We start from the raw sequence: 72,089 nt of genomic DNA, 5'->3' as shown, positions 1-72,089 counted from the left end.
TTGAGGTGATTTCTTCTCAGTGGACCTCTGAATTTTAACTGAATACTTTGCCTCATTGGGTCTGTCAGCATGGAGTGGGATGCAGTATGTCCTGCAATCATAACTATGGACAATCCAATGAAATACTGCATGTAAGGACTTGTTTTTGGCCAGACAGTGTATATGATGAATGTAACAATGGCCAAAAGGTATTACATTTTAATATAAGCCAGTATTGTACAGCCCTTGGCAGAATATTATAACAATGTCCCCACTTTAAACATCCTACAGATGTAGGTCAAAGATCAAGATCTGATATAGAAAAACAAATGTAGAGAAACGGTAATTCAACAGTAACCGGTCTCACTGTCTCTCTGTTACCACTGTTTGTCACATACTTCAGAGAAATGTGAAGAACCACTGTATATTTCAGAAGGATCAACATCAAGTCACTTAACATAACCCTCAACAATGAAGACAGAACAATATTCAAGTACAACAATGGCACGTCGATCAAAACATGACAATAACATCCAAAACTATAAGAGCAAATTTCGTACACTTCTACACTGGCTCAAAATGGGTTTGACACCATCATGAACAGTTATTCACAGTTCACTTGTGCTAATAAACTCAACAGATGTTTTGATAAGTAAAATCTTGATTTAATTTCCAAGGGGAAAACTATATTTACTGAGCTCATCGCCTCACAAATCTGCCACTGCTAGGACAAATAAGGCACACATGCACACATGCTGAGATATGAAGATGAAGATGAAGATGAAGGGGACCAAAATAGAAATCAGTCATGAAAGATGAATATCAGTGTGGGTCATAGAGCCCTTTTAAACTGGTTTTCAATCCCAGGAAGATGTAGCCCAAGGAGACAACTCACTGAACTGTTTGATCAGTGTGTGTCTGTAAAGACCAAAACATTATTTTCACTTAGGTATTGAGCAGGAAAATGACAGATTCAGAATCGGTATTTTTCTCCGAATATGCCTCCTGCTGGCATAATTTCCTGATGTTGGAGAGTTCAGTGAGTGATGAATATATGCGCCCGTGGCTATGTTTGTATATCTGTTCTCACTCAGTATCACTGGACAGCAGACAACGACATAAAATCCCATCCTAATGGCACACAAACTGTCTCAATGCTGGGCCCCTGGGTTGTCCTAGATCACTCCTTAATAGACAATCTATGTTCCAGACCCTACACGCGCCCATTTAAGGCGTCTATGTCTGCTCCTTTTTAACAGTAATATGCTTCCTCCAAACAGTGTGCTGACCTGCCCAGTGGGTATTGTCTGTTACTGCATAGTGATTTGTTTGTGCATGTGTGTGTTGGTGTCAGATGCACAAAACCTGCTGACAGGTAATCAGCCGGGCTAAAGCATCACACTGGGGCATAATCACAAGGTCTCACACATATACACACATAACAGAGGTGAGGGCCAGTTAATATCTGAGCCGAACGCCTTCACAGGTCATTGTGATTGCATTGCCTCGGTGTGTTAGTATCAGTATAAAACATCAAGGCAGAGGGTCATGGACAGCAGTAGCCATCAACTTTATCAATTGGGATAAGATAGTATATATTACACAGATGTATATTTTTTATGGCATTAACTTTCCTGCAACACTTCAAACATGACAAACTATGACCCTGCCATGCCTCAAATGCCTGAACTGAAAAATACGATTTCATTAGCAAGGCTAAATTGAAATAAAAAAGCAATTAAGCCAAGCAGTCATAAAAGTGCCACATCATCTCTATGCCGGGCCAATAGACAGGATGCTGATTCCCAGCAAACAACTATAATAACAAATAAATATAAACATAAACTACAATTTAAAAAAAAAAAAAATGCATGAATGAATCACTGAATTCTCTCATATGATGTACAGGCCTTTATTTCACTCAGCTGCAGGAGTTATCAGGGCTTTATCTGTAGGCCGCTTGTACTAGAGTCAGGCCTTTATTTCTAATTTCCTCCATATAATGACTGCAAATGGTTTTATATATTGCAAAATCTATTTGTTCTTTTATACAATGTTAAAAGTACCACATTGTGCTATTCTACAAATTAAACATTTCCTTAACTTTCTCAAAATAAAAGCCCTCTATTCATTCCGTGACAGGGCTTTTATTGTGTTAAACCTTGTCTTCTGGTCACACTTTACGTATCTAGAAAGGACAGTTTCATTGAATAAGTAAGATACACACCTGGAGTGACTAAGACTGGACAATACCACAACAACACAAGTGATGAGGAACAAATAAGTCTTTAAACCAGCTGGATTATGTGAACTTTATTTGTGAATTGGCTTTTATTTGATTGCATGGTCCTTGCTTGAGATCCTGGTTTTTATTTTAGGAAATACAGTACACACATTTCATTTAAATGTCATTTTCCAGAACATCACCAGACACATAAACTAGACCTTTACATTACAGTCTTTTGTGAATATATGACTGTACAGGCTGACACTTCGACTGAAGTTGGATTTTCCAGTTTGATTAACTTCCTTCTTGCTTTACCATCTCATTCTTAGTGAGAGAGGCTGTTTTCAGGACTGAAGGATTAATGCAAAGCAAAGGATGAATATTTGACAGTTTAGACTTGTATATCTCCTTCCCTTTCACCCTGTAGTTGGTGTCCAGTGTTTGTCTGATCCACCTCTGTTTGGTCCACTCCAGTTGTGTAATGTAGTATAAGTACACACCACAATTCACTTATAATTGACTTATTTTGTGTGGTGCCAGACAGCTGAGCATTTATCAAATAGTGATCAGTCCCTCCAGAAAAATGCAATTATGCGATTGCATGTCAATACATAATCAAGCAAATAGAGCACATAATTTGGGGGTTCTGCGTTTTTTTTTTTTTTTAAAAAGGGCACATATTCACAGCATTAATAGCATGTTTCCGTGCAAAATATGCAAAATACGCAGGTGTCGCATGATTTTATAATCCCTGCATTTTTACGCATAAAATTTTAAAAAATATTGCATTGTAACTTGACACAGGTAGTAATGTAATATGCAATGTGCAATGTCATTGACTCACGCATCCACAAAAGGTAAACTAACAGCGAGCCTCAGAAAAAATCCTACATGATGATGAAAAATGCAGCTCATTTGCCGAAAAAAATATCTGCAAAAGACAGATTGGTCTCATTAAGTATATAAGTATCTACAATGTTCCTTTTAATGTGACTCAGACCAGTTACAGGAAGTTTCACAAGGCTATTGTTGCCAACTAGCAAAAAAAAAGGAAAAAAGATATAGAAAAACTAAGATGGAGATCAAATTTGTCAAAACAAGACAAGCACTCGGAGAGCGCAGACCTCCACCGAGACAGATGCCCCCCCCCCCCCCCCCCCCCCACATCACCACCAAAATTTAATCATTTGTTCCTTGTGCCAGTATCAACATTTCTTGAAAATTTCATGAAAATCCGTCCATAACTGTCTGAGTTATCTTGCTAACAAACAAACAAACAAACAAAGCAAAGTGATCACAAAACCTCCTGGTGGAGGTAATGACAACTTGTTGACAGTAGATGCTCACCCATTTATAAGTTATCAAATGCCAAGAGAAGAGCGATGTTGCACATTTGATGATGATAGTGATCATGTAGGTATATCATGCAAATTGTTTAGCCCCCTCCCAGTATTGCAGTGTGAATCCAAAAACAACAAGAAAAGCACTCGGAGAGCGCAGACCTCCGCCAAGGCAGATCAGTGGGCCCCCATGGCACCCCCCCACCCCCAATCATCACCAAAATTTAATAATTTCTTCCTTGTGCCAGTATCAACATTTCCTGAAAATTTCATGAAAAACATCCATAACTTTTTGAGTTATCTTGCTAACAAACAAACATGCACACATGCAAACACACAAAACAAAGCGATCACAATACCTCCTGGTGGAGGTAACTATTTGACCAACATTCAGGTTTAAAGAACAACAAAAAGAAAGAGGTAAAGGTGTAATGGTCAGGGTGAGTGAGCGAGAGAGAAAAGACAGAGATAGTGGTGGCAGCAGGGAATGGCGAAGGAGCTGGAGAGAAACCGTGACAGTTTGTGACTGAGTCAACAAAGCCACGCCATCCTCTTTTCAGAACAAACAAGTCAGGCTTGCAATCCAGATCAGTATGGCAGTGTGTGTTGAAGATCTGTATTACAAACACAGGTTGTGTTTATTTTTCTACCTATGAAGTTGAAGTGAGAGCACTTTCATCAACACACACCTACTTAAACCCTATTCAATGTGAGAGACAGGAGGAAGAAGAGAGAGAGACCATTTCCTCCTAGATTGCATCCTCTGACGAGCAAGAGTAGATATTTTTAGATGAGGATTAATTTTAATGGGTGAGATAAGAAGTGAGGAGTTTGTGGAGGAGGGACAAATAAATAAGTAAATAGGACATGCCGCCAAACAGGAGGCAACAGTGGCAGCGGTGGGGTGGTGTGGCTACGAGGCCCTGGGCAGATTCACTGATTCAGTGGAGATAGTGAGGCCTTTCATCCTCTAATGTTTCCTTCCAGAGCTGGAACATCAAAATCAAATGTTTGTCTAAAGCTGCAGATGGAGTGACCTTCTGCAAGCGAGAGAATGTTTGCTTAGATGTTGCCATCTTTTCCCCATTTGTCCTAGATAATATTTTCCCAATCAACATCTTTTGGTTTTGTTTCTGCAGAAAATAAGTATTTAAATTAAAAAAGGAAATATGCAGACCCTTTAAGATCACCAGCATTCATTTTTAAGTATTGCCTCTAATGCTGTAATATTGTATACTCATAAAATAAATAAATATCTGATGCTCTGTTCGTTTTAATACTCGATGACAAAGAGGCTGGATATATTGTATATGTCCTGGGATAATAGAACAAGATCTAACAGTCCATATTCTATTCCATCATTTATGTTATGTTGTAAATCACACTCATTTGAAGGACACTTTGCCTTGTGCCACTCAGCATGAGTGCAGCCACTGTTCTGTTCCACTATGTTTTATTTATCAGTGTTATCAACCTTATTTTGTTGCTGTTCTTTTTTTTCCACTGGATAAATTTGGCATTTTATGTCATTTTATGTGAGGCCTATATGAATCATTTACTACCTCAAACACATCAGAATATGATGCAAGTATTACACATTTGATTTTGATGCTCTGACTGCGATATATAAGACTATATTTATTTTGATTTCAACTATAGTTGAAAGGTCTGCCCTTTACATGCTACATTCTTACTTAAAAATATAAGGCAAAAAAAAAAAAAAAAGAGGCAAAAAAAAAAAGAGGCACGCTAGCACATTTTATTTGATGTGTATATATTTCAAAACTGTACACTGTCCTTATGTGCCAATAAAATATATTAACTATTATTATTATTACTTCGCCAAGGAACGGGGGAGGTTATGTTTTCATTGGGGTTTGTCTGTTTGTCTGTCGTTTGTCTGTTAGCAAGAGAAATCAAAAAATTATGGAAGGATTTTGATTAAATTTTCAGGAAATGTTTACACTGGCACAAGGAACAAATGATTAGAAAACATGTGTTCTATCATCATATGTATCAATACCAAGGCTTGAAATGACATGTATCCGGGCATCAGAAAATGAAAGAATCAATGAATCTCATATTCACTCATTTTCTGAACCCGCTTCATCCTCACTAGGATCGCAGGGGTCACTGGAGCCTATCCCAGCTACTTATGGGTGAAGGCGGGGTACACCCTGGACATGTCACCAGTTCATCACAGGGCTGACATATAGAGACAAACAATCTCTTTTACAGTCACACCAATGGGCAACTTAGGTTAACCAATTAACCTATCAGTGTATGTCTTTGGATGGTGGGAGGAAACCCACACAAACACGGTGTTGGAATCAAACCCAGGACCTTCTTGCTGTGAGGCATGAGTGCTATCCACTGCACCACCATGTCACATAATGTCTGAACAAAAGGATTAAAATAGATATGCATATGTGTAATCAGTAGACCTTGAGTAAACCAACAAACCAAATGTTGGTCCAGGACTTTTGCACACCACTGTACAGTTCATTTTCATTGACCTGATTTCATTTCATAATCTCCATAGCACATACGGATGGTTGCTCTGAGCACAAACATCAGATGAAGTGAGTTCTACTGTTTTTCTCCACATTTAAATTGAACTAGGGCTGTCAAAATTAATGTGTTAATGTGGATTAATCCAATGTTTCCCCTACAATTGTATAAGGGGGGCATTCCGCCCCCTCAACAGCAGCTCCCGCCGGTTCAGAGTGTTAAGACTCCCACAGAATTGGGCGTACTTGACTCCGCGGACTCAACATACTCAATGCGGGCCCAAAGTGGAGTACGTGCAAAGTATGCCTGATTCTGTGGAAGCCTTTACTGTCTAAATGTAGCCTCAGTCAAGTCACCACCGGATGACCAGTTTTGATCCAGTTTGGCTGACAGAGGCCGAATACTGGCCCTGGCAGTACAAGACTGATCTGGGTAAGTAGTAAGTTAATTAGAAAATAAATACAAAACTGAAACACAAATAGGCAAAGTCAGAGAGATAACAGATAGCTTGATGGATAAAATAGCTAGCCAGCTGCTAAATAATATATATATGCACAGATATTTGGCATTTTGACAAATCGGCACTGGCCTTTTTTTTTTTTTTAATCTGACAGTCGATAAGAGATCAATTTAAAACTGGGTTATTTTGACTCTGGTGTATCCGTGCCTCTCTTGGTCCGCGAAAGCGAGACTTGCAACGCTCAGTTACCTTTTCCCTACCTCCTGAATCTTTGCAAACTTACTGGCGTAGGACAAGTTTCAATTGTGATGAAAAGAAAATGCCAAGGTTTAAATGATGCAAAACCAGTGTTTCCTGTAGAATGGATCTCTTGGTGTGGTGGTGGTGGGGGGTCTGGTGTGGTCCATGCCGTCGCACTGCGTCAAAAATCACAGTTGTGGCACTGTACCACGGCTAAACCTTACCAGCGGAAATGTGGATTGCACGTTATGGGGATGGCTAGGGAATTGTGTTTTTGTGTGTAGGCCACATGAGAAGCTGCGGAAACTGATAGGAAAGCACTGTCTGACTGGGAAAAAAAAAACTGTAGGGTAATAATGGTTGTTTAAAGCAAGACACAGCAGGCAAAAACATTGATTTTTCATGCAGTGGTCAATTTTGAGCTAGTTCACTCCTTCAGCATGTTCTTTCAAGCTGCTATAAAGAAACTGCAATGCAATTTATGAGCACTAGAGAAGCCCTTGTCTCACTGGAGAGCAGGGTGAACAACTCTGCTTTTTGCGCCACAATCTGGCGCTGCTCAATTGGGCCTACTAATTGATTTGAGACTCACATTTATGTACAAATTTTATTTAACTTTGTTTTATTTACTAAATAAAACTTCAGGAAGCTAATTATTAAAATTTTCAGTTAACTTTATAGGAGATGCTGCTGAACCTGGGAACTCCCAGCACTTTTTGTTTGAACTTAAAACAAAGACAAGTGAGAGATAAAATACCATTTCAGTTATATTGGAATTGTGGAAAAATTTATTTACTGTAGAAAACTTTTGGGAGCTATTTATTTGTTAAATTTTTCATTTCACTTTATAAGGCAAGCTGCTGCGCCTGGGAGCTCCCTGCACTATTTGGTGGAATTTTTAAAACAAAGATATCTATTGTCTAAGATTAAAAAAAAACCTTTAACATGTTGCAAATCTGAAGAGCTGTTTAACATATGCTGAAAGGCTTTTAAGTTTAAACAAACTTAAGTGTTACAGTTTGTATTATTCAAAATTTTGACACCAATATTTTCACTTTTACTGCAAATGAATATCAGCTCCAAATATCAGCTATTGGCCTCCTTGACTACTGACAATCGGTACTGGCCCTGAAAAAAAAAAACAAAAAAAACATATCAGTCAATCTCTAATAAATACTACTATTGTTTGGCGGATAGAACACAAGCAAACTGAAAAAGGCAATATCATTAATCACATTTATTTCTGTGGCAATTAATAAAAAAGTCATTGGTTTGACACAACCAGTTCAACAGCAGAGAGAGAGGGAAAGAAGGAAATGAAAAATGTGATTTCTACTAATGACTTCATTCTGCTTCAAATCAAATAGCCTTGTACAGCAGGTAGGTGTTACAAATACACAAGGCTTGGACCCAAATGCACAAGACAGAGACAAACTGAACTTAGTTTGAGTATTTATTAACTCAAAATAAAAAAGTAACAAAAAGATCTTCACATCCGTGGAATCAAAAAATTAACACAAAAATCTTCTTAATCGAGGTATCAAAAAGTCTAACAAAAAGATCTTCACATACATGGTATCAAAAAACTAACAAAAAGGTCTTCACAAAACGTGTTATCAAAAATTAAGACAAAAGTCTTCTCAGTTGAGGTATCAAAAATATAACACAAAGATCTTCACAAATGTGGAATCAATAAACTTATAAAGCAGCACAGAAGAACAGGAGAAGGTTGAAGGAGCTCTTGACTTGACCTGGCATGAAAGACGCACTGACAATAGACATGAGGAGAGGAGGGAATATAAAGGTAAACACATAATGAGCCCCAGGTGCAGATAATCAGAGAATCAGGGAGGACACAGACAAGACAGACACAGTACACACAAGCAAACAAAAACACCTCACCAAAATAAAACAGGAAATGACAAAACCAACTAACATAAATTGTTAACACCGCTGAAGGCAGTGCTTCACAGTAGGGTGATAAACAAAAGCACACAAAATGATGGCAGGAATGTTATTTCTCTCATATTTCTCAAAAAACAACACAATTGAGATTTAAGTAAATATATAATATTTCATTTAAACAGGAAGTTTCTTGCTGAAGTCCTGTGCACATAAGGGAAAGAAACAACTTGATATCTGATGTTTCACAGCCAGGGACAGCAGTAATTTCTGTTTATGTTGTCCCATTGCAGATGTTCTGAAAATTATTTTCTGGGGGGTAGTCCACAGAGAATTCATACTGAAGTTTCTTCCAAGAAAATCAACATGCTGCATCGTTGGAGTGGAGCATCTGCTAGTATCAAAAATACTTCTCAATGCACTTTGCATTGTTTTAAACTGATTAATGCGTTCATGAAATATTTTTCACTTTTAATCTCACATTTCAAATGACTGAACCACCTGACTACACACTTGTGTTGCCAGTCTTAAATAAAGTAGTTTCATTAGTATTTACATATACAACGCTGCTGACCACAGATCACTATACAAGCAAGTCACCTATGAACACAGGTGAGGAGAGAAAACAGACAGCAGCACGGCCAACTAAAAATATGACAATGAATGTACAAGTAACATCCTGCCTATTTGAATTCCTGAATATGCCAGCGGTGTGTTTATAATATCCAGCATGAGAATAGCTCTACCTTGTGAAAGCAGGACAAAGAATTGTGCTGCATTGGCAGTCTCGTTCCTAGAACCCCTCATTGCTTCAGAGAAGAGTTTCCATAGAGTTAGAGGAGGTGAGAAAGGTTTCCATTTACTGGCTCCTTACTGCAAGTTTACTGCAGGTATGAAAACAATGTTTGTTTACCCAAGATATGTATAAAAAATGAAATTTGTGAATAATATGGTTATAAGTGGCTCATTTAGACACATATGCACAATCATAATACCTTCACTGACACACACAACAAACTCATCAGGGGTAAAAAGGTGAAGAAATAAAATGCAAAATAAAGTTGCGCATTCGTAGCAATTCTTTAGCATCTTTTAGCCACAGAACTACAAAAAATCTGAAGGCTGCTGCTCCGGCTTCTGAGCTCTGATATGCACCAAGTCTGCTTTACACAGATGTTTGGTGGAGACAGTGCAGCGTAAAAATATGTCTAGTTCATTTATAACGGGACAAATGTATGTGCACATTCTATATAATTAAGGTGAAATGCTGCTGCAGTCACTGATATACTGTACAGACAGTGAGAAAATGCAGACATACTGGTTTCTTCTAGCTAGTAAAAAAAAATAAAAATCCCAAAACAAGAAAAAGCCATATCACCACAGCCATAGCCTCAGGAAACCAGAGAGTTGTATGTCACGCCAGTTCTTATGGCATTTAGCGTGCTATACCTACGCATTTTCAACCTTTTGCGTGTTAGTTAATGCCATTTGGCCTCCATTGGCTTACATTAACTAACAACCTTGTGTCAATTTACGGCAAGAATTCCAGAGAAAATTATTAATCTGATCGTATTTCCCTGACTCTTGGCAGAAACCCTAACTCTAACCCTAAAGGTTGGACAGGGGGCTGATAACAGCGTGACCATACACACAGAAAGCTTATAATGCGTACAGATAACGCACATAAATATATATGCCACTTTTTGATGAAAAAGTAGCGTATATATTTATGCGGAGTCATGATATCACATTGAAACAAAGGAAAACTTGATGTTATTTGGTTGTAACTCCTGTACATTGTTGTTTCAGTAATAAAATGTCCAACCTTGAACCTGCATCTCCTTAGTCCATATACACTAGAGGTCGACCGATTATCGGCCGGGCCGATTATCGGTGCCAATATTTGGGAATTTGACGTATATCGGTATCAGCCTTTTTTTAATCCGACGGGCCGATATTAAGAAATCAATTTAAAACTGGGTTATTTCGGCTCAGATGCAGCCACGCCTCTCTCTCTCCTGCACTGTCCACTCTGCGCCCTCTGATTGGTTGACGCTGAAGCTGTCTTCACACACACAGACTGGGACTGATTTGGGATGAGACTGTGTTCTACATACATTTTCTCCATTACTAATCCATAATCTGCAGAGCGTTTAGAGCCAGACTGATGAACTAATGTTATGGTAAAAGCTCATCAGACTCCACCTTTGCGTGCTTCCCTAAAACAAGTGAACTGAGTTTTTCAGGCGCTCTCTCTTAATCCCACACACATGCTTTTCTATCACAGACTGTTTCCATCTCCATCTTATCAGCAGTCTTCTTTTAACTAATTCACAGACATGTCAGGAGGTAATCTGAGTTAGCAGAGCTGCTGCTAATGTTTACTCTGCTCTGACGTTCTTCTGAAATACCAGTAGTAGTTGTGAGATGTAGAGCACAGGGATGTTTAATACAGTTTCAGAAGAGTTTTCTGCGTTTACCTTTGACATACATGTTTTCTCTCCAGAGCTTCTCACAGGAGAAAATTTCGCCTCTCCGCGGTGTGTACTCCTTCCGCGTCAAAATCCAACACGGAAGGAGTACCCCCCCCCGGCGTCAAATAGTGCCGCTATGGGGCTCTGACCGCATGCGTCGATTTCTGACTATTTGGGATGACACTGTGTTGGTATGTAATGTAATAGTGTGTGTTTGTGTTAAAGTCACATGAATTCAATTCAATTCAATTCAACTTTATTTGTATAGCCCAATATCACAACAAGGTTATCTCAAAGGGCTTTACAGAGGCAGTTGGAGTAAACAACAGTCAAACTCTACAACTCACAACTACTAATGTTGCTGTGAGCTTTCTAGTCCTATGATCTGAAAATTAAAGTGAAGATGAGAGAGAGTCCAATTCAGAAGTAATTTATCTGAACATGGTGGAACATTTTAAATCCTGTGTGTGCTCATTAAAGCCCTAAAGGCTGTTTGTGTTCTGTCAGGAGTTTAACTGCGCTCATAGCAACTATTATACTTTTTATGTAGCTTTTGTCATATTCATCATTAATAATGTAGCAACAAAGTTTTGAATGACAGGGTCCCTGCTATCGCATGGTAAAATATAAAATTTAATAATGAACTTAAGGCTTCCCAAATGCTGTAATAAATTAAGCATGATGAGTTGAGCATATGTCAGCATGTGGCCCAAGAGTTTACAAGAGTCTCCCTGTATTTTTGTTGTGTTTGAACTTAAAACAAAGATAAGTCATTATAGTTATATTTAAATTTTACTTTATTTACTGTGGAAAAATTTAAGGGAGCTATTTATTTAAGCTTTTATTCAACTTTATAAGAGATGCTTCTGAGTCTAGGAAATCCATGCACTTCTGGAGCTATTATTTTCTATTTATATGATTAAATAAACATGCTTTAGCCATTTAAACGAAGTTCAGTGTTTGCATTATTCCAAATTTTTCACACCAATTTTTACACTGTTACTGCAAATGAATATTGGCTCCAAATATCGGTTATCGGCCTCCTCTAACTACTAATAATTGGTATCGGTATCGGCCCTAAAAAACCCATATCGGTCGATCTCTAATATACACATCTGAGTTCCACTTGGTACAAAATCAATTAATGCTGCCTCCACCTGACAGTGAGATTTTCCACCCACTCTCCCAGTCTAAAAAAACATCAGATCTACTGTACATTAATCACACAAATTACTATCTTGGTTTCACAACTGCAATTTTAGACAAATATTGACTATTTATCCCCGTGACCGCAAGGAGAGTCTGATCTGGTTTCTTCTCAAAGATTACAGACACCGTTAATGATACTCAGGAGGACATGCTCCACTCAATTATTTTCTGAGTGCCAATATTCAGATACAAAGAAATATTAGAATATATATGGTTTCTATCAAATGAAAACCGTCTCCATAACTTTTTCGTCACCTTTAACTGAATATCTTAATACAAAAAAGTCACCTTAAATAACACAAAATAAGGCAAAAATCCACACTTACATTTGTATCTTAACAAAACTAGGGTGTAACATTTATGACGATTTAAGAAATCTTTTTTTTTTTTTATAGGATTTAAGGAATCTTATTGGAGAAATTGAATGTAATAATAAACCTTATGCTTTCATTATGTGTAAAGCAGGGTTCCTACATGTTTCTACAAGTTAAATTTAAGTCTTTTTAAGACCTTTTTAAGACTAGCCTACTTAGAACAGAATTGAATGCCTATTTCATGGCCATGCTGGCAAAAAATTGTGACTCGTAGAATTTAGGAAATTGCATTTATTTACTCCAATACCTTGTTTCCCACTGTTCCAAGTAATTTATCACCGAGGGCTGTAGAGTCAGCGATAATTGGTTCCTAATTTCAGTATAAATTGTTGGGTTGGAACAGGTGGACTTGAGTAGACTAATGTTACTTACTTTGCAGACTGGACATTTCCCAGACACATTTAAACACAATACAGCAAACAAGTTTATGACAACAGAACTTAAGGCCTACCATATCAAATTTAAAACCTTTTAAAAAGTATTTTAAGGTATTAAATGAGGATTTATAAATTCAAGACTTTTTGAGTCAGCACCAAAAGGCAGCCAGACTACCACTCTGCTGTTATGATGCTGGACATGACAAGTTAGAAAAAAAAAAAGACTTTTTTTAGACCCGGTGGGAACTCTGGTAAACACAGGTGCAAATACAACCTTTATTGAAAGAAACATCAACATTGTAACAACAGGCTACTTTTTGCTTTTCCTTGAATAATTTTTTGTTCAAATAAAAAAAATAACTTTGATTTTTGCTTGAAAAATACAAATAAATTCAACCAGACTGCTCCCTGAACCAATATTTTCCCAAATAAAAATAGGAAATGCACAATTATCTTACAACTATGACAATAAAATTACTTTTTTTTTAGAACAACAAACAAATTTTGGTAACACAGATGAACATTTTAACACTATCAGTGGCAGCAATGATCCCGTTTACATTGCACATCTCAGAACATAAAAGTACAAACTTACTGTACAAACTGTGCAAAAACAGAAACATTGTACATTTTTCTTTTCCAGTAAAATCCTTGTCCATTCTCCAAACCTAAACTCTTTATCCAGTCTAGTGACAGATCACCATGGCAGTAGATTTGTTTGTTATACATCCCAAAATGAGTCCAGCGTGCTCCAACGCTAAAACAGTAGTTCCACCTGCTACGTGTTCTAACCTGAAGAAAGAAAAACGAACATCCAGGAGAGATCCGACGCCCCACACTGGCAAGCCTTCGCGCCTCCCCAAAGAGGTCCACCCCACAGTTTGAGAGACACTACTTTAGAATGAAGTGGTTGTAAATATAGAGTTGCACCACTATATTCCCTAAAATAGCTCAGAATGGACTTCATCCTCTTCTGTTTTTTAGTGGGTGAAATGCACTGTTAAAGCAGCAAGAAGCAAGCGCAGGGCAGGGTACCAAGAGGTGCACCTGGACCAGAAACTACACAATACAATATACACTTTTTTTCTGCTGATCGTTTTTCCACATACAGATCAAAAGCCTAACTATTAATAGAGACAATCTGACTCTGTTTCACACCCTGTGTCTTTCCCAGGGTTCTATGTTCAGCCAACAAGCAGAGCGGTCAAGTGATGTCTGAGGAAATCTTAACAGCAATTGGTGATTACAGCTGTCAACCACCAATTTAACTAGGCAGAGAGAAGTGAGTTAACCTTGAAAGCTGATTCTTTTTTTTTTTTTTTTTTTTATGAAAATAATGTTGGATCTGATTTACTCAAGGCTGAAGTCTTCCTGAAGTTTCCTTCCCAAAAAGGAGCAGTAAAAGCGGGTGTTGTCAAGTCTCTGTTTTAGCATAGCAAAAATACTGCAGCAGAATGGACACTACATAATAAATAAAAGAATATAATACTGTGGACATGGACTAAAACAGACCCACAATGTTACATAAACTAAAAACCTAAAAAGGTACAACTGCTAAGAATATTGTGTTTTATTTCCTAGTACACAATTTGTGATGTCCCAGTTTGACCCATTCAAATAGAGAGGTGGTGGAGTGGTTAGGTTTGGAGTGGTATCCTGTGCAGCATTTGTCAACTTCGTTTCTTTTCTGTTAGATACACTGACAGGAATAAATGTTTTATTCCTGTGATCAACAGTAGTAGTAGCAGGTGCAGGAGTAAGGAAGGATTAGGAGTAGGATTAGGATTACTGTACAGTACACACACACACACACACGCACACACAAAACATAACTGCTTACTCTATAGTGGCGTATCACACACTGAGCATCATTCAGGATTCATTATGGGATAATCACAGCACATTAGTGTGGCTTAGTCTTCTGAATAAGACTTCATTACATCTGGACAGACAACTCCTGTCTAGATGTAGATCTTTTCACCTTCTGCCATCTTTAATTACAATGACAGGTATTGAAGTGACATCATATTCATGCATACTGGAACTGCACACGTATTTCTAAGTGATTGCTGACATTGTCATTTATCCCGTTTCTCATTAAACAGACATGATTTATTGTCAGAGCAGATACCAGGGAACAGAATTTTATCATCTTTTCATTTAAAATTGTGTGTGTGTGTGTGTGTGTCTTCAGCAGCAGAGGGCAGATCAGAGAGGAGTTTTAAGGATTTGATATATGAACCACATTATGAGCCAATGTACCAGATGGGTAATATTATGTACAATTATGACAATTACAACTGAGGAGTTCTTTTTCATTGCACTTTTTTCTTTCTTATAGCCCTATTCATTTTACAGAGTAATGTTACAGTCCGTTCTGCTGCTAAAAGTTATCGCTCATCTGTGTGGCTGCAAAACAATACAAGCAAAGAGGACTTTGAGCATCCTGCCCCTGAGAACATTTCCATAGAGCTTCAATAATACTGCTGATGAATGCTGCTTGATTCCTACCTATGTTCAAGTTAAAGCCTTGCAAAGCAATTGCCATCAGCATTTTTCAAGCAGACCTCATTACACAATTAGTTTTACATTAGATCCACAGATAGCACTGAGGTTACATAGAATTCATTAGATTTAAGTATGCATAAATCAGGGGGGAAAAAAACCTCCATATTCTGAGAATGAAGGATCTGACAACACCATGGTGTTTCATGCTGTTATAGAGACCTGAGGCTAAAATGGAATGCCACTGTTTCATCCACTTTCATCTGTGCCACTTTGCCGCAGATGACAAAATAATATTGATAAAAAAGATAGTAATGTTACCTCAGACATGAATGTGGTTTAATTTTGCAAGGTCTGCCAAATGTAAATGACCAGCTCTATATGTAAAGTGTCATGAGATAACTTTTGTTAAGATTTGGTGCTATATAAATAAAATTGATTGATTGAGTGACTGATTGATTGATTGACTGACCGACCAATGGCTAAGTGAACCTACGTGTGAAAGTGAAACCAAAGTTTCTGAAGGTTGTAACACTGCTGATGGCTTCTGGGCTTAGCTCCAAAAGGTCTTACTTAGACTTACTCTGAACTTCTGTCTAAAAGAAATAAAATCTCAGTGTGCAAAAAAGGATAGAAGGCTCTAACGTGCGTACACTGGGGTTGATTGACACATGTAATTAACAGCTTGCTTGCATACTGAATCAGAGAGAGATTAAGATTATTGGATAAAGTTTTAAAACGTCACACAGCTGTACCGTAGTTATGGTATATACAGCTTGTCAGATGTTGATCAACAGTGGAACAGCAATCCTGAATCCTGAGCATCCTGGATTTTTCCAAACTAAATAATTACTGCGCAGAGAAAAACTGATGAACAAATGCTGAAAGCTGCTGTTCTGATTTGGTTCTATTACATTCTAAAATGTCCAGGGTTAATCAAACAAGAAGTTACCTTGTCAGTTTATGCAGGATGAGAATTGCCTTTTAACAGACTTTCAGTTCACTAGGTAGTTAATAGGCTTGGGTTATCTGGTCAAAGATCAATCATAAGATGTTTTGAGGTAGTCAAGGTCCATAATCTGAATCCAGCCTTGTAACCAAACATTCAGCACATCAAAGACTAATGACCATGTATCTCACCAGCATGTTCTATCAAGAATCAATAACAACTTGAAATTGTGAGGTTGTCCGGTTCTACTGTTATGTTAGAATCCTGTGGTCTTAATGCAGGAGATCAATCTTCCAATAGAAGTGGGTGGTACTTTCACTGGAAGAGAACTCAACTAATTAAATAAAAGCCCATATTTGACTACCTCTTAGTGCTCAATAGTAACTATATTGATATCTCTAACCATTTCCATGTTATAAGTCATCAGAATATGGTCCATTATAAATAGGCTACAGGCAAATTTTTTATATTTCAAAAAATCGTCAAAAATGCAAAAATCAAAATTTCTCAAAACTGTGAACAGATTTTATAGATATTGCTCCAAGGAAGCTACATATAAAATTTGAAATGAATCCGACCAGTGGCCTAGTTTCGTTGGAGAAGATGTTTGAAGAAATTGCTAACAACCATGACATCAGACAAAGCGCCTTCACAGTAGCTCATGGCCTATCGGCCGGTGAACTAAAAACACACACTCTGCACCTATGTACCATTACTACTGGACGCTGACTGATACACGATTTTTAGGGCCAATTAGGGGTGGGTGATATGGCAAAAATATCATATCACGATTTTTTAAAAATAAAATCACAATCTCAATTTCATCATGATTCTTTACATTGATCTTTGACATTCATTTGCATATTTTTGCCAGGTAAAGTCACTGCTTCCATCTCTTTCCACCATTTGCTACTCTTCTCATACAGAGTGCCTTTTCTAAATTCCTGCATTAAAGTTGTTTGCTTTTGTTTAACGCTACCTGTTACCTCTGGCTGTGGTGTGGCTGGTCTAGCAGTTTGGCTTTCAGCATACTGTTTGGGCACAAATCGATTCAGACTGGACAGGGGCTAACAATGGCGTGAATATACATTCAGAAAGAAAATGCGTACAGATAATATGCCAATATAAAGTGGTGTGTATATTTACGCGAGTCATGATACCACGTTGCCGCGTGATTGAACAGGTTCATAGTGTGATTGAACAGGTTCATAGTGTTGCCATCCGATGTGCGAACCGTATTTGTGCACATTTTGCAAATTACTGTTGTCTGTGCTTTGTCGTTTGGGGAAAAACCAAACCACTTCCATACAATGGAAGTGGAGAAGCAACCTGTCTGTTTCGCTGTCAACCATGACTCCTGCTACACAACGTGAAGTCCACGTGATGTGGACGTGAACCGACGTGATGTATCTGTGCGTCAGCATATAACTACATCCAGAGCCACTGAATACTCTATGCCGCTCTGACTACATCATAACAAAGACAATCCCACAATCTCTCTACTTTGTTGGACCGTTGATATGTTCTAATCCTTCACGATCTAATATCGTCATATCGCATAAAATGATGCACAACAATGCATAATACATACTTGTATCCGTGTCTGAACACTTTCGGAAATATTTCCTTTCTTCTTCAAGACTAGATAACATTGTAACTGTACATCTAAGTCAAAGTAATAAATAACTGAAACAATCAATAAATAGTGCTGGATCACTCAATATCAAACTTGGTTATTATTTAGTTTCTAGGTCAGTATTTACAGTTGTGCAGCTTTACATTGGCCACCAGCCACATTTGGAGCCAAGATCTACAGATAGTTTGTACATTTTAGCAGTCCTGTTAATCCGTCACCAGTTAGTACCATTGTGTATTTTTACTATCTGTAATGATGCATATTTAAGTGCTCCAGTGGTGCTGTCACCCAAAACAATAACTTTACACATTTATTTATATAGATGAATTGTAGGGATGGTTGTAATAAAAAGTATGTTTGGACTACATATCTGTGGAAATCTGAAAATGGATAATAATACTCATATCAGCATTGCTGGAGAACTTGTAAATAAGTAGAAATATCAATAAGAAACTCCCAAACAAAAATGAATGGAAATGGAATCTGTAGTCCATTAAATCCATGACAGCAAGACCACAGTAAGCCTAAGCCATTCAACACAATACAACAACTCTTAATTGAACAGAAATGGATTAGTCTCAGAAGGAAATCTACCTCACAAGTATCAACAGACTCAAACACCACAGAAGACAATAATTGTCCATACACACAATTAAAAACCGACTCTGAGAAAACAAAGCTTTTTTAAAGCATTATGTGACATTATAATGAGCACAAGAAGCACAAGACATGGCAGAGACAGCAGTGTCAGGAACCAGCTAAACCACAAGAGGTGGAGAGGAACTGATTTAAGTCGCATTAATACACTGCTTTGTACCAAAACAACCATTTAGCATTAACTCATGACCTTCCAAGTAAGCAGGATCTTGGTGAAGCGGTGATGTGTGGCTCCTCTTTTCATCATTTGGTAGGCCCTTAGGCTTTCACCAGGTCACAGGAGAAACAGGAGGACAAGCCTGGCCTGAAGTGGGAGTGGTTTGATGTGACAGTTAAAGCACGGCTAGCCAGCGACTAGCAAGCAAGAAGCAAATATGCCAAAAAAATGTCCACACAAAGACATCATACATTTGGCCAAACGCTTTTCAGGTTAATTTTTCTAAAGACAAAACATGAGCAGTAATTTGTGTCACATGTCAGAACAAATGTATGCAGGAAAGGTACAAATGGCGAAATAACCAAAATAACAGGCAGCCATTTTGTTTACGAGGAAGGCGAGTCAAAACCAATAATAATAATAATAATAATAATAATTAGGGATGCACCGATACCGATACGAGTATCGGCATCGGCTCCGATACTCAGTGTGTGTACTCGTACTCGTAAAAGTAATACGATACAAATGCACCGATACCACTTACATTCTGTGACATTCACAGTTCAGTGCAGCAGGTACGCGGCGGTGGAATAATGTGTGGGGAGTGTGAAGAGTGTGGAGATTTTTCAAAATAAATGAAGGTGACAAAAGTAACGCTGACTGCAAGTAACGTTAAAGACAGAGACAGATATGGATGCAGCGTTCTGTCCGTCCTCTGCGTACATTCCATCTGTTTACCAGGTGCTCGCGGATGCGTAAACAGACAGAGAATACCAGCGGATGTACGGAGTGGTGCAAACCGCCGCCAACAGAAGTGAAAACGAAACTTATCGCTCATTTCTTTTTTCTCTACCTGCTGAAGCTAAGCTGTTAAACCTTACCAGTGAAAACGCTGCAATATTAGTATCGCATTAGTGTTGCCTCTGTCGTCTCCATGTTTATTATTTCTGACTTTCTTCTTCTTCTTCTCAAAAAAACTTTACTCTTCTTCGCGGTATTTGTCCAGTATGGTTAATTCAGAGCCACGCCCCCTGGTGGATTAATTGAGAAACGGTCATTCCAACACATTACATGTCAGTAGCAGCACTTTTTTCCAGTCAGACTGATGACAACGACAATAAAGTACATTTACAAAAGGAACTAACAACTGGAATGGGATTATTAAGTACTCGTATCGGTACTCGGTATCGGCAAGTACTCAAATGTAAGTACTCGTACTCGGTCTGGAAAAAAGTGGTATCGGTGCATCCCGAATAATAATAATAATAATAATAATAATAATAATAATAATAATAATAATAATGTATTATGGAGAATATTTTTTTGAGCTGTAATTGTGTGGTTTTAACCTGTCTCTTTTCTATTTTTGTAAAGCACTGTGAATTGCCCTGTGTATGCATTGTGCTATACAAATAAATTTGCTTTGCCTTGCCAATTTTTCCAAATATAACTCATTTTATCTTCAGGGTCAAAGACATGACAAGTCATTTTTTTGGGTCCTGATACAGTAAATGAACAAAACATTTAAATAAATATATTTAGAACATATAAAGTTAAGCTACATTGTCTACTTTATGATTTCACTTATATTTAAAGCAAATGAATTGCAAACATTTGTGTAAAATTATCTCATTAAGTGCAAAATTGTCATTCTGTGTAATAGTCCGAATTTCAGTATCACTATTACATCTTTAAATAAATATGAAAAATAACAAACAAAACTACACTTTCACTTTCTGGGGATATTTTTTAAGTGCTATTAATGTCATATTAAAAACTCTTTTGCACATGCAGGTCACTTCAGGGTTGCATTCAGTTCATACTCAAAACTGATAGAAATTGCATTTAATGAGCACACAAAAAAATCAGATTTCACCCAAAAATCTGAACTGTGCATTTTGACTTGCTCTCTGAACGCAGAAGAGGAGTCCCACCCTCAACACAACAGTATGGGCGTGGCACATGAACAAGTGAAACTGACTCAGTAGTACCCCCTAAAGACCTCCTGGGTGCTTTCACCAGTCTACACCAAATTTGGTACACGTTTATCTCATCAGGATCTATAAAAAGAACTTTTACTTCTCTTTTGAGTGTTCAGATGAACTGAGAGATTTTTGATGAGTTTTGCTTTGGTTTTGTCTCAGTTTCATGTAAAATTAATTAATTCTTCCAAATATACCTCAGATCTTTTCTTCCATGTCAGTGTTATTTTAAGTTTTATTAAATAATCTCACAGGGTTTACATCAGTTTTTTACCACTTTTAGTCCTGCTTTAAATGTTATTTACATGAACTAATTGACTTCAGTTTTTCTTCAATATAAGCCTTAGTTTTATCTAAAACCTGTCAGATTATTCAATAAATCTGTTTTTCATTCATTTACCATTCTTTCGAGCATTATTTAGGGTGAATTGAGTGATTTTTTTCCCCCAGTTTTACTTTGGTTTTTGTCTGTTTCATGCCAAACTAATTAATTCTTAAAAATATAGCGTACTTCAAATTATCTTCAATATCAGTCTGATTTTGTTGAATAATCTGACAAGATTTACATTAGTTTTCATGCAGTCCTGCTTTAAGTGTTATTTGGATGAAATGAAAGTTGGAAGAGGTTTTCCAACTATTACAGTAGCATTAATTACTTCCTTGCTCAACAGTCGACACTTAAGCACTAAATCTACAGCAGGGATCACCAACCTTTTCTCTTCTGTGAGCTACTTTTACATAATGAAGTTACCGGAGGGCTACTCTAATTTAGCAACATTTATTTACATACCTAATTTTCATACATACGCGTATTTTGTATAATATGTTTGTAACATTGTGTTCTTCATTTGTTATTTTATTTATTTATATTTATTTGTTTTAACATTTACAATACTTAAAAAGTGTTAATATGACACTATTATTTTATTTTTATTAAGAAACTCAAAAGCAGAAAAAAAACAGATACAAGCATTTGCATGCTGTATTCGTAAATATTTTCATACTATGTCAAATATTATGAAATGGAACAGTCCTGCATATTTTTATAGAATTATTAAAAACAAATAATACACACCTGTATGTGCATTTTTAATACTTTGAAATTGTGAAAAGGAACGTTGTCACACACAATAAAACTTCACCAGCAGGTGCTGCTGTATTTCTGAAGGATTTGACTTTTTCTAAATTCACATATGCTGTCAAAACATATCAATTAAAACAGAACAACTTTGTGCACATAAATCCACCATCCTCCTGTCACTTCTACAGAGTCATCACACCAGAGTAAAATGTGGAGGCACCTGTTCAGGTCCGACTCCAGCTGTCTGAGCACATGTGCACATATGTTTGTGCTTGTCCAGAATGTGAACCACTTTAATGATGCCTCTGTTGAAGTGCTGGTCTTGGTCAGTTTACTGAACATGGACTATTGTTTTTGGGGTTTAGTTTTCAGCTCTTTTACCTTCTCTTTACGGAGGCTGAGTCCCACCGGAGAATCTACAGAAAAGTTGCTCTGAACTTTGGTGAAATTCCTCTCCATGTTGCATCTTTCACCAACTGCCAGGCTCGCGCCACAGATCAGACACACAGACTTGTCTTTCACACTAATCAGACAGAAATCTGTGTCTCATTGTTCGTGAAAATAACTCCCTGACTATACTCGGCCCACATCGTTGCAGGGCTAAACCCACTACCTGCCTGACATGTGGCTCATCCTGCTCCTCCTAGGCCCCACCCCTCTCCACTGACTGACAGCAAACCAGCGCTAAAGTTTGATTGACAGCTAGCTGACCGTTTCATCTCGGGAGGGGGGCAGGACACTTGTAATTTTGATTGGGTGGAAATTTAGACCTGTTCAACCAAATGACAAATCAACTTTGTGTTCTTATGTTATTGACCCTTGGCAGCTACCGGTAGATCGTGAATAATGTGTTGGAGACACCTGGACTAGTTCTATTTTTAGAACAGGCCTGCATGCGACTCATGTGGTCCTTGTGGGTGACCTGGCGCCCGCGGGCACCAGGTTGGTGATCCCTGATCTACAGTTTCTAAGTCTATGGTTTGTGGTGGACCCCTTGAGAAACACTTCAGTTCTGCCCTTTAACCCTCTAGGATGATCAAAGCGTTAGAAAAAAAGGTTTTGTTTGACATTAATCGACCATGTAAACATGGAGATATGATTAATAGATAAACAGACACCTTTATATGTGAATATACAAACCTGCTGTACTCTTATCATTTTTGTGTATTTTTGGGTCCAATATGTTAAATAAGATCAAGTGGAAAACAATTATCAGATCATATAGGTGAAATAGTGCTGATAAAAATATAACAAACATGGGTATGGTTAACATTTTTTATGTGTTACATAAAGACAAACTCAGAGGTACTGACAGACCCCTAAGGGTTAAACGCTATCTTCCACTATGAACCACAAGATCAGTGGGGTACAATACACCCATGAAATGACATGTTCTATAAAACAAACCGAATCTCCGTATTGGTTCTTTAACAAAAACAGAAGAAAAAGATTACGTTTATCCGGTTTATTGGAATTACAGTTTCAGAAAACCAAAACAGAACCCCAACAGAATCCTCCAGGAGCAAACACTTAGGGATTGATTTGCTACGATTGCAAATAACCGGCACAAATGTGCTTGCTCACGCTAAAACATGTGCATGCTATTGATTTGCATCTCAGTGTCTCAATTTTTACTCATTTTTTTCTTCTGTCATTCCAAAAATGTGCCGCATCCTCACCATAACAACTGCAGCCTGTTTTGCGCAAAACTGTGCCAGTTAAAACCTGCCTTTCAGATGTGCTAACTACACCCAAAATCAGCCACCATAATCAGTTTCAGGTTTGGTAAATTGGTCACAATGTGCGTGCTATATAAATATTTGCATCTACCCCTCCCAATAATTTTGTGTGTTCTGGCAGAAACGCCCATATTGCATATTCATCAGGGCAAACAGGCTAAATGGGTTGTGCGAGCTATTTTGCCCATTTGAGAGATGCAACCCTCGGTACGTCCTGTTAGTACAGGGGTCAGCAACTCTGGTCCTCGAGAGCCACTATCCTGCTTGTTTTAGATGTTTCCCTCTTCTGGCACACCTGACAGTTGTTATCAGGCTTCTGCAGAGCTTGATGAGAGGCTTATCATTTGAGTCAGGTGTGTTGGAAGAGGGATACATCTAAAACATGCAGGATAGTGGTTCTTGAGGACCAGGGTTGCTGACCCCTGTGTTAGTAGATCAGCTTCAGTGTGTTTTTGCGTGCACAGTCAAGTTTGTGCACATTTTTACATGTGCAAACCTTGGTAACAGTGGCGAGGAAAAACTTCCTTTTAACAGGCAGAAACCCCGAGCAGACCCTGGCTCTTGGAGGATGGCCATCTGCCTTGACCAGTTGGGGTTAAAGACAGAGGTTTAAAGGAGGAGAGAGAGAGAGATTGGAGAAGGGGGGGAAACAGGGTCTTGTTTGAGGTCTGGGGTCTGTTCCTGGTCTCTCTCACAGGTTCATCGCTGACGTCTCCTCCGATGTCTTTGACACCAACCCAGAGGATCTGCATTGCTGTTGTCTTTCTTGAAATACAGTCAAAATAAGACCCAGGTTGTCCACTATGGCAGCCACTGTCACACAACAACACAAATGTATGACTGTCGAGGACATTCCTGATCAGAGATGCAGAAAAATATGTCTTCAGAGACAATGTGTTGACCTACATTTAAAAACGATATCATTCTACTATTGCTGATCCAATCCAAAGTCCATCTCCTCACATGACTCAGCATTTCCTGGGTTGGCCGGTGGTCTGTCCTGGGTCAGCTGGGTATGGGGGCTTTGACACTGCTGAATTCTGGAACCTTTGGTGAATTTTCTGAAAGACAACTATCTCAACAATGTCCAGTTATGATTAAAAATGACAATGAAACTGATCACTTATGAGCAGCAATAGAAACAGCACAAGAAAAATTTCTGACATAACTGTCAGATGCAGACGGCAGGGGGCTGCCGCTCCTTTTTTTTTTTTTTTTTTTTTCCTAACTTGTCTTGTCCAGCATCATAACAGTAGAATGCAGTCTGGCTGCCTTTTGGTGCTGAACAAATTTGCTTTGTGTTGTGTTGTAGAGAAGGAAAAAGACAGGAAGGCCGACGGAGTAGAGGAGGACATGTGTTTACTTCAGGCTCAAGTGAAGATTCAAGTACATCCCATGGACACACCATATATGGTCATATGCGCCACCTACTGGTAGAAAGATGTAACCGCATATATATCACTACACCACACTTTGCCAAGGGAAATCATAGCTTAGGGGTGTGGTGATTACTGGCACAGCGACACACCACCGCAAGAGACCCGGCATCCAGCACCCCTGCCCCAGGCCCCAATCGCCACCATGGCCGCACTCCGCCACTACACCCTGAGAAAATCCCCGGCGACTCCTGCCACCCCCGGAGAGGCTGTAGCCCCCCTGGTGCACCTGCGCAGCCCACCCCCCTGTGACCACCTCGGCCACAACAGCCGAAACATGTAGCCCCGACATTGTCACCCCACCCAGTGCACCCACAGCCACACCACAGCCCTCCCTTAACCACCAAACATACATGCACACCCACGCACCTGCTCCATCAGCCCTCCCGCACACTGACACACACACACTGACAGGCACACACACAGTCACACATTCATACTCTTATGCTCACACCCACACACAAGCCCACACCCATCAACACAGACACGTCCACACACACGCGCACACTTCCCCACCTCTGGACCCCCAGGCACCAGCCCGTCACCAGGGCACGCACCGAGCAGGGGGCTGCCACTCTGCTCTGTCAGATGTGGAGGGCAAGGGCCTGCCACTCCCCTCCGAACTCTAGGATGCAGAGGTTGCAACTCCACTTTGAACCATGGGATGTCAAGGGCAGGGGGCTGGCACTCCACGCCGAACTGTTGGATGTGGAGGACAGGAGACTTACACTCCACTCCAATCCATTGGATATGGAGAGCAGGGGGTTGCCACTCCACTGCGATCTGTCAGATGCGGTGGGCAGGGGGCTGCCACTGCGCTCCGATCCATCGGACGCTGAGGGCAGGGGACTGCCACTTGAACCCATCAGATGCTGAGGGCAGGGGGCTGCTACTCCACTCTGTTTAATGCGGAGGGCAGGAGGCTGCCACCTCAGCCAGTCGGCGGTCTCTGGGTCTCTGGACAGCCAGAGGGCATGGGGTTGCCACTCAAAACCAGCTAGTCAGGGGTCTGTGGACAGCCGGAGGTCTGGGGCAGGGGGATGCTACTACTCTCCAAATTGTAGGAAATGGAGGGCAGGCGGCTGCCATTCCACTCTGAAACATCGGATGAGGAGGGCAGGGGGCTACCACCTCAGCCAGTCTGCGGTCTCTGAAGCACTGGACAGCCGGAGGTAAGGGGGGGTGCCCCTCCAAACCAGCCAGCCGGTGGCAGAGGGCAGGGGGCTGCTCCCCTGCTCCAGCCAGCTGGGGGTCTTCGGACAGCCGGAGGCAGAGGGCATCAGTTTTACCCCTCTTTTGAGTATAGTTTAGGTGAATTGAGTGATTTTGGATGAGTTTTGCTTTAGTTTTTGTCTCAGTTTTATGTAAAACTAATTAAATTATTACAAATATGTTATTGTTCAATCTCAGTCTTAGAGTTTTTTTTTTTTTTTTTCCTCAAATAAAATGACATGGCTTACATCAGCTTTTCATGCAGTCCTGCTTTAAGTGTTATTTAGATGAACTGACTCATTTACTTCAGTTTTTCTTCAATATCAGTCATAGTTTTACCTGATATTTTTCACATAATCCAATAAATCTCAGTTTTTCATCAGTGTTACTCCTCTTTTGAGTATTATTTAGGTGAATTGAGTGAGTTTGGATGTGTTTTGCTTTGTTTTTTGTCTCAGTTTTATGTAGGATAAAACTAAATAAATTCTTACAAATATACCTCGGATTTTCTTCAGAATCAGTGTTATTTTGAGTTTTGTTAAATAATCTGACAAGGTTTACATTAATTGTTCATGAAGTCCAGCTTTAAGTGTTATTTATAACACTTTTTAAAGTATTCTTACCTCCTCCATGGTGGCAGTGCACCTCGTGGATGTCACGCCTGCCACCAGACATTAGTCTGGTTTTGTCTGTCACTTCCTGTTTTATTTTGTTAAGTTCTCCTCATGCATCATCGTTTCCACCTGTGTGTGATTACCTGTCCCCGCCCTGATTCGTTCCACCTGTGTCTAATTGTCTTCCCTCCCTCTTGTGTATTTAAGCCCTGTGTTTTCCCCTGTCCTGTGCCAGTTTATAATTGCCTTCGTGTGTTACTTACCAGCGTTTTTTGGATCCTGTCTGCCTGTTTTTGACCCGGTTTACCTTTCCTGACTCCTGCTTTTTGCTTAACCCTTGTCTGTGCCTCAGCCTCCAACGATTCTACGTGTGTTCGACCTACTGCCTGTTTTACTGGTACGTGAGCTTGTCTGTCCCCTATGTACTGTTGCCTTTCTGTCTGCCTGCTCGTGTATGACCTGGTCTGTTTACTGACTTCCCTCTGCTCTCCCCTAGTCGGATCCCCGATGTGTTTGTTCAGTCTGGACTGTGTGGGTCCGTCTCCGGTCCACTTCACGAGCCCCGTGAAGAATCCTGAACTCTGTGTCCTCAAGATTCTGTTTATTATCACTATCAGAGACTTGTCAGTTAACCTTGTGTTTAATAAATACTGTAAACTTTTACGTCTGCCTCCGGGTCTTGCATGTGGGTTCAGTCTCCGTACTCAGATTGTTAGAGTGGAATTGTCCGGTGTTGGCTTCCTGGTCTTGGTCCTGGTCGATTGGTGTCCGGTTCTAGTCCTGGTGGTGTAGGTTGCTGTTTTATTGTTCAGTGCTGTTCGCTGCTGGTCATACTTGTTTGCTGCAAGCCTTGATATTAGCTTAAATGAATATCTTAGCAGACCTCAGATATTTGCTTTCCTCTCTTGTGACAAGAGACGGTTATTAACCGTCCATTCTTTCTATACTCAGTGCAGTAAACCTGGCAACAGCAGAATTCTAATGGAATGTTTTCATTTTGTGGTCTTTTGTTTTTTTTTTAACAAACAGCTGAGTGATTCCTGTGGAACTGATCTTTTGGTGTGGCAGTGTATAACGGGGGGGCCAGCTTCTAAAGAAGTTGATCAAAATCTAAAATAATAGACTTAAAAAACAAACTGACTCTATAATGGGTTTGTTTGATCTTATTACTAAAGTCACAATTTTATCTAAATCATGTTAACTCCACTGCATATTCTTATCCTATGCAACATTTAAGTTTTATTTCACTCTTATGTTCTCTAACATATCTATGCTCCCACCCACCTTTTTAAATATCTGTAACAGTTGAAATTTCATTGACAGAATGGCCTCCTTGCACACACCATTTTATTAACTTGTGTAGGATAATGTGTGTAGAAACATGTACATAAATAAGACAACACAAAGTATTTTAATTGCATTTTTATTAGAACTTAGTTAATAAAATTAAGAAACTGTTTTATGAAAGAAAGTTGATGTGCAGTTACTGCAGAGCTCATACTGTAGGAAAATACTCAATGGTGAAGTTCTGTGGCTGTCAAAACCCTGTGATATGGAAAAGTCATATGATTTGGTTCACTTTAGATGTGGCGTTTTGTGCAAAGTAAGAAAGCACCACATCATTTCTCTCACCCTTTTCCCCCCACTGTGCTGTAAGACCATTTTCACAAACAGAAAACTTTCTTCCTCACTGATGCAGTGATAATGACAACAGGTTCAGTCTGTGAACAAGATAGAAAATAAACTAGTCTGAAGCATGTTATATCAAATCAGGTGGCTTCCTGGTGTCCATTATTGAACACCAGTGCGTAAAACAGGAAATGCAGGCAAAACTGAAACATTATGCTGCCAGGACAAAGCAGTGTTTGTATTTTTACCCTTTAGCTATATGAATTGGCAGTTACACACACAGTTAATTCTTTTTACAAACTACAAAGTACAGACTCTTTGTAAACACATTTAAGAAGCGTTTGAGAATTAAACAATCTGGGATGACACTTCTATCCATTACAGAACCTAGTAATTTACATGTCATACAATGTATGGCAAATAAAATCTGACATTGCTGATGCTGGATGAAGCAACAAAAAAACACGACACTAGCCAAAAAGTATACAACATCCTCTTTAAGACTTTCAGTCAAGTGGAAATGCTTAATTGCAGTGCTGCACTCTCTCAAAATATAGATTTTTAATGTTTTTTTTAATATTTTCTTAAAAATGTAGTGATGCTTTATTGTAATATAATAAAAATTGTTCTGTCCTCTTCTATTCCTTTAGCCTTTGCAGTTCAAAGATAGGACTTTGAAAAAAGCAAAAGTTTTGTTTTGGGAAAATGTTGAATCGATTGAACTTCAAAACAAAATTTCCCAATAATAAAACATAAAAGAACACTTTGCAATTACTTGACAGAATCACCCACCACATGATAACTTCTCCTGTACCTGCTTTCATTGAATGAGAGAAGAGCACTTGACTAACATGCACACATCTCCATGAGGGAAAATCAACTGCATTAGTGACATTAGTTAAGATGTTTTGCAGCATTAAGACTCTTCAGTGTACGCTATTCAAATTAATTTTACACTAATCAAGTCACAGTTTACAATATTAACAATTATTGGTCGCTGTCTTGAGTTGTCAGAGGATTTGACATAATCGTTTTATTTTCCTCCCACACATCCAGATTAAAAAAAATGCTCTGAAGACATTTAAATGAGATCTTTACACATGTCAGAAAATACGTTCAGCTCTACAAAATACCTGTCATTTGTACCATCTGTTTACCTCAACATAATTTTACAAGAATAGATTGATGGACAACTGTAAAGTGTTTACAAATTTGGTTTTTGGATGAAGGAAGCATCCTACCATTTAACAGGAATCTGACTACCATGATACCTCTCTTTTTGTTTGCCAGCTCTCTGGCACCTGGCTGTGTTGTACCCCGCTCTCGCTCTAAGCTGGCTGGTTTTAATGGTCGTGGAAACCTGGCATGGGAAAGGGCCTGGCAAAAGCTTCAACGCGCTGGCGCAATTCGGCGATGCGAGCAACCGTCTCTGGGTCTTGAAGCAGGAAGTTCTTGAAGTCCTGCAGCTTTCCTGCAGAAGACAACAGAAGCAAAAGCAAACTCAGAGATAAGAAAAAAGAAGTGTTTAATTTTTTTTCCCCATTTTCTTTCTCTGCTTGACCTGCTGGATTTTTGTTCTGTCTCTTCTGAAATGGCTTCTGATAAATTTTCCAACCACATGTATCAAACTGAATCCAACCCCAAAGGAAATAAATGTAGGGTGGAAAAGTAAAGGGGCATAAAACAACCCACGCTTTCATAGGTTCTGATCATTTAGTGACCGCTGGCAGTTGTATGAATAACTGTTAGAATGAAGAAAACATGGATATAATGATACTTTTTGTGAACTTACAAAAAAATACAAATACAAAAAACCCAACAACAGTGTTTGTCTACCTTTTGAAACAAAGCGTACAGGCCGTGTTTACTTTTGCACCATTTCTCATGCATGTTTCTTATTTTAGCTCTTCCCAGCACATTTTTACCTGATCAGACCTTAGTGATGACCGTGACTATGTTAATACGCACAAAATATTAGTTTTTGCCATATTCTGACAACAACAAAGTTCCTCATATGTTGTTTACATGGCTAATGAATACCAATCTTCCACTATAATTCTTGTTTACATGCAACCAGGCATACTCTGATCAAAAAAAATTTAATTTTCAAGGTTTTCCACTGGTGGCAGATGTTCCACTGTGTGAACACAGCTTCCCTTCTTTCACTCCTTCAAACACCACCTTGAAAAGGTCATGTTTTTATATTTGCTCATATCCAAAACCTGCTAATATCCTCCATCATAATGTTTCAAAGTAGGTGTTTTTACTCCATCCAATCAGGAAAGTGGACTTTTCATTGAAGAATGCTCCTTTAACAGAGAGGATCTTGGTATGAATCCCATTTGAGGATGAACAGAGGCTCTGTTTCACAACCTGTGGTGAAACCTATGAATAAGACCTCTATTCCAAGTGGTGCATATATGTTCAAAAAAATCCTATCTAAAGTGGAAAATCAGGTATTGGTAATTCCCGTAAATTGGAAAATGCATAGTGTGGAAAAAACAGCAGGAAAATAAGTAAATAAGGTGTCCATGTACTTCTGTAGTGTTTTTCACTGCTCTAGAGGGTATTTTGTGTCTGCAAGTCTCATGCATACATGTTTAGGGTTTCTGTTAATTAGGCCATGTTCTAATCCATCTACCAGCTGGTTACCTGTCTTTTTCTTGACATCTAAAGCAATTTTGAAGCCCTCATCCATGAACTCGACGACCTGCACAAAATCAGCCTCTTTGAACTGCCTAGAGGTCAGAGCTGGAGCACCTGGGAAAGAGAAAAACACAAGATTTGTCTAAAAAAAAAAAAAAAAAAGAAATAACCAGCATGTACTCCCATCTACATGTTAGCAAACATCTAGAACTGTAGTAGAAAGGAAAACTATTTTCTTCAAATATTAATAATCTACAAAGAATAATGTGTTGAATGTACACATAGACTCATGACTGATAAGAACTACATGAAATGAGAACATACAAAGTGCAGCGCATTGTACAGCAGATTAAATATCTAGCCTTAAGATAGATTTAGAAATGTGGCTGTGTAGATGTGGAGCTCTTGGACTTCCTGGAAGATGATTAAAAACCCAAACACACTTAATTAATCATTATCTGTGCTCGTGGCTTCATTGGTAGGTGACTAATTTCCATGAGCAGAACTACATTTGAAATGGGTTGAGTGAAGGAATGTTAAGCAAAAAGTTTGTGATAAGCTACTGTATATGTCAGAGCTGTCAGAGACATTTATTCTGTACAGGTTATTTACTGTTTGTTTTTTGTTTGTTTTTTGAATTTTTAAATTAAATATACAAGCATTTTAATAATCTGAATATATTTTTACTCCTGGTCGAAACTTGACAAGGGCTGGATGAAGCTAAATACAATGTGAAGTTATTTCTTACCTAACCTGAGGCCACCAGGAGTCAGGGCACTCTTGTCCCCAGGGCAGGTGTTCTTATTGGCAGTGATTGACACAAGCTCCAGCACTCGTTCGGCACGAGCCCCGTCGATGCCCTTAGGCCTCAGGTCCACCAGGACCAGGTGGTTGTCGGTCCCACCTGAAACAATGCGCCATTAAAAACTCCTGCACTGTAGGGAAGTCTACAGATTTGTAGACACAAATTCCACCTGCACTTTTGATCAGATCCATTCTTCTAAGCCTTACCGTCATAATGTTACATTGTTCAATTTGTTTAATTTCAATATGAAAAATGCACTGAATTTGTAATAAAGTTGGGTATTGTCTTTTCCATTACACTTGACATCTTTGGCTTTCTCAGTCATTTGATCGCATTACACAACCTGTCATGTCTTCTTCATCTAAATGAATTATCCCTCAGATTATTTTAATGAACTCCAAACAATGCAAACAAAACTGTTTTATCGCAGATCACTGGACTTCTGGATTTGCTTTGAATGCCAATCACACCTGACGGACAATGGAAACTCAATAGATTATATTATGTTTTTTTTCCTACCATTTCTTTTTCTACTGCTAACTTCTGTATCCTCTTCTTTTCAGTGATTGATTTTAAATTATTTTTAATCAATCTAAATTATTCTCAAAAATTGCACATGTTGTCCTTATTATAAGTATTATTAATTAAAAAACAGTCTAGACAGAGTTACTGTGGGAAAACCTTTGACCATTAATATAGTCAACCACTCCTTAATTCACTGTGACAATAAACACCATCCTGTTATGTACACAATCATATGCAAAGGGATTTAAAAACAGCCTGTATGCACACAATGCAGTGTAAGCACTGAACAAGTCTGTTTTTTAAACCTATCAATTGAAGGCTATACATCAAAAAAGAGCTGATGCCAGCGTATTACATCCAATACAAGATTCAAGCCTTTCCTCAGTACCAGAAAGTGACCACTTTGATCTGTTTGTATTTTCTTGAATGACAGTACAACTACACTGACATTAGCCCATTTGCACATCATGAATTTAAATGTGATTTTGTTTTTTTTCTACAATGTAATTTACATTTTGTGACAGGACATTCCTCGTTATTGATGTGTGTTCTTGAGGTTTCTCTGCTCTTTGCTGAGCCAGTGTCCCCATGGGCATACTTATAAAAAAAAATAACATACTTAAATACAAGTGAGATTACCTGAAACGAGGGTGTAGCCTTTGCTGAGAAGAGCAACAGCCATAGCCTTTGAGTTCTTTATCACCTGGGCGATATATTCTTTGAACATGGGAGACTGTGCCTGAAACAGTTGAAAAGATGAAGAAGCATTAGTATTTAATGCACAGCATGTAATGTCTGCTAGAAGGAGTCAAGCAAGACAATAAAATATGGCATCACATGAAGGAGCCTGGGAACGTGGGAGCTGTTTCCACTACCACTGCAGATGAAAATCTAATGTCACCCATTCAGAAATGACATCTTCCGTCACATTACATTTAGTTACATGATTTGATATTAAAAGACCTGCAAGTAGCATTAAAAGTTAATGTTACTACGGTGGATATTATGTTACCATTGGCAGGCAACCAAATAAATTGGACTACCACACTGCACATTTTTCTGAATTTGAACACTGTTGTAAAAATTTAATGCAGTTTTAAGTACACAAGTCAACAAAAATATAACGTAGGTCTTGTTATGTTAATGCAGAAACATTACATATGACAGCTTTAGATAGAGTAGTTAGCAAGATAGTAGCAGTGTCAACCAAATCTGATGTACACTTGAAAATAAAATAAAAGAAGCAAATTATGCATGTTTCCATATACGGTTTTGAAACAAATAACCATACATAACCATACCAAACAAAAAACCATTACTACGTTCTAATAAACGGAGTTGTGTGGGCTACATTACTACGTTCTAATAAACCGAGTAGAAGAGCAGAGCATTCTGTTGTTCTGTTGAGTTCTTTTCAATCTTTTTCAATGTGTTTTTTTTCCATGAAAGAGAGAGGAATGATTTGGTGTCAGACATAACCTGTTGTACCAGACGATTTCACCCTTCATCAGAGAGTTGAAGATGACACAGCAAAAACAGCTGAACAATTACATTCAAAATAGGTATTTCCACGATGCTTATATTCATTCACTCTTTTGTCAAAAAAGACAAAAAGGACTTCAAGCAAGCAAAAAACTTTTGTGAAACTGGGGACGACTTTTTTCTTTCAATTATTTTTTACAATTATGTCATTTCCATAAATATTTTCCGGGGCAAAATTTCAAAATGTGCATTAAACACATTTACTAAAACACATTTATGGAGAGGATATCTACCATACATTAATAAATCTCATCTGTGAGATTCTGTTTCATTGTTGAGATGGATACAGAAGCAGTTCAAAGTAATAACGTTCTGCATCAATACAAATAATGTAAATTGTGTCAGAATTGAAAATTGGGTTATTGTGTGCTCTGCTGACCTGCTTGAGTGCAACAGCCACACCGGCAATGGCGTGGTTATGAGGTCCGCCCTGCAGGGAGGGGAAGACGGAGAAGTTGACCCTGTCCTCTAGGTCATAGAGAATCTCCTTCCCCTTCTTGTCCACAGAGCGAACACCCTTACGGTAGAAGATGAGACCAGCCCTGCAAACAACAGTCGTATATGTAGGGAGAAAACTTCACAAAAAATCCTGAATCTTTAGCTGTCAAACCAAGTAGAAGATTTTAACTTGTACTCCAGTATTACATCCAGGAAAAAAATCCGAGATCCAATCTGCTATCACAATATATTATAAGTCTGTTTTGTAAGATTTCACTTCTTTAGTGATTTTACAAGTTATTCCTCAGTAAGTATGGATTAGATACAGTCCTGCCCTACGCAACTGAAACATTTCCCTTTATGAGAAAAATAAATAATAAAGATGAGCAACAAATAAAAAACGAACAAAAAAGTATTTCTATTACCAGTTTACACTCGTCTTTATGCATAACATTAGACTACTCAATTTGGCTTAAATATGTGTTGTTGCACAACACTTTGCCCCTCCTGCTCACTGATACCCTGCCTACCCAGGGATTACATTTGAGTCTTAACTTTCAATCTTGTTAAAAAGCTTTTCACAAAGTTGTGAAAAATACAAAAATTGAGAGAAAGGCACATGTAAAGACCGTGTGTGAAATTTGAAAAGAATCAGGTGAATAGTGTTCGAGAAGTAGGATGGACAAATGTTCTAAATTGAAATTATAAAATATTCGTTAAAAAATAAATAAATAAATAAATAAATAATAATAATAATAATAATAATTTAAAAAAATCCAAAAACTGAAACGCAGCCATCAAACTGTGCATTGTATCTCTACAGTGATAAAGAACATGTGTCTAATTTGAAAAAACTTGGGTGAATAGTGTCCGAGAAATAGGATGGACAATAATCTCGGACAGAATTGCTGGTAAATCTATTTATATATATATATACAGTATAAGAGGAACAATAACATTTTTTTTATATATAATTTTTTATGCTGTTTTTATCTGATTTTAATTTTTCTTTGTTTTTATGATGCGTGTATTTTGTTGTTCTTAGCCCAATTTGCACCCTGTGTTATCACTGGTTTTACTTACTTATTTACTTATTTAATCCCTTGTTTTATGTTTGGTGTATGGCACTTTGGCCACCTGTAATGTTCTTAAAGTGCATTATAAATAAAGTTGGTATGGTATGGTATGGTAATAAACACTTTCTTTTAAACACTTATGGATGATTTGCAGTTTTAATCTGTTTTTGATACATAATTCCTCATAAAATGAAAGTGGTTTATTTTATTAATGCATACTCCTATAAGCAATGTCAATACACAATACCAAAAAGGAAGCACTTACAAGGATGTTTGTAAATCATTTGTTAAAAACTACATAAATAAAGAAAACACTAATGACAGGCAGTGAAGGCAGAAAGATAGTCACACTAAATATAAAAACATACACGACGACTGATTTTTTTGTTGAGCAAGAAAGTCTCCAGAGGAAGCATTAATCTCACATTTGTGATTAAGGCATTTTTAATACTTTTCATGAAGCAAAAATGTGATTAATAGATGTAATTTAATAAACGGATGAATTCTAATTTTCCTCTTAGACTTTTTCTAACACCTAAAAGTGGTGTCTTCTTTGGCTTCTATTACACATTGGCTATCGTACATCAGCTCCCCCTAATAAACTTCCTGATTGCAGAATGGTAATGACAACTTAATTTCTAAAATACCATCTTCTAGCCTTTGTGGCTGTTCCATCTCTGTCTTACCTGGCTCCACGGAGGGACTTGTGTGTCGTAGAAGTGACCAGGTCAGCGTAGTCAAAAGGAGAGGGAATGGCTTGAGCTGCCACCAGACCGCTGATATGGGCCATGTCAGCTAATAGATAGGCCTTGACCTCAGTACACAGCTGAGAGAGAAGAGAGGAGAGACATCAGCACTTCAGCCTTAAGGCCAGAAATTAAGTCAAACACATTTGGTTTAACTGACATTTAGCATTCCAAGAACATATAGCTGTTAGGGTGAAAAACCTCCTTGGTTCACAGTCACACTGTATCCAAAAAATGGAAACTAACGATGAATGATTTTATTTGCCTTGGTAATGATTTGAGTATAAGGCTCTTCCTCAGAGAGCTGATAATCACCTTAAACACCCACAGTCCATATCAGCAAATTATGGGATATGTCACCAATTGCCAATATTAATCAGTCGCATATACATCATGTCACATTAAACACGGACATAGAGCAGTATATCGTCATTACATTATGTATACAAATGCAGATCATACTATATACATATACTTCTTTTCAGTGTCTATTCATCTACGATTGTGGGGACAGATGACAATAGAAAAAGACACAGTGACTCATATGTGTAAGTGTATTAAATCAATGGTTTAATGTCAAAATCCACACTGAGGTCTCAAGGGGCTTTAGTACCCTGTGTATGCAGAAAAACCTGAAACCTATATTGCATTAGAATACTATTGGAGGCACATACTACAACCGTATGTACAATCTCTCTCTCTCTCTTTTGGCAATGGATAGCAGGTGATGTTTTAAGAACATGGATTAATGGTATCTAAGATGGCAACTTGCTGCATTTATCCTTTAACAGGAACTATTTAGTGTACTACTCCTACACTCAAAAGTGAGTGCATTAAGATGATGATATGTCATGAGTGTTCAAGTCCAAATTTTAATGAACACCATGGGATTTGCATATGCATTATTGAAATCCTCAGGGAACAACTCCATTTGCTTCAAACTACATGCTATAATTTACCTTAATCCAATTCTTGACTTTTTGCACGTGGTAAAATGTGACACAGCAAATGTGAGACACTATTTGTTAGTGTTAATACATGCAGATTTCAGACAAGTGAAGATTTGATAACTCTCTCCATCTGTTAGCAGCACCTATCTTTTCAAACCGCAGATATTTCAAAAGGAGCTGTTGTAATTACAGTGTTTGACAGTCTTCTGAGGCCCAAAATATTACAGCATGATTCAATAAATCCTTTCCGTCTCTTGCCAGCACTTATTGAAAAAGGCACAAACAATAAATAGCTTGCTAACATGCAAATGAGTTGCTGGCAAATGATCAGAGGGGTAAACAATCTTTTTAGTGCTCCAATTAATATGCATTATCGTGACAATCTCCTTGCCACTCGTATCTAAACTGGATCAGCACGTGCGTGTTTGATTAAAAGGCAGAGAAGATGACGAGGTTAGCGGAGGGGGGTAAAGAACACAAGAGGGTCATGTGCAGTGGCTGGGAAAAAAAAAAGACATGCTCCAATCTGGGTAACACAATGCTGAAAATCTGGAGGGGAGCCTGGACTCGCAGATTCTGCCATAAAACAGCTCCACAGAGACGTGCCAAGGGGAAAATATGGCCCCACTTCAGGCCTAGTGGCAAAGTAGTTACGGTGCTTAATAAAAACACAGCTCTGTAATGGTGGGACAGTCCATCTGATGGTAGCAGCTAAAGTGGAGCTCTGCAACAAAGGGAAGCAGTCATGGAGTGAATGAAGTGAATCAGCGGGTGGGTATAACAAAACAGATAAAGGGGCCTCTTGTGCACTGTCAAAGAGAGCAGTGAAGTGTGCAGTTAAAAGTTGCTGTCGTGTAAGTGTGTGTCAGCGCAAGTGAGTGCTCGTGTCCACGTTGAGTTTGATTGTGTAGGCAAGAGAGGAAGAAAGCATCTGTGTGGACGTGTGCAGAGGTGAAAGGGCCTGAAATCATTTTGTGTTAGTAATGTTTCAGAGTGTGTGCTCAGATAGAACAGGTATGAGTCTCTATTAGGAATGTGCATCTCCATCACTAAGGCTGACACTAAACACATCCCACTGCATTGTCAACACTCCTGTGCATTATGTGTTTACAGATGGCAGGTAGAAAAACACCTGAACTGGACTTAAATGTGCTATGCACTACTACCACAGCTATAAAATTACAGCTCAACAGTGATGCAGTTTAATTAAATACAATACTAGAGACAATGTGTTGCTATGCACTTTGGTGTGATTTCTTTGGTTCTTCTTTAGAAGATAGAAAATCAGAAATTAACTTAAAAAGGCCATTTGTACTTCCAACAAGCAATTTAAAAAGTAATAATAAGAATAACAGAAAGAACAATGATAATATAATAATAAAAAAACTAAAACAAATAAAAACTAAATGAAGACTAGAAAGCATTGCACGTACATTCAGCTGTTTTTCTGTTTCTCCATAATGTTAACGGTTGAGGATGAACAAGAATAAAATGGCTTGTACAATATAGGTGGTTTAATAAACAATGATTTTATAAATCATATTTGATGTCACATTTTTGTTCATCCTATCTTTTTCAGCTTCTATAAATCAAGGTTCTCCACTCCTCTGAAAAGAAAAAAAAACTTAAATTACGATACTCAGAACTAAAATTAAATCAAAAACCAAACACTAAATAAATATAAAAATTAATGAAGGATAACTCTGTTTTACATATTTGTTTCTCTATAACTGCAGCTCAGTAAGGAATGCCTTTAATCAGCTCCTATTTTATCTCTTAATAAAAAAAAACAACAAAAAACTGCAGTGCAAAACAAAAAAACTCTACAAGACTAAATAAAAACCAGACCTGGATGTCATCTTAAACCAGTCCTTCTTTTCCAGCTACACTTTTCTAAACACATCTCTGCCTCTGTAGTGTCTGAATGCTGGTGATACCCACGCAGCATTTGGCTGTGAAGATTTTTCACTGACAGCAGAGATGAGACATGCAAGAGTGAAGGAATCCATTATCTAGTAATAAAAAATATACTGATCATTTCTAAATAATGAATTATCAATAATGACATGAATATTGTTAGCCTCATAGCATAATTACATGACTCATACACAAATAGACAAAACTATTGGGACATACTGAATTCAGGTGTTTCTTTTCTAACAGGGGTCTGGGATACAAAACAATATTGACAAATGTCATAATATACTTTTATATAGTGATAAATATCATATTGATTATTAATATTGATGATTATATCTCAAATCAGCATGAACGGGACATCTTACCAATATTTTTGTCCATATAGTTTATAAACATCAATATTTCCTGTTAATGTTTAAGGGGAGAATTTTTCTTCCTAAGCGAGATGTGAAGAAAGTAGATGGTTAGTTGTGGTAGAAAATTATCCTTGTCAGAGCACAAAAAATATCTTAGAAATTTAGAGGTAGAACATTTAAAATCATAGTCATAGATTTAAAAAAAGTATAATAATGTTGAGAGAAATTAAGCAAAAACCTTCTCTGAGGCATTTTGGAACCAAATATAACAATTTGAACCAAACCAAGCAATGCAATGCAATAATATTCATCACAATAACTATATTATAAAAGCCAAGTGGCCTCTGTGTGCATGTGTGCGTGTGTCCGAGGATTCACACAAAATCTGGAAAAAGCTGACTGCTGCAGTTTGGCTTACTTATGTATTTTTGGTCAAGAGAGAGACTGGCAAAAATGTCAAGTTGATAGGACCAATATTTTGGGAGATATTAGTAATTCTGGAATACAATGGCCATACAATCACATTGCTATGGCGAGAATGCTTTGGCAGCAACTGCTGGACGAATGCGGAACAGCATGCACAAATACACAACAGCATAAAAACTACCACATCTACAACCTGTGGATCCCCACAGGTCAACACACTAGTAAAACTATATTATAACATTAATTATTGTTTTGAAGCCCAGACCAGTTAGAAAAAAAACACCAGAATTCAACAAATCCCAATACTTTTGTCCAGATATTGTACGACTTACGCAATTATGCTATGAGGCTAATGATGTATCAAATTTTACTGTTGCAAAACAAAACAAAAGTATGCCAAGTTCATAAAAAACAAGACACCATCGCTGACACACAGATGTGAATCATAAATGTTACATCTCTAACCTGAATTAGGATTCAGTTTATATGAGGGTGATGTTGGCTGGGTCTAATGGTAGAGGAAACAGATGTGTGTGACAGTTCAGCAACGGAGAAGGATGACCAGGTTTTAAATAAGTAGACAAAGCTGACCTGACTCCGTTAATGCAAGAGGGGGTGTGAACTATAAACAGGTGGAGGAAACAGTCACAAACACAGAGAGAAAGATGGGGTAAGAGCACAGTGTGTATGTTTATGCTTGATGCACCTTCTTGATGCGGGCGTAGTCAATGAGGCGGGCATAGGCGCTTGTGCCAGCAATGATGAGCTTGGGCCTGAACAGCCTGGCCGTCATCTCCATCTGGTCGTAGTCGATGAGTCCTGTTGCAGGCTGAAGAGAGGAGAAGAGGGAAACAGATTGAGGAGAGAGAGATGAAGCAGAAAAGAAAAGAAAGAAGAAGTGGAGGAGGAATATGAGAAAATCAGAGTGAGAGAGAGTGGGGGTCAATGAGAAAAAGAAACATTAAAGGATGAAAATAATAACAGAAAAAAAATACTCTGATATCCGAGGATCAAGAGCAAACATATCAACACGGAAGAGGGCTTTTTTCCATTTGAAGCTTATCTGAAGCAGCTGCGTTTGAAGTACTTTGGGCACCTTAAAATGGAGGGATTTTATCTAAGGGAGACATTTCAACGCACAGAACTAAAAAAGAAGATGGAGCAATTGCAGTAATGAACCCCTACTTATCCTATTTCAACCTCTTAGGGATCTACTGAACTGGTGTAATGCAGCTGAACAGTTCAGACGTTGGTTTGGACACCATTTTGTGCTCCATTCATTTAAATAAGCAATTTAACAGACATGTTACTCAATCCATTGTTCGTAGCTGCAAATTAGAGACACACAAAATGGAGTCGGGTTTGACTCGCCAAATGACCGGTGTGTTTAGACCAGTGCCTGAACCTATCCCAGCCCCCTCCTTCAAGCATCAGAGCAAAAAGAAACAATAAGAGAAAGCAAGAGAAAAAGGCTGGACAGAAAACAAAACCAGAGACAGAAAGAGAGACAAAAACACACGCACACACACGAAAAAAAAAGCGAGGTTAAGAGAGAAAAGGAGGAGGGAAAGCTTTATTTAGACAACCTGATAATCTCCCATCTCTAGAACACATCTATAGATGCCCCCTCACTCCATCAAGCTGCTCATTGCGAAGACAGAGCCAGTGGTGCTGGCCAGCCTGTCGATTTCCCATTATCCCTCTCGCAGAGGGGTCCTGCCTGACCATACATCAGCAGGCCTGGACACTCACACTATTCACGGCCATCCATCAGCCGCTACAACACTACCACACAAATATGACCGCACAAAGGAAATACTATGTGCTGATCATCTATGTACATGTTCACTCAAAAAATTACTTGTCACAGTTGAGTGACCCGTTGAGTGAGTAGATTCCCATGCTGGTTGACAACTGTTCTGTTCTTCAAGTACCTAAATTAAAAAGACTCTCATACTCGCTATGACCATTTTCACCTTTAAGACAGTATTTAAGGACCTTTAATGGTTATATAACCTTGGCTTTGCGGTTCCCAGTACCAATCATTTCCACTGGAGGTTCTGATTCTCTCAAACTAACCTTTTGACTGCCTCACCACTTACGTTAAGCTTGTAGGGCATGGACTCAAAATAGATCGAGGTGGCTGAGATCCTCTTCACATCGGACATGTAGCCATGGGTCAGACTGCAATGACGAACAGTCACACGTCAACAGGGGAAAACAGGAGTACAAATACTCTAAACACTCAAAAAAAAAACCTCTATTAGAGAAAATTAGGAAAAATTCACATCTTAGATTCTAAAGCTCCCTCAAATAGGAATGAGAGGTACTCAGGCATCATTGATGGCAAAGCTGCTATCGATTCTGCTTATCGGCCCGATTCTTCTGTAGATTCTCTTATTGATTCCTGAACACAGGTTTTCAGCATCAAAGCAACAGTTTATCTCCGAGTCTGAACACAGTGTATAAACGGACTGTTCACTGTTTAACTGCTGGTTAATTTAGAGAGCATAGATGCACGAGTTTGACACCACTGCTTTGTGCAACTGTCAGAAAACATATTGGGACTGATAAAAGAAACTGATGAGCTCAGACACATTTGATGCTGATAAATTGGACAATTTGAGACTACATGCGTCTTAACTGAATCCAATTATCAATTCCCATCCCCTACCTCCAAATGACAATAGTGTCTGGAAAAGCAACCAAGGCTGCTTAAAAAGTGAGTGTAAGTAGAGTAAAGGCATTTAGACACCAGTGACATTGTGTTATTAGTCCCATGGTTCACTGATTCAGCGATTACTGTTTTTGTAATGTGTACCTTCACAAAGACCATGAATATCCTCACAATCAGAGAGAGTTCGATTTTCTGATCAATATGAATAATATGTAATGTTAAATATTCATAAGCAAGCCTGCTCACAGTCTTTCTGACTCATTCCCTGTGTTTAACACGTTACAAGTAAAAAAAAAAAAAACATGAGTGAATACTAACTGTCCTCCATCTGGCAGGTCCAGGCCCATAATGCGGTCATGGGGGTTGAGTATAGCAGTGTAGGCAGCAAAATTTGCTGGGGAGCCAGAGTATGGCTGGACGTTGACACCCCATTGAGCTGGGTCCAAGTCAAACGCTTCTAAGGCTCGCTTCTGACACAGCAGTTCAATTTGATCAACCATCTCTGCACCGCCGTAGTACCTGTTGATAGAAAAAAAAACAAAAAGAATGAAGTAGAACTTGATATTTGATTGATTCATTCTCACTGCATATTTTTTTTATTTATGTCACACCAGTGTGTACATTTGTAGAGACATGAGTATCACGGTAATAACCAGGTTTGCGCAGTGTTCTGTTTTTGCATTTGCACATGTGACTATCGTATCCTGATTTCAGATTTGAAAGCATCTCATTTCATCTCGATTAATCGGCCATGCCATGAAATTGGCTGATTTTCACATGATCAACCATGATTGGTGACTGGCCGCTCAGTCTGAAATTGACTGATTTGGAGCGCAGGTCAAATTCCTGTTGCACTGCATAGTCTGACCTGGGGGCCATTTCCAGATAGCCATATATGAGGCGGCAATCAAGAATGTGAAGGAGGCACATGTCACCGACGGAGGCAGTAACAGGGTGGGGGGGTATTACACGAGGGGGGTACATTCCATGCTGTATGTACCACACACAACCATATGACTGTAGATAGTAAAATTTAAGATGCTTTACTAATTCCTCTAAGTCCCCCCGCTGCTATGCATCTCATTTTCCTTTTCCCTACAATCGGAAACTTTCATTTGAGGGGGCAGGACGTTTGTTTAAGAGGGCATTGTCCACTCTTGTCCCTGCAGGACCTGTGAGTAACCCATGGATCCTCACATTAGTGATGTGCGGGTCAGGTTTATTTTCAACCCATGGGTCCCGCTTTTGTGGAATTATTTGACCCGCCCCGCAAATAAAGTGACATTCTTTTGACCCGCCTCAACCTGACCTGATCTGTGCATCACTGCAAAGCATGTAGAAGTTAGGAATTTACAAATGGTGTTCTGGTCCATTCAGTGCAGGGATTGATTCTGTGCTCCACATATGTAGATACACACTTGTTTTTTTTCCAAGTATCTGTGAGATTATTTAAAAGTAAAACTGGGTTGCAGCGTGTAATATGTACGGTCTATGATAATGTGTTACTAAAGCAGATAGTCTGAGCCATGTCAGAATAAGAATTGGGTGTGTATGATAATTTTCCTTCAAATATGATCATTTTCAGCTGCTGGTACGATATGGGACTCACTAAAAACCAGGCGTTTCAATCAATGCACCTGCTTTCCTACAAAAATCCTGGTACCTTTTTGCACACTTTTCTTCAATTTTTAAAATAAATGTTACAATCTGAAAGTTACATTGCAATGTCTTGTATGTTGTGTTTGGAAAAAATGAGATCAGAATTAGACAAAATCAGTATTGGCCGTCCAAGCACGCTGCACTTTGGAAATCGCGATCGGCCCAAAAAAACTGTAATCAGTGTAAGTCTAGTGAACACAAACCGAAACAAGGTGATGTGCAATACTGTTACACATTGTAATATATTACTCCCTGAATTGGAACAAAATTCAGGTGTGAAAACACCCTAACAGATCCAAAGTGTGATTAAAGTGTGCTGTAAACATTACAGGAAAGCGTGCACACAACACACAGTAATCAGTAAACATGATATTGGTATTAATCATGCTTACGACAATATGAACCAGAACCAGATTTCTGTGTTCCATGCCAATGCCATACATACTCATACATACATACATAATCAGTGTACTTGTGTGTACAAAAATACAAATGGTGTTCAAATAGACAAATATTGTCCTAATGTGACCCTTGATGATCTGGTAAAACTGCTCATCAAATATCTCAGTGGAATTACAGATGAAGGAGCAACAGATGGCTACTGTATCAACCATTCAATGTGATCATCCTTTGGTTTCATTACATTATAGTGTAAAACAGGAGATGAGAAGGATGAAGGGGAAAAATACAAATTAAAACCACCAATCAGTGGGAGGGAGATTTAAGGTAGGCTTGTACTGCAGGAATCCAAGGGATCAAATGAGTAGTCTTTTGAAAGACATCCACACTCTGTTCACTGCTGATAAATGTGTATTATCTGAGGGACATAATAGAGGATATAAAAACTGAAAATAGAAGAATATGCAACTATCAGCCAGGGCGCTAAATTCTTCCACTGTATCCCCTCAGGAACTGGCACGGCAGAAGCAGTGGATTATTTTCTTTGTGGTTGGCATGTACTATTATAGGGCATGCTAGAGAACACAGAATAAATCAGAATCTGTGTGTGCATATCTGTGATGTCCTTAAGCAGAGAATATGAGCAGTGTTAGTAAGCTGGGGTGTGGCTGAACATACTCACCTTTTCCCTGGGTAGCCTTCAGAGTACTTGTTGTTCAGACAGGAGCCCAGAGCTTCCAGAGCTGCTCTACTGCAGAAATTCTGTATGGAGAGCACACAAACACACATACACAAACACACAGTCAGATCAATGGTGCGAGTGGACAGCAGCGACAAGGACGGCAAATTAAAGTCTGTTAAGTGATAGTGAGAAATCCCCCTCCAGCTAAAGGCAATCATTACAGTATTGAACCTCTGGACTTCCATGGACTAACACTCCACAATGCTTATCGTCTTGCTGCTGCTGGCGGATACAAGATAATGTAATAAACTTTTCAGCACATACTGAGATTCATTTGGGTGGCTTTTTTAATCAGTTTGCTTTGCAAAAAGCAGAGAAGAAAAAAAAATCAATAATTTTGTGAAGATGGTTAGGCTGTGGCCAGAATTGCCTCCCTCAGACATTCGGTTTGATTCCAAAAGATGTTCTGAGGACTTTCATCTTTAATATTGTCAGACCTCCTTGAATTAATATCCACTGAAATACAGACAGCTACCCCCATTGTTGCAGTCTACATTATCCATGTTAATAGACATCTGAGAAGGTCTCAAATTAACAAAAGGTTTACACAGTAACACTTGGGGATTTTCAAAAATCTGTTTCTTAAATACACTTAAGAAGAATCATAACACATGATGTCATTTCTATCATGCAGAACCTAAAAGATTATAAAAATAATGGCAATTACACACCACAGGATATTGTTAAGATTCTTGTGCCTGACATAGTAGTGCAACACATAACTTGTATGATTTCACTGTCACATGATCCCATGGAGATGCAGATGTAAACAATAATTGGCTATATCTTTATGGCAAAAGAAAATCAATAAAACTGAATGTGGGATAGGGAATAGGGAAGTGTAGGGATGTGAATAACTGGCAATTTTACTGACAGCTACCTGACAGATGTGTTTGATAGGCAGTCAAAGACATAACTAACTAGTGGAGTTAATTATTTGAGCCATGTATACAATTCTTAATTTTGTGGTTCAAAAAGGAAGATGTTTTAATTTTCTAATTCCATCATAAGAGTTTGTCTGCCTGTTAACAGAGTGGCATCCACACTTTTTGACAAACTATCCTGATATTTCTGTCATCTGGGTTCGAGATGACAATGACTACAGAAGACAATATTTTGTTGATTCTGGGTCAGTTCTATCTCAGGAAAAATTCCCATAATTCCATAAACTCTGATTTATTACCCTGGGGTGAAATTATACAAAAAAGGCAAAACTTGTTGGATTTGATTATAATTTACTACATATAAGTATACGGTCAAGCTCTAAATTAGGTTTGACCTAGACACATTAAAGGAGTTGTATGTAGGCTTGTGGCCAAACCTGGTACTGCAATCACATTCAAAATACTGTAGAGCGTGGTATCCCCTACCCTTCCCCCCAGACTAGAGGTTGCCAGATCCAGCATGAGTGTCTACTACAAGGAGCTACCACGGCAAGCGACGAATCCTAGACTGGTATAAACACTGGGCTGGTATTTGTACCGGACCCAGGCCGCTGCAGTCTCTTCACCCGGGCCCAGTGAGAGAGCGGGCCCGGGCCCAGCTTGCAGTGGCTTTTACCAGGCGGTGAGACCGCAAGAGTGCTGGGCCCGGTCTTCAAATTCTTCTCTGCTTTCAGCCGCCTCCCTGTTTCAAAAGCATCTCCTATACATATCTTTGTTTTGTTTCTCAATCTGTCATGATGTATCTGGGAATAATAAGAGGCCTTTTAGGTTTAGTAACGTCAAATGTTTGTGATCAGAAATGTTCCAGCTGCAGCTCAGAGGGAACTGGAAACATGGATGCTGAAATATCACTAACTTCTTGATTGGGAGATGGGTGATGGGTGGAGCATCAGACCAAAACACCAAATGACAACATAAACATTACTTGTGGGCTGCCACTTAGCTTATCAAATGCAATTATTCTGCTGGACTACTACTGTCAGTGATGTCAGTATTTAAAATGAACATGATTCCTTAATGTCTGGTGACATTCAGGGTCATTTTATGATTACTTGGAACATAACTCTTACATACAGCTCCTTTATCGTGACAATAGCCCATTTTCAAATATATATAGTTAAGAGAATCAATAAAGTTCGTAGAAATAAATAAATAAATAAAGGATATATTTTAGGAGTTTACACAGTGGTTTCTTTCACATTTTCAGTGAGGTATCTATGGACCATTGTTTTCCAGAAGGCAAAATAAATGCTGGAGCAAACTGACTTAAATTTGCTTAACCCTGCATGTTTATATTGCAGAGTCCTTTCTAGTTGAATTTATTTCCAAAAAAGGTAGAGTTTACATATACTTACATGTACAACAATTACAGCAAATAATCTGTTCAACCAAAAGCGCTCTTCTGTTGTCATTACTGTAGGTCACTCAAACTGATCATCAGAACTCATAAAGTTGGTATGGATTATCATACGATTAATTTCTCAGCCTTATTGCTAAACAACCAGACTGAGGGACGGCTACAGACTTTAACTCCTACTGCAAAATATCTTGCAAACTATGCCTATGTTGTTGAAAGACATACATATACTTTTCATTCCATTTTCACTCATTTGTAAAAGGGATTAAAGCACTAAACTATTCAGCAAGTTAATGCTAAACTGCAGAAGTGAAGTGAAGCAAAGAACTGCAGTGTGTGTGTGTGTGTGTGTGTGTGTGTGTGTGTGTGTGTGTGTGTGTGTGTGTTGTTATGAACCAAAATTAAATCAACAATTTTTGTGACCAACAGCTTAAGGAAGGGGGGGATTTTGTGACGTATGACCTATGATAATGAGAAGAATACATTTGACTCATGAAGAATATACCAGTAATAATTAAATAATTTAAAAAATCTGGTTTCATAACATACAGATGGTTCCACCCTACATTTTTCCACCGGTGTGACCAAACACACACATTTTCCACATCTCTGACATTTGTTGTGTGTGGTTGTGCTAACGCTTTACCTGAGAGCCAAGAGCAGATCTGGAGAGATAGCATCTCCAGTAACAGCTTTTTGCTCTGTGCGTCTGTCATACTGAAGACTGTGCATCATATATTAAGGAAGAGGTCTTAAAATGTGAGTGTCTGTGTGGTGTGGTGTGTTGTGTGTGTGTGTGTAGGTGGACATGTGTGGGAAAATGTACGTGTTTTCTCTCAGGGAATGCTTGGCTGAGTCGTACTGTAATGTGCCTCAGAGTGAGCAAGGGAGGAGATGAGAAGGTAGAATGAAGATATCAGCTTTATCTCACAGTAGAGCGGTCAGGCATTGTGCAAAGAGGGGGCTGATATACTCCACTACACAACTACTGTGCTGAGAAATAAACAGAGGCACAGTGAAAGAACAATGCAAGATAAAACCTCACCTCCTCTTCTGAATAGTAAGATTTTTCCATTTAACACCATTCATCCTTGGAATCAAAGGAAAAAAAGTTACCCAAATGTTTCTCCAACAACTTGCTTACAATGAGTGCTGAATTTACTGCACAAGCTTTAAGGGCTTCATGCTAACTGTACAGACCAGCGGCTCAGGGGTTGAATGATGAATGAATTGTGAGGTCAATATGTAGCCAGTGTGATTTAAAGTGCACCTGTACTTGTCATGCTAACAGTATTAACTGTACTATGTGTATTACTTACAAGCAAGAGAGGTGCAAATTCAGTAAAAAAAAAAATTAAATAAAATATTGCCATAAATGCACCACACCAGACTTTTTATTACGTGAATTACACGAGTAGGCAGCTATTGCCGGCTGGAAGTGATGTACCTCTCGTTGATTCTGGGTAATGGAGTACCAGTAAACAAGCAGCAGTCAGTGGGCAGACTGAGTGTAAAGTATGCGTTGGTCCTCGTTATTTGTACAGCTGTAAGCTTAGCATTCCACCACTGTCCTAGAGACTCAACACAGGACTGGCCGATAATGTGTCATTTTAGACTGGTGTCTGCTACATGGGGTGGGTCCATCTCAGCCCAGGTAATTGGACAATACTATGAGTCTCCGTCACTACTGGCGCTGGAACAGCCCATGAAGGAGGCAACATGTCGCTGACCATGACTGACTGACGTAGCAGTGACTTGAGCTCTCACATGTACTTGACAACAGGCTATGACGTAACTTACCAGATGGAACCGCTAGTATTATACATGATCTTTTGAAAAAGCTAGCAATGAAAAGTCACTGCAGGTATCCTTTAAAATAATACTCTGCCAGATAGTACAAGATAACTGGTCTATCTTTTGTTAGTTTTTTTTCCAGAAAAGCAATAGTGCCAGGGATACTCAAGCTGCTTTGCCCAGAAGTCACTTTGGCAAAATGAGAGGCCAGAGGTTAGTTACTAAAATAAACAAATGATACTTATCAGATCAAAAAAACATTACAAATGCAAATAGTACAAGCCAAGGTACCAAAAAAAACCAACAAAAAAACCCCAGTAGGGACTGAACGGAAAATGCAAATCAAAAATAAGCTGTGATATTAAAATGTAGTTTGACTTGTAAGAAACCCAATACATTTCCTGTTGTGTGTGATCGACTTCATATCATTTGCAAATATACTTCCATTCCTCACATCCAGCCTGCATCACATTAAAGAAAAAGTTGGACCAAGACCAATTTTGCACTAATACAATACATACAGTTTAATATATTGAATTACCGAGATAAATATACCTATAGATTCATTGATTGATGGATAATATGCAAATTTGATGTGTGACACTGCATTTATAATTGCATTTTTTTTTTTAAACATACAATGCCTATTGCACAATGTGATAGACAAAGCTGAGGGACCCATGGCTCCTGATGAAACATCAGTTTTTGGGGGTAGTTTTTCCATTCCTTCAGCCGACAGTCAAAGGACAAAGAGTGGTGTATATCTTTGAGATTGTACAGTCTCCTGAGGCAAATTTGTGATGTGTGACATTGTGTTGTATAAATAAAGCTGACTGTGTCTGTTACCTCAGATGCAATAAGCTCCAGGCCACGACACTGCCGGTCCTTCTCCCTCTGCAGCAGGTCCCACATCTCTGGGTCATCCTGAGCAAGGCTCTCCTGTCCCGTCCATGGACGTTCTTCATCCACTACACGAGTGGCAGCATGGGACTGCTGTCCACGTACACACAGACGCACTGGGGCTCGCTGGCACAGTGGCTTCAGGAAAGATAAACAGAAGAAATGTTAGTTGTGACAAATTAGCAGTGGTGGAATGTAACAAAGTATTTGTACTTCGTTACTGTACTTAAGCAAATTTTTACGTATCTGTCCTTTACTAAAGTAAAAATAATAACACATACTTTTGATTTTACTGTTACATTTTGTGACAATTATCTGTACTTTCTACTCCACTACATTTCTACAATTTATGCCATTACTTTGAATAATTTTCCAAGTAAATAAATGAATTAAAGATATATAATGTCTAAATTGGTTTAACTTGGTAAATTTGTGGGTAATGCCTAGTAGATAACTTGTCATCCACAGAATTATAAGGTAGAGTACACACAGTATTGCAGAGAGCGCGGACCAATAAGTATTCTAACCTTTAAAATACTCATATACTGTATAGCTGGTTGTAATTATTACAGCAGTGACATCGACAGAGGCTTAAGTCAGTATATCTACATTCTTTATCAAAATGTCACAGCACAGACATTGAGTAAACCCATTGCTTAAGTACTTTTACTTTTTAAAAATATTTTGAAGTAAATTTAAAAGTACTTAGTACTTTTACTTAAGATTGTTGATGTAACACTTCTATTTCTACTTAAGTATAAATTTTGCAGGATATTTGTACTTTTACTTAAGTACTAAGCTTCAGTACTGTTTCCACCACTACAGATAACACAACTGTTACTTTAACACAAGACACAAGGTCTTAATAGTAACATCCAACTAGTGCTGCATGATTTAGTGAGTGTGTGATGTTATTGTGTGAATATCGTCAGCAACACCTCAATTACAATCTGATTTTATGCACAAATTACTTAAAAAAACAAAACAAAAAAACAACAAAACTTTAAACAGGCATAAAAAAAACACTATGCTCACTCTCATTTTGCACATTCTACACAATACTTCTCTCTGCTCAGTCTCACTAAATCCAAAATGTCGCCATAAAACAGAGATTGTGTTCATTTTCTTCTCCATTTCTACAATTAGATCCCTCCAGAAATTCAGACATAAATGGCAGACTTTCATGATGATATGACTGCACAGGCTGATACTGCAATTACGACTGTGGTTCAATTAATTGTGCAGCCCTATATTTAACTGTCACTGTTGAGTTTCAAGTGTTCTGAATCCACAAGGCCAATTCTATTTGACTTCAAAGATATAGAATCATATCATACTAATGGAATTTAGCTCTGATGCAATGCTATAAAATATTACGAAGGCTTTATTGTAGTAGAAAGAACTAGTGGCATTGTCAAATGTGTTTACCCATTCACGCATACAACTTAAAGAGTTACATGGACAGTTATCATTACTAGAGATTTCTGTAAAGCTGTGTCTAGTTCAGTTCAGACTTTTTTATAGTATGCACACATTGTACTTTTTATATTTGATTGACAACTGTATTTATTCATTATTAAGTGAATTGTTTATTTTGCTTGTACCCTGGAATGACAAAGTGATCACTCTTGCAGGTACATACATAAACACAATACATAAACTACGTAACATAAAAAGAGAACAAAATACATAAAACAAATTATATGTCAGTATATCTGAGCAGATTCTAAATTATTTTACATCTATTATTTTTTTTTTTTTTTAAATTTAGGTACTCCAGGCTCTTCTTTTAAATAGACTTGGATGATTAGTATTTGACAACTTTGCATATTTAAAGTCAAATCCTCATTTGTCCTACATAAATCCGGACACATTTCAAGTCCTTTCCCCTCCTCCGTTTTTCATACACTCCTAATATGTAGCCGGGTATAATTAGAAACTGGCATGTTTGCATGATATCAATAATCAGCATAGTTGTTCAATTATGCCTCTATCAGCACTTCTGCAAACTGAGGGGACTGACTTTTAAAGCCTCAGTGTACAGAAAAAGGCATGGAGAGAACAGATTCAGCACTTCCTGCTTATCTAATCTGGACTGGGGCTGGCAAGTTCTTCTTCTACTGCTGCAACGCCTCATCGTGCGAGTGTGCAGAGTCCATACAATTTTCACTGCTCTGTCTGAATTCTATACCGTCGCTTTCCCTATAGAAGATTCATATGTATTAATAAGGCATATAATTAAAACATTACACTTCTGGCTTAGTTTTACATACCGGAGATAAGAGTGCAGTGATTACACACAAGAAAACATATGTGCACAAAAAATATTGTGGTGCATTAAAATTAAGCCTACCCTTCAGTGCACCAGTTTCTTGAATAAATCCTAATCAACAGGGTGAGTGTGTTGTGTAGGAGAAAAATCCTTGAGAGGTTGATTGCCCTTGGAACAAATTGGCTTATTTTCATCATTTAATCAACAATATGATGATGACTGTCTTGAAATCAATCCCACCACTGCCAACCTATAGTTATCATTTGTACAGGTGTGCTGGGGTGTGAGGGACAACCTCTCTTTAATAGCACCATTAAAAAGCAATTAACACAATGCTCAGCACTGGTTGAGGACATCCATAAGAAAAAAAAAACTTAATTAAGCATATTCCATGAGGTGTAAAAAAAAACATTTGGGTACTTTATCTATTGAAGTAGCTTTATTGTGTTGGGCAGAAACAAAAAAATGCACAACTTTTTTTTTCAAAATGCCCGCAACACAAACATTTCTGACTAATTCTGGAAAGACATATGAATTTCCCCGTTTTTTTTTTTTTTTTCATATCCATAATTGGCTCTTACTCTCACAGTATCTGATGATTTCTAGGAGTCACTGTTTTCTTTAGTACAAGTGGATGATCCTGTAATTGCAGAACTAAAGCTCTAGAAAAATCAAGTCAAGGTTGACAACTCCCAGAACACTAGCTTGAGAAAAAGTGCAATCAGTTGTCATGTCTGGAGCGCTCTGGGGACATCTAACAGACAATGGAGTCAATAGTGTGGAAATGACAAGAAATTGACAATTTGTCTGTTTGATTACACACACCCATGTGTCACTCCTCTTCTTAAATTTGCAAAATGGCTGCATTATCATTTTTGTTCTATTACTTTGAACTAAATTACTTTAAATAATGTAAGACCTTTAATAATCAATGGTCTCGTAAATCATTTGATGTAAAGTATATTGCAATCCTTTGACTTTCAGCTTCTAGAATCATGGCTTTCCTGATAATACCTGAAAAAGTCAAACTACAGCTCAATAAAAACTTGGCTAAAACTTGTAAAATGCTCAAAGTACAAATGAAAACTAAAGTATTTATGCATTCACATAACATAAAACTAAAACTGAACTGATATTAAAAATTATAGACTGAGAAATGAAAAATTCAGCAGACTTACTGGTAAGAGGACATTTGGATGTTGACTCTTTAACCTTTAGCCTGTCTGTTGTACTCATTCCGAATGTATGATTTATTTCAAATATTCATAAAAATTCAACTGTTTGGTCAGTGAGAAAAATTTCTAAATGTGCTGATAGAATAGACCTTGTTCTTTCCATAGACATCTGAGCAACCCCAGTTCACCCCCTGCCACCTGTGTAATGGGGGACAAAACACAGAGGAGTGAGTGAGACCGACTCGCTATAAAAACAGACGTCTTTTTTTTTTTTTTTTTTTAAATGCAGTTTTTCTTTTCATTTTTACTGTTGTTTGCAGTGTTGTTGTGACCCCCCCCCCCCCCTTTTTTTTTTAACTGTGTTTTACTGAGTTTTGACCATACAACTGCTTTTTGGAGTTCAACCAGGTGCCAAAAAGCAGCTGGATTGATTTTGAAAAAAAAAGAACCCCAAAATAAAAACTACTGAGCTGAAATTCAAATACTTGTTGTTCAGTGTGTTTCAGTTCACAGTTCATGATCAACATCCTAAATCTCTTACTGATGTTCATTCTGAGAGCCTTATTTAGTAAAAATCTGTAAAACCTTCCTCTCTTTGTTTTTTTTTTTGTTATTCCACCCTGTTTTGACCCTAAAACAGAGTAAAACAAAACAATTGAAGAAAAGGAACACAAGCACATACAACAGCTTTTATGACACTTTTACAGACGCAAATTCACAGCAGCCCATTTACCTGAAATAATGTCTCAGGGGTTAAAGGGTTAAAGAATGTTTTGACTCATTTGGAGTTGACTTTTTTTTTTTTGTCTGAACAAAAACATTAAGAGAAACTACCAAAGAGATTTAAGAGAATGGTACTGCTCAAGGCCCAGGGTCTCAGCATTTCAGTCAACATCCTGACCTTGTTGAAAAAAAAATAAAACCCTTTATCCACAAAAGCAGCCTGCAGATAGTTTATCTCCTCCATCACTGTTGGGCCCGGCCGCTCTACTCCACCTCTTCTTCTGCTCCCTGGGGTGGCGGAGGGGGAAGTAGTGACACACCAGAGGGGGTGACTGGCACATTAACGGCCCATTTCCAACAGTCTCCAACCTGGCCTTCTGTCACTAGTGGCAGCGGTGATGGTGGAAAAGGGGAGAGCCCCCCTCAGGGTTCTGGAAAAGATGAGGGCCTGGGGAGACAGGCTGGGCAGCCTCTGAGGACACGTTTCTCGCTGAGAAATCACACGGGTCATTAAATCTTGACGGGAACTGTCCTTCGCTGTCTGCGTTTCTACAGGGACATACCAAGGCCAGGAAGAGTGTTGGCAGTGGAAAAAAAAAACAAAAAGAATAAAAAAATAACAAAAAAAACCCCCACAAGCTTATGCTGCCACAGATTTAGAGCAACTGAAAACAGACAAAGGTACATCTCCTCCTCTGCTGCCCTTCCTGTCCTGTGAAAACCACATGTGTCCAAATGTGTTAATTGTGAAAGTTTGAGATGAACTAAAATTCCTCAGGCAAATAAACTCCATAAAACCCCCTTAGAATTTCTGGACTGTTTTTTCTGAGTTCATAAAGAGTTGACTTTTTGGAGATATGAGGTTCTCACAGGACAACAACACTGATGATCTTAGGGAATATGACGGGCTCTGCTCTGATCTGCTGTGTATTAAACTCAAAACTGTTCATAAAGTAAGTTATATGAGCTCACCCTTAAACATGTACAGCAGGAAACTGTAACACACAAATTAATCTAAACCATCATGTCAAAGAGTACAACACTGATTATTTTACCACACAATAACTACCGACATGTTACTGATAATACTTATATGCATTTGCTTCTGTAGCGTTTTAAATGCACAACGCTGAGCTATAGTGGAGTATTGTTACAATGCGGTATTAGTGCTTTCACTCAATCAAGGGTCTGAATACATCTCTACAGACGGCGTGTTTGGATTGTATTTAAATTTACTTACATGGGAGTAAAACATTATGCAACAGTAAACAAAGTGCTGACAATGGTTAAACTGTATGCTTATCTCTGGCACAACTGATGGTTAATATTTGCTAAATACTTATATAGTATAGGCTGCTTCTTTGTACTTTGGCCACAGTCCTGCACATTAACACCCTGTCCACACTAATGCAGATATTTGATATAATGGATATTTTTCCTCAACATTTGGGCCTCTCATCCATACATAAATGGCAGTGTAGGTCACAAAAACTGAGACTTTTAAGCACTTTCCAAACGAGAAGATTCTAAAAAAAAACAACTCCAATTTGTTGCCAGGAAAAAACAAAGAAATTAGAAAATGATTGCATGACACTCCACTTTGCACGTGTATATTGTGGCTGCTGAGTCGTCACTGCGGGTGTCAGTGTATGACCTGTGGGAGATCAAGGTCAGCACAGACACCTTTGGGAGACAGAGCAGATCAGTCATATAGCCTACCAGCATTGTGGTAAACTCCTCGTAATGTAAAGGATATATTTTGACAACCTGAACCAAGGAACCATGGACTTGAAGTAACAGAAATATGGAACTTAAATTATTGTTACTGCTCACCTTCATGTTACTGTAGTCAAAGTTTTTAAACCTCTAAGTGGGGGATTGGCCTACCTAGATGTTGCTTTTTCTGTCGGGGGGTGCTTCCATAGCCTTCTCCCTCCCAGGCCACAAGGCAGTGGTTGAATGAGGTGAGGTGGAGAAATATCGTCAGTAGCCTGTGCTCCTATGTGCATTATTACCTCAGCCAAGGAGGTTATGTTTTTGCCAGGGTTTGTTTGTCTGTCTGCTTGTCTGTCCGTTAGTGTGCAACATAACTCAAAAAAGTTATGGACAGATTTTGATGAAATTTTCAGGGTTTGTTGGAAATGGGATAAGGAAGAAATGATTCAATTTTGGTGGTGATCGGGGGTGGGGGGGCCCACGGGGGGGGGGGGGGGGGGGGGGGGGGGGGGGGGGGGGGGGGGCACTGATCAGCCTTGGTGGAGGTCTGCGCTCTCCGAGTGCTTCTAGTTATCTGCAGTGTCCCGTTCACAGACCACCAGGAACAATGGTTTATTCAATAAAGGGGTCAACCATTGATGGATTTTCATAGAAACTTAACATTATTATTTTCAAAAGGAAAAAAATAACAGGTAACTGATAGAATGCCTGATATTGTAACACCAAACAAAACCTGATGCTGTTGGAAATTTATTGGTTTTGACTTTTATAGACACCACAACACAACTGACCATCAAAGTATTAAAAATACAAAGAAGAAGTGCAGCATGTAAATTTTTGAACTATTATTTTCCCTCAGTGTCAGTCTGATAATAGCGATTAGCCAAACTTCATTAAAGATAGTGTTAATTAACTACTAAAATGTCTACTCTCCTGGACTATACAATGAGGTAACCTACATTCACCATGTTTCGAATACAGGTTAAAAATACACAAATATGCTAACTCTCCTAATCAGGTTGTTTGACAAAAATTACAACAAATATCATAACAGCTAGTTTTACTTGAATTCTTGTGCTAATTTTTTGAGTCTTCTTACAATGCTTATATTAATAATAATTAAGTTTATTTATATAGCACTTATCACAGAAGGAAGTGCTTTACAATAAAATCAGTAAAGTATTAAGTAATAAGTAAAATACATAGGCAGAAAAACACATATACATACATACATACATACATACATAGGCATAAAAAATTGTCATAAATACTTCTGTACAGTCGTCATCTGTCTTTCTGTATTTTGTCTGAATATTTGTCTTGTCTGTATTTTGCCCCTATTCAACAAAACATATACTGCAAAGAGTAATAAGTACAAAATATGATGAAAAGAGGTTACCTAAACTTTCAACCCAGAATACCTAAGAAACATTAAGAATTTGACCATTAAGTAGTTACATGGTACACTTTTCATTTAATATAACCAACTAGTACAAACGCTGTCTTTAGTGCAGAGGTAAATTACAGTTAGAACTCAAGCTTTACAGATCCATGAGAAGATGCATTTTATAAAAAGAAAAAAATAATGGGTTTCTTTCTTCTTCACTAACTACTTTTACTTTTCATACTTTTATTACATTTTGCTGATAATACTAAAATAGCCTAATTTTACTGACGCAAAAAAATTAGTTGCAGCAGTATTTTCACAGATTGTATTTTTATTTATGTAAAGGATCTCAACACTTCTCCTCACTACTGTTTTATGTCTTCATCAACATCACTTCAATCACATGCAAATGGGACAACATTTAAATAAAAAACACACAGGTCATCTGCTCTCCACTCGCTTCCCAACACATCTTTACTGAAGAGATTAACTATTAAACACAAGAAACACTGATTCAAAGACACTAAGCGCTAACATATGAGTACCAAATATGTCTCAGTGGGACTATTTTTAGGCAACACATTACACTGCCGTATGAAGGTGAACTTGATGGAAAACTCTGCTGAGAAAAGGGGTGGGATAGGCCACATCAACCTGCACGCCAAGCACGAAACAATGGCAGAGTCACAGATGTACTGCATCTGTGTGACAATGATAAGGTAATTGTTGGCAGTTTGCCGTTCCTGTCAAACATCTGTGCCCAAAGAACAATAGCAAAGAAGAAGAAAAGAGAACAAAGAAAATCATTTCTTTAATCCTAGTTGTGTATTATTTTTGCCCATTTCCTGAAGCAGCTCCTGAGGCGAGTCAATTTTACAGATGACTGCTGTCCATCAGCAGCCTAACCAAATAACAATCAACCCAGAAAAAAGAAGAGACTGTGGTGGAGAAACAGGAGAAAAAAAAAAAAAGATATGTAAGGTAGCACAGAAGAAGTGTCAACAGGGCAGTGGCATCCGTCAGACTGACACGCAGTTGCCTCTTTCTCTGTCACTGACTAATAGCTGGGCTGTCCGTTACAAATTGCCCTGTGATTCAGTCTGGATGACACTAGACTGAGAAATCTGGACGGGGTGAGGAGGCGTGAAGGGACAGAGGCACAGTCCACGACATCCACTCGATTCGGGTCAAAGGGTTGGCAGGGTGACAATCAGACACTTTACAGAAGTCTACAACAAAGCTCATCTTCAGGAGTACGAGCTGTGGAGAAATACTTTTATGCTGAAACCTTTCCTCCTGTACTCATGATACTGTGGGGAAAACACACTTGGCTGATGACACCTGTGCCCACAGACACGTCTCTGGACTGTACCTGTCAAGTGTCTCAACTCACAAACAAAAATGCTCAACTAGCTTTTAATTTACCATTTTATTTGCTACTTAGCTATTTATGGCAATTAAACATATTTTAGTAGGCTTATTTTTAACTTTAATACAGATGCCTCGATCCGTTTGTGTGACTTCGGTGTTTAAGGCTGTTAGGTGACATCCAGTCTAACAAACTAAGCAGTCAATAGACAAACGGGTGCTCTATCTATCAAAGCAGTTTGGTGGATTTGAAGAATAATGGCTACAGGACTGTCTGATATCAAGGTAATATCTGGTGCACACTGGATAATTTACAGATCTCAATCCCTTTAAACATGGGACATGACAGATGTAATATCACATTTAACAGATTAATTGAGCATACACACACCAGCCAATTCATTCAACATAGAGGATTACTCAGTCGGCACTTACTCATATTCATGAAATTAAGATCATGATCATAATTTGTCATATGATCTATTTTTCCGAGAGAGACTGTACAAATTGTGTCATTTAAAAAAAAAAGAATAGCACTGTTAAAATCTAAAGGGACTGTTCATTTTAAACAGCCCATTCCCTAGTGTAATTTTACAGAGAGCACTGCATGAACCTATGGGTTTGTAGCATTAATGCCACTTGCAAGGTTTGTTGCTGATGAGGAAATAATAAAATAATGAGGCTCCAAGGGAAAGATTAGGCAACGACAGTCTAGGTAATTAATGGAAACACTGCAGCTGTCACATATATATGTACAGTTAGGAAAATGAAGCTCTGTGTTTACTTCATCCAGATATTATCACAATACTCAACATAAGTGCAGTCCAAAATGATGCTAAATACATGTCTGATAATAATTACAGACAACGTTTGGTTGTAAACTGTCTACATTTTCTAAAATCTGGGAAAAGTGTGATTCAGATGTCTTTAAAAGGTTGTATGATCTTTTGGGAGGACTGCCAGCTCAAAAACTGACTTAAAATAAGTGGGTTTGACTCTGATACAGAAGTTAGATATAGGTATGCCAAGTTCATACAGATATGAAAGACCAGAGGACTTTGGACCCAAGATTGAAAGAAAAAAAGACCCTTGCAACTTTTCCTACATAACCTCTGGCCTCAGCGGTTCCTGTAAGCGTCTGATGGATGTGCAGATGTACAGCAGTCAGCTGAAATAACACACGCCTGAAAGCTCTTCAATGTTTGCCTGCCGCTGAACTGAATCTGGGCTCATTCTTCTCACAGAGCCAAATCAAAACTGCCAAGAACAAAAACTGCCAACAATGTGAGCCTGTAAACGATTCACTGTGTGATATTCTCAATCAAATCCCAGCAATCGGTCCAATGTTATGTTACTACTGTTTAATACCTGCTGTTTCCAAATGCTTTTCCAATCATTAAACTCTGAATCTAAGCTTGAGACCCTCAAAGGTTTAATACTGTCTGATGAATTATAACAGTTTATGATCAATGACATTAAAATATCTATTCTGTAAATCAAGTACTGTACTTATGAGTTGAGAACTTTGGTCATTTGGCTTCTAGTCCTGTCAGACCAAAAAGTTTTCCTAATGGGATAAAGGATGATTATGCATTCTTAAAGCTGTGTATGACTTGGTCACTGGTCACCAATTTTTCATCAAATCTGTAAAATCCGAGTCATAGTTTAAGTATCAAGAATCTGTAAGTCTTTCCATGATTACTCACCTGAATCTCTTCCCTCACGGTGAACAATTTCGAAGTGTACTCCACCATAAACAATCCATTTGTTCACAAACAGAGCCGGTATATCAGTCGGGCATTTTCGGAAATTTGCCGTGACATGCATTGTAGGAAGCAGAGCTACACGCAGCCGTATTATGGCCGCAACAGCAAAAAACACGGAAATGGCTTCATTGCCTCTTGCTACTGTGGCTGCGTGTAGCTCCCATTCCCACAATGTATGTCACGACAAATTTCCTAAAATGCTCGATTGACCTTATGGGTCTGTTTGTAAACAAATGGATTGTTTATGGTGGAGTACACTTCGAAATTGTTCACCGTGAGGGAAGAGATTCAGGTGAGTAATCACGGAAAGACTTACAGATTCTTGATACTTAGGCTATGACTCGGATTTTACCGATTTGATGAAAAATTGGTGACCAAAGACATACACAGCTTTAAGAACATCAACATTCAGAATAGCATACAGTAAGTGGAATCCCAGGAATCCATTCAATCCAGTAACTGGCACATTTTACAGCAAATCTCCTCATTAGAGCCAAAGCAACCTCGAGTTTCAGTGTAAACACACACACACACACACACACGCACACACACACACACACACACACACACACACACACACACACACACACACACACACATCCCAGATGAATTAATGTTTAAGACCAAAGTTACAGAAGCTGTTTTCTTGATATTTAGCCATCTTTACACTCCCAATCCCAATACTCTTCTTTTCTAAAATTGAGGTCAACAGCAACACAAAGCAGCTGTACAGGGACAGGAAAATTTCTCTCAGATGAACGACGGATGCAGCATGCCTCCACTAAAGGGAAGAAATGTCTCGTGAGTCTTTTTGCATTCAATTAAGATGCACACAAAACCAATAAGGGCCGATAAGAGCCGCGTGTAAGCATGTGAGCCTCTTCAAACACACCGTGAGACAGTGTGACTTGCGAAACTAGGTCTGAGCACATGCCACAAGATTTTAGCACAAAATAGGTCACTTCATAAAGTTCAAAATTAGGCTATAAATAACCAAACTAATTGGAAAAAAAACACTGCTGTGATGTCTTCCCTAGTCAAATGACACATTCAATAAAAAGACTGAAAAATTATTTAACATTTCTTTTTGTCCCAAAAAATTTATTTGGCAGCAGGTTCGTTCATAAAATGAATATATCAAGTAGTCCATTCCAACAGTATGCATTTCATCACAAATCACACTCCTCAAGCAATGTGCATTATCATTTGGGCAAAATTTGGCATGACACCAAATGGGGCAATTCTGAACAGACGGAGAAAAAATGAGCTCATATCTACAAGAAGAGTTACTTCAGATGTATGGATAAGGTTGGGTATGAAACATATAATTCTGTTCCACAAAAATATCTCAAATACATTCCTTTTCCCACTTACACTTTGCATGATCTAGCGTAATCGATACTGAGTACATGTACATGCTTATTCAAAAGATTGTACAAAGGTTCTAAAAGATTTAATTTTCAAATTATATCATTTAAAATATAAACACACTGTTCCGTGTAGGTTACAAAAACATCTACTCAATTTATAGAAAATGTGATATATATCAGGATCTGAGACCTTGGTTTTTAGACAGAGACAGAGTTTTAATGAATTGTTAAATAATATTTAAGGATATCCATAGCAGTACTGTTCTCCAGTATTATCTTAGGAGACAGAGTTACCTTTTCTTTATTAAAACGAATAGGATGAACAAAATTATTTACAGTCAGTTGCCAGTATATGGTTATATCTTAAGTCTGATTCAGCCTAATATAGCTACTCTGTGATAAATGGGTGATGGTAATAATGCTTATAGTTACTGTTAAAGAGATGTTGATTTAACTCTGTTCATATTTGTTGTGAGACTAAATGTTAGTAACACCTCATCATTCTTATGAAACAGAGTATGATGCCAACGCTCTGTGAAAGCCAGTGGACCCTGAGCTTGTTTTCTTCACTATATATATATATATATATATATATATAGCACTGGTGGAATGTAACTGATGTAACTGGTACTTGTACACATTTCCATTTTATGTAATTTTACACTGGTGCTCCACTACATCTCAGAGGCAAATATTGTACTTTTAACTCCACTACATTTGGCTGACAGCTGTAGTTACATTACAGATTACAGTTTTTCCAAACACCTTCCTGTCCACAATTTTTTCAAATGTATTTATTCTGAATGTTTGGGTGAAAATCAAGCATTTATTTTCCATTTATAGTCTTAAGCTAAATACAGTCCTGAAAAATGCATTGTCACAAAACTTTTTTTTCCATTCATCATTTGCAATATTGTTTATTTTACATAATCATGACAATCACCTCCATTCCCTTGTATAAAAAAAACAGCTGAGGGACACTTACAAAAATAATATGCTTTGATATTATTACCTCCGCCAGGAGGTATTGTGATCACTTAGCTTTGTGTGTCTGCATGCGTGCGTGTTTGCATGTTTGTTTGTTAGCAAGATAACTCAAAAAGTTATGGACGGATTTTCATGAAATTTTCAGGAAATGTTGATACTGGCACAAGGAAGAAATGATTAAATTTTGGTGGTGATCGGGGGGTGGGGGGGCAGATCTGTCTTGGCGGAGGTCTGTGCTCTCCGAGTGCTTTTCTTGTTTCTATATTGCATAACTGGTGCTCTTTAAATGACACCTTGTTATGCCCCATTCCTCTTCTGCTATGAGCTCAAAGTAGAACAAATACCACAGCAGTTTATTTTAAAGTATTTTGATTTTTTGTAAAGCGCTTGAATATTTCAGTAATGGGATTTTTATATTTGTTATATCAACCCTATCAGGTTCCATTTTAATTAATAAGAATTTAATGCATAAGATGCATGAGTGGAGTTAGACCATCATACTATACTAGTCGTGGCATAAAGTTAACAGAAGAGACAATAGTCCTAACAGCAACTGTGACAACTATGACAATCAATATTCAATTAAAACTTCAGCATGATGACAACCCCAACAACAGTATATAAAGTAGTTCAAATGAGCTCAACCTTAACCATGAAAACCAGTCAAATGTAACCATACCCATTTAATGCCGCAGTAAAATGGATCCAAAATCATAATATTTGTAAAACAAAGACATAGACCATTTTACTGCACAATCACTGACTACTTATCCCACATTTTGCTGACAATATGTACATACTTTTACATAACTAAGATTCTGGACTCAGAAATGTTACTTACAGTGGAGTATTTTCACACTAAGGTACTCAAGTAAAAGATATAAATAATTTTTGATAAGCATGTCAGGATTCTTTATAAATTAAGTAATAATTTGAACAATAAAACATTACGCAACAGTCAACAAAGCACTGACAGTGGAAATGTTTTCTGAATGCAAGTTCTTATCTCAGGTGTAATTGGTGGTTAATAATTTTCCTCTTTCCTATACAGTATAGGGTACTTCTTTTGTACTTTGGTCTTCACTGGGGGCCAGACCACCACCAATCTCTAGTTATTAATATCTTTGTTACCTGCCTGTAGTTATCTGCTTGTTGCTTAACTTCACCAAGAGGTTTCAGGGTCCAATCAAGTGAAAGTGAACAGCAATATGAAAAAGTAAATTTGCACACATCATTTATCAAGTGGGCTCATTTTTTTTTTTTTAGCTAAAGTTCTCTATTTTATGAAACTGTTATTCTTTTTAAAATAGCTACCACTTGTAGAAAGACAAAATTCAATCTGTTAATTATATAGATGATTGTTAAGTTTGAAGTATTAGATTTTCATTATTTTGTGAATATTATTGATATTTATGAGTTTGAACATATGTGAGTTGCTTAAAAGGCCCTGTCCATGTGTTACCATGGAAATACCAAGTTTTAATTTTCAAATGACTTATAATTCAGATATTTGGGTGAAACGTTCAGAAAGTAATAATCTTTTGATACATTTTGGGTGATGCATACAATGGTAAAGAGTTGTCCACGTGTTACTATGGCAGCCTGTCCACGTGTTACCAAATTATCATGTCAATAAATCAGAAACTTTTCAGCATTTTACTCCAGAATTCATTTTCAGCACAGTTGCACATAATGTCCAAAAGGTTTTGTCCTACTTAATATCAATTTCTGTCAAGAACCGCATGTTTTGAATGTTTGTGTAAAGCTTAAATAAATGTCAGTTTCCAGTCCACGTGTTAACGAGCAGTAATCTGATATTTTTCACCTTAACCTTTTATCTCCCCAAATTTTGTTATATATAATGTTAAAGTGCTTGTAAATACCTACCCAAATATGTATAATACATGAATATAAGTTACTCTGCTTACATGATAGAGACAGTTGAAACATGAAATCTGTCCATGTGTTACCGCTTGATTGGACCCTTCAGTATTACAGTTTACTGACTGTAAATTAATAGCAGCCTAGTTCTGCAATGTGGCACATCAATTTATTCTGATTCTCCTGGATAAATAAAAAAATGAGATGCATATTAGATTAGTTTGTGTTTCACCTCCACATTACAGGATGTCTACAGTATCAAACATGTATATTTCATGTTTTTAAGACCAAATAAAGCATAATTTATTTGTTTAGGTGTTGTATATAAATAAAAGGGTAAATAGTGTACTGCATATGTAGTTCTGGAAAGAGGCAGTTAGTGGAGAGGTTAAACTACATTTTGTCAATAGATAACTGCGGGTATACAATAAAATGACAGTATTAGGTTCATATTTACAGGTTTATAACATCACCAATGAGGATTTTGATGCAGAAGTTCTGAGCATTTCATGACCTACGAGATGTGATGTTTATAAAACTGGACTTGAATACAGGTTCAGACTTTCCAAATGTCTTTCAGACAGGATGGTTTCTCACACATGACGAAACTGATCTGAAGCTGTTGCATCATTACACGACAAGGCTCCACAACATGGCACAAGCTAACCTGTTAGCTTACTTACGAGCAAACACTACGCCTTCAAAATGCGAAGTGGACGGCACTGAAAAGCCAGCTAGCAGATTAATGCTAAAGATGCAGATTGTTACAGTTGCTCACTTTGACATGCTAACATGGAGAAGTAACAGTCCGACTGACTGCTGTGGTGTTTGCTTCCACTGACGTTTAGCTAGCAAGTTAACACTTGAACAGTAAAGAAACACAAGCAAGTTACGCAACAAAAATTAATATTTAAGGGGACAGTGACACAAAAATTGTGCTTATTGACGTACTCACCCGTGTGAGTTGTCTCAGAGTGAAAGACAGCATGTTTCCAGTTGTCAGGCCAGAGGAGATGAAGCTGAGACAGGCGACACACTGCTGACAGGCTTACGAAAGGGCTGTTTGAAGTTGTTGGCAATGGTACGTCACGCCTATTCTGCTGAAAAGGATCATGGGAAGTGTAGGCAGCTGAGAGGATTATGCAAGATCGCAACGTGTTTACAGTATTGTCTACTGCTGCGGAGTGTGGGACATTTCTATCTATCTATCTATCTATCTATCTATCTATCTATCTATCTATCTATCTATCTATCTATCTATCTATCTATCTATCTATCTATCTGCCGGCTTTTATTCAATATGATAATAATAATAATAATAATAATAATAATAATAATAATAATGGATTATTTAAGTATTTATTATTCCACTGGTCCTTGGATGAACTTTTTGATCCACCATGTTGTTAAAGGTGTTTGAATGACTCTAAAAGGAATCCGAATCTGAATGAATGAAAACAAACAAACAAACAAAACATATATATATATATATATATATATATATATATATATATATATATATATATATATATATATATATATATAAACTCTACTGTGATCATTCTTCTTTTATATTTCATTTATTCATTCATTCATATTAATACTGATCGTACCTGCAACTTTTAGGATCAATATCATGTTAAGTAAAATAACAACTCCGTTTAGCCTCTCCCCCTTATTACATAGGATAGAATTAGGCAAATTATTTTAAAAGAATTAGAATTAATTAAAAATTAATTCTGTTTTTAATGACAAGAATTTTCACAATATTTTTAAACTGAAACACTGTGAGCTGAAAAACATTTTGATTGAAATATTTTCCAAAAGATTTAAGACTCCAATAATCCATCAGATTTTATTGCCATGTATTATTCAGTGTGTCAAACCTTACCACAATCAATATCAATACTAGCCCACTCAATTCAGTTTTTACTGTCAGATTATATTTCTACCAATACATGTTTATGACCAATCCATAAAACATAGGGTCAACAGTGTAATAAATATGCAATATTTTCCAAAGATAAATGTAATATAAACAATGTTTGAACCAGTTTTTACATTTCAGTATCCAATCTTGCCCTTATTAGATGCTGATGTCAGGGTTTATAGTTACCACATTTTTTATTTCTACAGTTTTCAACAGTAACTGTTTCTACAGTTCACCTTTTATTACTTTTGTTTAAATTAAGTCAAACATTGATAAATCCACACACACATTTGCTCATACACTCTCTCACACAACATGCAATCATATTTTTTGCTTCACACTGAGCAGTATATGAAGACGTGTCCACAGCAACCAGCCTGGTGATTCTTCACCAAACCACTGTGTAACAAGAGGAGAACTCCAGAGAATCTGGGTTACGTTGAGTCCATCAATCTCTGTGTCCTGACTGTCCACAGCAACTCGTGTAAGATACATGGACCTCCCTGGACCTCCATCTGAAAGTCATTGATCAAGAGCATAATAGGGTATTGAGCCGGAGTAAGATGAGGATTCAATTAGCATCGACTGTGTGTTTTCTAATGTAATTCTGAGCACCATTAGTCAAATCAGAAGTACGGAGAGCAAAGAGCCAACTACTATGCTTTGAAAAAGAAGAAGAGCTCAAAAACCAAGACCAAGAGCAGGAAAGGGGCTGATGGTTAACCCTTTAATGCAACTAAGTAAACCTCCTCTAATCCATAACATGGGTCAAAATGTCCAGTCTTCCTGCTCAGCTGAGTATTTCTTTGCTTTATCTTTTGAAAAAAAAAAGTTTTTTTTTTAATATTTAATATTCCAAGTAGTGTCTTGCATTTGATCATCACAAATCATTTTCCTTTTCCTCTCTTACTTTATGATCACAACAGAGCAAATAATATAAAAAAGCAATTATGTTGAGCTGTGAAAAATCTGGCAGGTGAACATTTGCTTGATTGTTCATAAAGCATGAGAAGAAAATTAAGAATGAGACATTTAGATTACATTTAGACAGACATTTATATGACATTTAGACATTTTCCTGGAATATCCTTCCATTCATCCATCTTCTCCTGCTTATCCGGGTCCAGGTTGTGGTGGCAGCAGCTCAAGTAGAGAACCCCGTACTTCCCTCTCCCCGAGCCATCTCCTCCAGTTCCTCAGGGGGATTGCAAAGTCATTCCCGGGCCAGCCAAGAGATGTAATCCCTCCATTGTGTTCTGAGTCTGCCCTGGGGTCTCCTCGTGGTCCACAGCTTGAAACCACAAGTGAGAGTAGGAATGTAGATTGATCAGTAAATCAAGAGCTTTGGACTATGAAATAGAAGACGTGCAGCACCTCCAATGCTGAAGCAGCTGTATGGAGTTGTGGCTGCAAGATCACTGGTGCCTGTCATGGCGGCAATCCCCGAACCCGTTGGCGGTCACCTATGGTAAGGGGTGCTGTCAAGCTGAGGAAGGAGTTCTAAAGAGCTTGGTTGACATTTGGCACTCTTGAGACAGCTGACATGTAGTGGCAAACTACAAGAGAAATACAGTTTTGGCAGTTGCTGAGGCAAAACCTCTGGTGTGGGAGGAGTTCTGTGAGGGCATGTAACTTGAGTTTCAGTCAACCTCAAAGAAGTTCTGGAAAACTGTCAGGAAAGTCAGGAGGGGGGAGTCCACAAACACTGTTTACAGTGGAGATAGAGTTCTGCTGACCTCAACAGGATAACATGAGTTGGTGGAAACACTACTTCAAGGATTTCCTACACCGTGCCTTCATGCCTTCTGTAGTGGAAGCAGAGTCTTGGGCACCTGGGCTGAGGTCTTCAAGGTATTTGGGCAACTCCTTGGAGGCCGAGCCCTGGAGGTAGATGAAATCCACTCCAAGTTCTCTTGGTTGACATGCCGCTTCAACACCGCACAGAGGAAATGGGCAGTGCTGCTTGATTGGCAGACTGGGATGGCGCTTCCCCTTTTCAAGAAAGGGGACTGGAAAGTGTGTTCCAACTATAGGATCATCACACTCCTCAGCCTCCCCTGGAAGGCCTATGCATAATACTGGAGAGCATAGTTCGACTGACAGTTAAACATTGGATTCAGGTGGAAAAATGCAGTGTTTGACCTAGTGGTGGAACACTGGAACAGCTCTTTACCCTCTAAAGGGCCCAAGAGGGTTTGTGGAAGCTTGCCTATCTAATCCACTTGCGCTTTGTGGATTTAGAGATGGCAATCAATCGTGTCCCCTGGGATATCTTGTGGGGGTGCTTCAGGAGTATAGGGTTCGTGCCATGGGCTATTAGGTCCCTGCAAGAAAAGAGTTAGAGCTTGGTTTGCATTGCCAATAGTAAGTCAGATTCATTCCCAATGCAAGTTGTTCTACCCTAGGGTTGCCCTTTATCACTGATTTTGTTTTCTGGAATATGAAATTTTAAATTTCCTCCAAAACAGCAAAGCAACACAAAGCCATACGATCAATGTGGTGCCTTAGTCTGAAAGTAAGAAACATTCAGTCTGAAAGTAAGAAAAAAAGGTGAAAGGAAGTTTGGTGAGCATTTAAATGTTTAGTATGTGATGTTTAGTGACATCTAGAGGTGAAATTGTACAGAACCAACTGAATGGACCAACGCTCCTTTACGATGGTCACAAGAAATGCAAACATTCACTCTGTAGATACAAACTATTCATTATAAGTAACAAAAACCAAGAATTTTACATTTGCCCTAATGAAAACAAAAATATCCATATATATATAATTTCTTTCATTACAGCCTTAAAATTTCCCGGAAATTTATACATAATCAACAAATACTTGGAATTCTGAATGATAAAATAATTTATTACAATTATACCCTCTGGACTACTTTTATTGCATGTTGTGCGCCAGAGGATCAAGCTGTATGTGTACACAATATCATTTGTTTGAGATCATAACTGAGATACCAATAACACAGCTGTCAATAAAAAAGTGAAAAAGCCATCCAGATGTTTATGTGTAACTCAAATATATTTACTCAGGTGAAAATTTCTTTGTTTGCATGACCAAACAAACAGAAATCAGTCTTATTACTTCCAGCACTTATTTTTCTGCTCATTTCCAGGGTAAATGTCATTAAAATTAAATCAGATAGCACCTTCGGGTTCAATTACTGTACATAGTCTCATATTATTGGTTATTATGTACTTCTTAAAACTCCTTCCATAACAAACTTTCCCTCAATATATTTGAGAAAATTAAAATTACATATCTTCACAGAAAGCTTGGGCGAGGATTCCTAATCAGCAAAGTAAAATGTAACTTAATTCATAATAGTGTCCTTGCTTGAGTAAGATAACGCGAGAATGCAGCACAGTCTGAGCCTCCGGCCTCAATCTGGACACATTCACCCAGAAAAAGACAGACATTTTAAGAGATTTTAATGTGCTTTTTCATACAGTATATTGTATCCAGCATAGCATTTCTCATACATATAACTCTCTTTATATCCAGGGTTTGAAATGTAAAGCTGAGAGGATGATTAACAGTCAGTCTACCATTACATTATGTCTGCCATACAGCACTGCCGCCGCAGAGGACACACTGATCCCAGCAGTTTTCAACAGAGGTCTCAAACTGCAAAAAGTAATAACACAGAGAAACAAATATCTAAAAACAATAAGTGTGCTGAGGTGGAGTACATTATTTACAGAAAGAAATCTAATAAAAACAGAAGTAAATACAAAGTTGGAAAATAAGTCAGAAATCAGCCATATCCTAACCATCCATAACTCTGATTATATTTTATTTAAATCCACAATTCACAGCAATTGAGAGGCAAAAAACTGTCCCCTGCCTCTTCACTGGAATCCGTTTTTTATCATCATTATCTTCTTCATTATTATTGTCTTTTTTTCCTCCTTTTTTCAGCTCAGTCTTGCTTATCCAAAATAAGGGTGCTCACTTTGGAAGTTGTAGTCCGGACACACTTTCTGAACCAGCTTGTAGTCGATGCTAAAGAAAGAGATGAAGATGCAGATCACCTTGAAGGGTTTGGCACAGAGCCAGGCAGCATGGGACTGGGTGTGTTCCGTGAAGCAGGTCTGAGACGGGTCGTACAGGCAGGGTTTGGGCTTCTTGGACCTGTTGGTTTTCTCATACTCCACCCGGCAGTTAAAGGTCTTTACCTCTTTGGGGTCAATGGTGGACTGTTGGGTCTCCTGGATCTGGATATCCTGCTGGGTGTGGGGGTGGAGTGGCTGTTGCTGCAGAACCTCGAACTCGACCACTTTGGTCGGTGGCACAATGCTGACCGACACGTTACCCAGGCTGGAGGAGTTGTGACGGAAGTAAACGGTGAACGTCCCGTTGATGTGGTCCACAATCTTCCCCGTTACCAACAAGCTGAACTTCATGGTCTTGACATTGAAGTAGAAGTCCCCCCAGCCAAAGATTTTCTTGGTCTTCATGGCTGTCTTTAGTGAAGGTTTGCGCTTGGAGCGGTAGCCTGTCTGATCCAGAAGCAGGGACTGGTTCCGGGCCGAGTCATATGGGTTGAAGAAACTGTAGGTGGGTGGCTTGGTTTTCATGGGGGTCTGATCAATGGACGTGGAAAAGACGCGGGTTTGATACGGATTTTTAACCACTCCTCCTGTTTTTCCTCCCACTGTGCCATATGGAAATGTCTTCATCACTGACCCCACTGGACCTAGGTCTGAGAAGTCGACCTGCTTCTCTAACCCCTGGACCTGGAAAACCAAGGACAGAGAAAAAAGGAAGAAATCATTACTGCCATGTGCCAGAAAGAGGGATTTCTGCACCTAATCCAAACTAAGATACATTTTCAGAGTAAAATTCGAAGTATGGAGAAAAAGTACAAGTTGTATGTTCACATTTAATCCAGCTGCCTGAATAAAACACTAAAGTAG

General features: G+C 38.2%; 2 protein-coding genes across 2 annotated transcripts in view; both read right to left on the bottom strand.

Annotated features, from left to right (window-relative positions):
• Positions 1-28,467: 28,467 nt before the first annotated feature.
• On the bottom strand, positions 28,468-66,316 carry shmt2 (serine hydroxymethyltransferase 2 (mitochondrial)). The gene is made up of 12 exons (XM_030134465.1): positions 66,193-66,316; positions 50,539-50,730; positions 45,538-45,617; positions 43,116-43,316; positions 42,223-42,304; positions 40,827-40,949; positions 36,409-36,548; positions 34,588-34,750; positions 33,306-33,405; positions 32,085-32,240; positions 31,343-31,450; positions 28,468-30,161 (listed from the first exon to the last, which is right to left on the bottom strand). The coding sequence occupies exons 1-12, from the start codon at positions 66,223-66,225 to the stop codon at positions 30,034-30,036; spliced, it is 1,506 nt and encodes a 501-aa protein (XP_029990325.1). The 5' UTR covers positions 66,226-66,316; the 3' UTR covers positions 28,468-30,033.
• Positions 66,317-70,584: 4,268 nt separating this feature from the next.
• Positions 70,585-72,089, bottom strand: part of nxph4 (neurexophilin 4) — a 78,503-nt gene continuing 76,998 nt past the window's right edge. The window contains exon 2 of the mRNA XM_030135466.1: positions 70,585-71,909. Within this exon, the coding sequence (XP_029991326.1) occupies positions 71,103-71,909 (807 nt within the window). The 3' untranslated portion in view covers positions 70,585-71,102. The remainder of the gene's footprint in view (positions 71,910-72,089) is intronic.

This window comes from Sphaeramia orbicularis, chromosome 5 (genome assembly GCF_902148855.1).
Source record: "Sphaeramia orbicularis chromosome 5, fSphaOr1.1, whole genome shotgun sequence".
Lineage (NCBI taxonomy): Eukaryota > Metazoa > Chordata > Actinopteri > Kurtiformes > Apogonidae > Sphaeramia > Sphaeramia orbicularis.
Note: the sequence above shows the minus strand (reverse complement) of the source record. Positions and strands in the feature narration are given on the sequence as shown.

What these genes read in the sequence shown, in the direction of transcription:
- shmt2 (XM_030134465.1), bottom strand. Translation starts at nt 66,225, where the DNA reads ATGCTGTCTTTCACTCTGAGACAACTCACACGG. An exon ending in CTCTGAGACAACTCACACGG is followed by an intron (nt 50,731 to 66,192) that starts GTGAGTACGTCA and finishes TCTTTCCTGAAG; the next exon opens with CCACTGTGCCAGCGAGCCCC. An exon ending in TGGAGCTTATTGCATCTGAG is followed by an intron (nt 45,618 to 50,538) that starts GTAACAGACACA and finishes CTCTCCATACAG; the next exon opens with AATTTCTGCAGTAGAGCAGC.